This window comes from Symphalangus syndactylus, chromosome 7 (assembly GCF_028878055.3).
Source record: "Symphalangus syndactylus isolate Jambi chromosome 7, NHGRI_mSymSyn1-v2.1_pri, whole genome shotgun sequence".
Classification (NCBI taxonomy): domain Eukaryota; kingdom Metazoa; phylum Chordata; class Mammalia; order Primates; family Hylobatidae; genus Symphalangus; species Symphalangus syndactylus.
Genome location: NC_072429.2, coordinates 16,536,485 through 16,598,893, shown reverse-complemented (window position 1 = coordinate 16,598,893; position 62,409 = coordinate 16,536,485). Strand labels below are relative to the sequence as shown.

Sequence of the window (62,409 nt, the reverse complement as noted above, 5' to 3'; positions counted from 1 at the left end):
AAAATTCCTAAGACCTTAGCACTTCAGCCCCCATCCCTGCAGACTTTGGTCTAGCACTCCTAATTCTGTCTAAGGCACTGGGGTGGGTGGCACTCTCAGGACTAACCTTGGTCACTCCCCACTTGCTCCCAGCTATTCTTTGGGATGCTCAAGTGCTCCTTTGTCCAGTGATAACTGGGTTTAACCCTAATTCAGAAAGAGGACCAAAGACAAAAACAATAAAAAGCTACTGATTACTGTCCTGATCCCAGGCCCTGGCTGGTTTAGGTAACGTTATGTTGCAATGGGAAGGAGAAGAAGGATTGCCGTATTTTTAGAGCCACGACAAAAAAATCATACTGTAACAAACTGCCAGCCTTTGGAAGAAAAAAAAGATTAAATATTTATTTATTACCTTTGTTTATAATATAATTTATTTAACTGTAAGTTTATTTAATTTTTAATAACAGCTGTGCTTAACATAAAGCTCCTGAAAAGTTAACAATCAGTTGTTCTTAGCCAGTTTGAGCAGGCTGCAGGACACCATTGGTGTAAACACCCATAATTTCTCTCCCCAGACTCCCCTCTCCCTAAATAAGCATAAGAACCCAGGTTTTGGATCTAGATGGAGCAAGGTTCAAATCCTGATTTGGCTTTTTAGCTGCTGGAGACCTTGGGCCTGTGACATCACCCCTCTGAGCTTCCAATTCATCGTCTATTAAATGGAGATAAGAAATGTAGCCAATATCAGGATTTCGATAAGCATCAATTAGGATATGTGGAAAAAGCCTGCCAAGCAGTTTGCCCAGAGGAAATGCCTCTTAATTATCAATTTGATGCAAATCAATAAGCCACTGATCTCTCACTGGGTCAATGTTATAGATTCTTCTTGGGAAAACAATTAAAAGTATCTTGAGAAACGAAGGCTCAATCACACAACACCTGGGAGAATTACAGCTTACAGGGTTAATGAGGTCTCTCCCTTCCCTCTACCTAACACACCTGTCCTAACCTGACCTCCTTGAGAGCTCTATGATTTGGCAACAAGCACATGGTGCCTTCCCAGAAATCAAAAGACTTGGCTTCTCCCTCCTCCCACGCTCATGCTCCCAAACTCCCAAACACAGAGGTGGCCCTAGGAGTGGGTAACATGGCAGGGCGGGGGGAGGGGCAGTGGTAATCTACATGGTGGGGTCTGGAAGTGCCAGGAAGTCATGCCACACCACATAAACACACACTCTCTCACTATGTGTCCATAGATGCCAGAAGCGATTCATTTTCATAGGGAATAAGAACTTACACCCACGGTGAGAGCAGGACACGGTTTTTCAATCCCCCAGGAGTGAAGCAAAATGGCTTCTTGGAATCTGGAACTCAGACCATGACTTCAAAGGTGAGGAAACTGAATCTCACAAAGTGAAGAGGCCCAGGCCAGAGTCTCATTTTTAATGCCAGACATACAACCAGGCACAAATGTGCCAGCTTCCCAAGGGGCCCGGGGGTTGTGTACTTCAACACTGCCCATGGGGAGTGTTCAACAGATCCCCTCTGGGGAGCAGGTTTGAATGTGGGCAGGAGCAGAAGGTGGGTGGAGGTGACGGCAGGGGATGGCAGGGAACGGCAGTTGGGGAAGGTAGAGGTGCTGATGAGGACTGAATGGGTGACCCGGTGAACAGCTGGGGAGAAATCCGGGGGCCAGCTGGGCCCTCACAGCTAGGCCTTTGGTCTGTTGGACGTGAACAATTTCTCAGAACATCAACATGGATCAAGACAAAATCAAGACCACTCCACAATCATGTGTGAACACAGATGAAAACATAAGCACTCCTCAAGCTGCAATATGACCACATGGCACCAGTCCTAGCTAATATGAGGGGCTGCTGCTTTTTTGCCTGCTACAGAGTTATCCTCACGCCATGCTTCCCTCCTTGCAAATATGATTTATTGAAGTGCCCAATTCTAGAATTGTCTTCACGTCCTGACAGCATTCAATCCAAGCAAAGCCCTTCTTCCTTAAGCTTTCCCCCAAACACCTAACATAAGCCCACATTTTTAAAGTCCTCTCTGATACCCTCATACTGAAATGCTCACTGTTATTTATGTTACACATTCCCCATCACTGCAATGAGGGACCAACCCAACTTGCTTAACAACAGGGGTGTCCCTGGTAGCCCTTGGCTGGAGGACATTGACAATAGGTGGGTTGAAAACAAATTCGAGTATTCATTTATTCATCAGAAGTCTATGATGTACCCAGCACTGTGTTAGGAGTTAGAGACACTGTATACTAGTGAGTCAAAAATGGTACCATTTTCCAGGAGCTCATAGTCTGTTAGAGAAACAGACAAGTAAACATCTTAGCACAGCTCCCTGTGGCACGCACTCTGATGGGTCAGCACAAAGGAGGCACCTGTCACAGGTGAGGGGTCAAGGAAGACTCCTTGGAGTGACAGAGAGAGGTCTGTGAGAGGGTGAATAATGCAGGCAGAGGTAGAATATGCACAAATGCCTGGAGACGAGAGAGAAATGCAAGTGATTCAAGACAGCAGGAGTTAAGTAAGTGCAGGAAGCAAAAGTAGCCTTAAATCCCAGCAGAGAAGCTCATTTCTTCTTCCCAAGGCATCAGGGAGCCTTGCAAAGTTTGCAAGCAGGTGGGTAACAAAACTGAGAGTCACACTGATGCCATTGAAAGGCTCGTGCCTCACCCCTCCTGCCTTCAGGGGCAATCTGAGTTCCTAGAACCTAGCTCAGATGGAAGCCCCTTCTTTGCATGACAACTGGGGCAGGAACTATAAAAGAATAATTCACAAAGTCGACTACATACAAATGAGTTGTTTCTGTACGGCAAAGCCTCCATCAACAGAGTAGGAAAGTAAACACAAAGGGAGAGAAATGTTACAGCGTACATGTCAAAAATTTAATAGCTGTATTATAGGAAGATCTCTAGCAAATTAGTAAGATAAAGACTTTCCCAGCAGAAAATGGGCAAATCTATTTTCACCAACAAAGATATGCAAATAGATAATAGACGCATGAAAAGAAGCCTAGTCTCACTAATGATCAAAGAAAAAAGACCACAGTGATATTATATCCTTTCCACTGACACATCAGCAAAGCCTAGAACTGTCAAGGATAGGAGCGAATAGGTTCCCTTGTCTCATATATTCTTGGATGAAGAACAAGGCAAAATGATCTTAAGGGCGATTTCAATAATGACCATGGAAATGTCTAATGTGTATCTGTTTTGACTTAAGGATCTCTCTACTAGAAGTTTAATTTTGAGGCTGGGTATGCCAAGATGTATGTACAAGAATGTGCCTCATAGAGACGTTTATATTAGTGCCAAGTTCATATTGGTGAAATGCATTAGTTGAACGTCTACCATGAGAAAAATGGAATAAATAAACCACGACATGGTTTATAATAATTCTGATGAAAGACTATGCAGCTATTTAAAAGGAATGAAAGAGTTAGCAGAACTAACCAAAGCGATATCAATGATATACTGCACAGAGAGAGGACAGAGAGAAAGATACCAAACAGGATGTCAAATGTCTTAGATATATGAAAATATACTATGTGTTATTTAATGTATGGAGGATGAGTTAGGACATAGATGATCTTTCTTCAGCTACCACAAACAAACTAGTCATGTAGTCATGTGTCACTTTCTTTTTTTTTTTTTTTTTTTGAGACAGAGTCTTGCTCAATCACTGAGGCTGGAGTGCGGTGGCGCGATCTCAGCTGACTGCAACCTCCGCCTCCTGGGTTCAAGCAATTCTCCTATCTCAGCCTCCCAAGTAGCTGGGATTACAGGCACCTGCCACCACGCCCCGGTAGTTTTTGTGGTTTTAGTAGAGACAGGGTTTCACCATATTGGTCAGGCTGGGCTTGAACTCCTGACCTGATGATCCGCCCGCCCACCTTGGCCTCCCAAAGTGCTGGGATTACAGGCATGAGCCACTGTGCCCGGCCACATGTCACTTTCTCCAGTGGCTCTTCGTTTCTTTTGGTGCCTTGGAGAGAGCATTGGATTGGAAGTCAGATGCTCTGTGTTTGAGTGCTGACCCTATCACTATTTAATGCAGTCCTGGCACTTATGGACTTTGGTTTACTTGACTGGAAGAGGAAAGAGCAGAATAAAATGAAAGCTGGTCTTCATTTAGCTTCGACCATCTGTTTTATGTCCATGGTCATATTTTGATGCCCCAAAGAACCCTGAGAGGTAAATGAGGACAGGCAATATCTCCATTCCCCAGATGACAGACACAGAATTGAGGCCTTATGTGAGTGACGCAGCAGGTTTGGGGACCAGGTGTAGTTCTGTAAGCTGTCTCCAATGTCGTGGAGTGCCAGTGAGGGCATGTCAGTGCTCACGTAGACTTAAAAACTCCCCAAATTTGGTATGTTAGCCAGCTTGGACTGCCATAATAAAATACCACAGACCAGATTGCCTAACAAGAGAAATGTATGTTCTTACAGCTCTGGAAGCTGGAAATCCAAGATCAGGATGCCAGCATGGTCAGGTTCTGGTGAGGGATCTTTTCCTGGCATGCAGACAGCAGACATCTTGCTATGTCCTTACATGGCTGAGAGAGAGAGAGAGAGAGAGAGAGGGAGGGAGAGTTCTTCTTCTTACAAGGCCACCAAAGCTATGGGATTAGGAGGACATCCTTATGACCTCATTTAACCTTAACTACCTCCCAAAAGCCTTGTCTCCAAACATAGTCACACTGGGGTTAGAGCTTTAACAGATGAATGAGCCGAGGTGGTGGGGGAGTGGACACCATTCTGGTCACAGCATGTGGCTATGCAGGAGAGAAAGAACTAGTGCAAAAAGAGACACTGGATGAACTTAGGGCCAACAGAACTGAGAGGAAGTTCTTGAATGCAGCTCTTCCACACTCAAGTCCCAAAAACTGGACTTCCAGGGGAAACAGGACATGGTAGACAATGAAAAGATCACATATTTTGGAGAGTGACTTTCCCAATTCAAAACCTGGCTACTACCACACTGTTGGGTGAGTCCCCGAGAGGCCTTGGGTTTCTCATGTCTAAAATAGAGGTATTCAGACCCTCCCTACAGGTTCACCAAGCAGCTGTGAAGACAGGCTGAGATATGGCAGAGTTCCCAAGCATGTGGGGCACACGGCACTGGCATACACAGATAATTTTAGGTGACTCGTGGATAAAGTATTGGACAACGCTGACTCAGAGAAGAAAGTTGTTCTTTTCTAACTGAGTTCAGACTTTCTCTTTTCATCCAAAGAGGAAAGTCCAGCTTGATGCACACATGTCGTCAGCACCCCCTAATACCTGCCAATCTCCCTTTTCCACAAAGGCTTCAAGCACTTTGCAGGAAATAGTATCCAACAATAACTGAAGAACAGTTTGCATTTATTTTTACGATTATCTTTTCTATATAACAAGTGAGGCTGGTTTACTTTTTAAAGTCATGACATAAAGTTTCCTTTTCAAATAAATTTATTTTAGAAAAAAAGAGCTGATTTAAAGGAATAATAGTAAATGAATGATAATACAGGTCAGATGTGACTATGGTTAAAGCAAACAAACCAATAGAAACCGCTCAGCAAAAGCAACGCTTGAGTGACTGAATTTGGGTCAACTCTGTTGCTGGAGAGCAAGCACCAGACCCAGAGAGAAAAAAATGGGCATGGGAGGTAGGACTGACTTGCAGCTCCCACTTGGACAGACAGAACAACATGTGGAGACTCACATCGTGAACTTCTGCTTCAACTACTGCGGGAGCATACCAGGAAAACGAAAAGAATACACAGACCTTTTTCAGCTCTCTCACTGCAAAAGCCATGAGATAGCTGAAAAACGGTGAGTGCCTGAAGTGTGAGGGGGGAATGTCCACCTCTGAACACACATCCTCACTGGGGAACCTAAAAATCCAGATCACCCAAGGGGAATTTAACCTTACCTAAAGTGTACACTGCCCAGGTGATGGGTATACCAAAATCTCAGAAATTACCGCTACAGAACTTATCCGTGTAACCAAACACCTGTTCCCCAAAACTTATTGAAATAAAAAAGAAGAAGAAAAACAACATAACTTCTGAAGGAAAGGCCGGGGATCATGGTGATGTATACCTAGCAGATGCATTTATTTAAAATGTAGGAAAATTAAGAAAATAATGTGAGATAACCTTAGAAAGAAGACTATGACCACACTGTTAGGCTATCTCAAGCTATAATGAAGCATTAAATAACATTAATTTTGCAATAGTGTTTTTAATGTATGGTATTTAATTATCTAGCTATACTTTTGGAATGGCTAGAGACAGAAAATACATAAAGGACCTATACAGAAAGGAACACAAGAAATTGATCATAATTAACATAACATTGAATTTACAAATTATCTAGCTACACTTTTTGGAATGGGTAGAGACAGAAAATACATAAAGGACCTATTTAAAGGCTTTTCAGTGACTTGGGTGAGAAGACTATACCCAACATAAGGTTTCATCTTGATTACTGCTGGTATTCCCAGCTGCTAATACCTAGTACCTACTAGGTGAATAATAAATGTTTGTTGAATTAATAACTTAATGCATAATAAAGAAATGCTTAATTAATGAAATAAGAGGGCCTGAGCTAAGATAATGACAATGGTAATAGAAAATAAGGAAAAAATAGAAAATATTGTTGATACATAATCAATATGATTTAATATTAGATTGGAAGTGGAGAATGAATATATGAGTTTGGATTTTGGAGCCTGGGTGCACTGGGGGTGGAGTAGGGAAGATAATGAGGTTTTTACCCTCACTTGTACATAGAAAATTTTTTAAATTGTTAATCTTTTCATTGGACGTATAAACTATGATTGAGCTTGGTAAATACTCATAGTACAGAAAGGAACATAAGAAATTGATCATAATTAACATGACATTGAATTTATAAATTATCTAGCCATACTTTTTGGAATGGCTAGAAACAGTGTTCCTAGCTAACTTCTAAAAGGATTCTAAGCAACCTGCGTGCTTCAATGAATGGATAGCTTAGGTCCCACTCAGCTTTTCTCAACAGAAAATACAAAATGAGAAAAGCTAATTAAGCAGGAAAGCTGCCCTGCAGCTCATCTCACAATTTTAGAAGCAATCCATTTTACTTTAAGTATTCCTAACAGATACCTTCTAAAAGGCAAGGATAGTGGTAAAAATGAAACAATGTTCCCAACTCACAATGTTTTCATCTCTGCCCTGATGAATGGTAAAATAATCAAGATGATTTACATACTCCTCACTGTGATATCTGGCTATTTGCTAAAACAGATGTCTGGTTTTTGTACCATAGATACCTTGAGGTTCCCCTAGGCAGAAATTCATAGGAGAAAGGAATCTCCCCTGGAAGACAGAATCTTAGAGAGGAAATCACCTCGATAAATCTGACCACACCTCTCTTTGAAATTTTAAAGTAAAGCATAAGTAAAAGATGATATTTGGCTACCTTAATAGTCACTTAGCAATCATGGGATATTACTAGGAAGTCACATTTCTTGTTCAGGGAAACAAGCACATTAGATTTTCCTGAAGTTTTACAATCTAAACACAAATAGACTCAGACCTGTTAGCTGGAAATGGGGCCTCTTGTTAGAGTTCTTTGATCTTCTTGATACATTCTGTATACATAGGAAAATAACTGCCTGTACCAGTCACCATAAAGAGGTTTTAAGTATATGATAAACATTAATCACTTCACATCTGAACTAGCAGAAGCAAATTCTTAAGGCCAGGCTGGTCTCCCTGCAAGCAAGAAGGACTTCATGGAGGTGTAGTAAGGAAATGGAAGCACATTATGTAGCGGTATACACAATTGTATACTGCTCAGCCAACAGTTTTTATTCTGGAGTTGTAATCTGGTGTTCAAGATCTAGTCCGCGATCCACTCAATCCTGTGCTTTCCAAACAGTGTTCTCTCCCTTTATAAAAATTCATGGGCAAGCCGGGCGCGGTGGCTCACGCTTTTAATCCCAGCACTTTCGGATGCCGAGGCGGGCGGATCATGAGGTCAGGAGATCGAGACCACGGTGAAACCCCGTCTCTACTAAAAATACAAAAAATCATCCGGGCGTGGTGGCGGGCGCCTGTAGTCCCAGCTACTCGGAGAGGCTGAGGCAGGAGAATGGCGTGAACCTGGGAGGCGGAGCTTGCAGTGAGCCGAGATCGCGCCACTGCATTCCAGCCTGGGCGACAGAGCGAGACTCCGTCTCAAAAAAAAAAAAAAAAAAAAAAAAAAATTCATGGCCAGCCAGAAAAAAAAATTACTAGAAACAGTAATGCGTGTTACTTGGGAAAGGCAGATCCCCCCTGTTCTCTTCTCCACGGGAGACAGCACCATCGGCCTCTGTTGGAGCAGTTGGTCCCTCCTCTGAGGCCTTCCGGGTGTCTGCTCCATCAGGGCTGCTGAAAGACTTACATTCTGGAAGGAGTTAGTTGACCAGCACCTGTGGGAGATGCTGCTGACAGAGGTAAGAGGGGAATGAAGCTGCTTAGGCTCTCCCCTCAGGCAAGGCTGGTCCCTTGTCACCTGCAGGGATTCTACCTTTGGCCTGAGTGAAGTGGTTTACATTGTCCTCAGTAAGAGGCCACAGAGAAGACCTTGTCTTCCTGGCCCTGCTGAAAGCTGAGAGCTCAAACCACCCTAAGGACTCTAACCATCCCAAAGGTCTGCAGCAGCCCCCCTTACCATTGTCTGACCAGCCCAGGCAAAGCACACCATTGGCATTGTTGACTGGGCTGCTTGGACTGAAAAGACAAGGCCTGGGTGGCTGGGCCACCAGTCCCGGCTCAGCAGGTTTGCCTGACGCTAGATTTCCCTCAGAGGCCAAAAAACGGAGTCTCCAGGAATTACAGAACACAGTTTCTGGCAGGCACTATCAAGGATTTCCAATTCCCTCCCTGTGCAAAGGAGAAAACCCAAGCCCAGAGAAGAAAAAGGGACTTCCCAGAGCCACACAGCAAGTTAGCAGCAGAGCTAGCAGAAGACTTCTTGTGTCCTGATTCGTTAGCTAGGATTACCTATTTCCAGAAGAGAGTTTTTCATTGTACAAGTATAGTAGAAATGTGAAACTCCCAGGCCCCACTCTATAAAGAAATCGGAAAGGGGAAGGGAATTAGCAGGTATTCGGTTGGCGCAGAAGTAATTGCGGGTTTTGCCGTTGAAAGTAATGGCAAAAACCACAATTACTTCTGTGTCAATCTAATATTAAGCACTAGATACTATTTTAGTGTTTAAATGAAAATATCTCATTTGGTCCTGTTACTCTTGCCTCCTCCGCAACCCCTCCATTTCCTGTAAAGTATGAAGTGAAGGCTTAGAGAGTAACCTGCCGTTTCGATTAGCAAGATGCAGTGGGAATAGCATGAACCTTGGAACCAGGTAGACCCAGTTCTGTCAAGCATGAGGGTGTGGACTTGATCAGTGAGAACTCCACTGAGTTCAGGATCTTCATCTGTAACTTGAGAGTAATAATCCTGGCCTCCCATATCTGGTAAGATCAAATTATCATGCAAAGTGCTTGGAGAAGAGTAGGTATTCAAAAACAGTGGCTTGTAAACAAATATTTAGCATGTGTGTATTCATTGCAGCCCATAAAATAGAAGTAACCTAAATGTCCATCAACAGGTAAATGACAATAGACAAATATTGGTAGATCAATATAATGGAACACTACTAAATAATAAAAAGGAATAAAATACTGATATTTGCAATGACATGGATAAATTTTAAAAACAATATGCACCTCTACTTCTGGTTAAATTGCTCTAACTAGATCCTACCTTTGAACTGATAACAAACTATAAACTCTGTGGAGAAAAACAAAAACAAAACAACACCACGCTCTAAAGTCACTGAAGAGTAAACAACAGGCAAATTCTCAAATGGGGATAATAATTTTAAAAAGGGATCTGCATGGTGAGTTACCTGTTTTGTGGTATATACATAAGGCCTTTACTCTATCTTTTATCTTTACCCACATCTCTGGCTGGTTCCTAAACCATGTATGTACAGGATGGGCTCTAGACAGATGACAGTAAAAGAACTGAACTTGGATTTTAGCTGCAGCCCAAGATGCAAAAATTGCAGTTTGAGCCAAACCAGGTTAATTGCCTACTAAAGCAAACAAACAACAAAAACCAAAATTTCAATCCTCTTCAGAGGAATATATCAAAATGCAGGGTTTTCACAATGTTCCAATGTCCAGAATACAGAATCCAATGTTACTCATCACATGAAGAAACAGGAAAATGTAACTCACTCTAAAAAGAAAAGATAATTAAAGAAGGCTGACCTGATATGACTCGATAACGGAATTACTAAACTAGAATTGATAAATAGCTGTTGTAACTGTGGTTATAATAGCCTTTGGGAGAATGTTCAGATGGCATAAATGTATTTTTCATGTGGAACGAATGTGAATTATTAGGGGCTAGTGGAAAGACTGTGGCAGGTTAAATAATGTTGCCTAAATATACACAGGTCCTAATCCATGGAATTTTTGAATATCACTTATTTGACAAAGAAATTTTGCAGGCATGACTAAGTAAAGGATCTCAAAATATGGAAATTTTCCTGGATTACCCACGTACATCCCAAATGCAATCACATGTATTTTTGCAAGAGAGAGGCAGAGGAATATTTGACTACAGAAGAGATAGTATGAACTGTGAAGACAGAAGCAAGAGATTAAAGTGATATAAGCAAGGGACCATGAGCCAAGAAATGCAGGCAGCTAAACAAGTTAAAAAAGTCAATGAAATGGAATTTCCCCAAGATCTTCCAGAAAGTACCAACCCTGCCAACACTGACTTCAGTGCAATGAAACTGGTTTCAGACTTCTGGCCTTCAAAATTGTGAAATAATATATTTGTGTTCTTAAGACACCAAGTAGTCTGTGGTAATTTGGTACAGCAGCTATAGAAAACTAATACAGTAATTTTTCTCAAGTAAAGAGAAAGATGATTGTAATGAATGGAAAGTCAAGACATCACACACAAAAAAGAGAAACCGTAGAAAAACCAAAATTCTAGAAATTCTAGAACTAACATACAAAATATCTTTTAAAAATCACTAGCTGGGCATAACAATCTGATGGAGATGACAGAGAAAGAATCAGTCAATTTGAAGATAATTATCTAATTCAATGTTGAAGACAATTTTCCAATCTAAAGAAACAGGTGAAGAGAGAAGATTGACACAGATTTATAGATCTATGGAACAATATCAATAGGCTTAACATGTGTATAACTGGAGTCTTAGAAGCCGAAAAGCAAGAAAGTAGATACAAAACTACATACTTGAAAAAATAATAGCCAATTTTCCCCCCAATTTGGTAAAATACATCAATTTACAGATTCTAGACCTCAGCAAAATAAATACAAATAAGATCTTACCTATGCACATCATACTCAAACTTTGGAAATCTAAAGACACACAAAAAAATTGAAACTAGCCAGAGAAAATAGCACATTTTATGTAAATGAATAGTGATTTCTTTTTTGTTTTGTTTGTTTGTTTTGTTTTGTTTTTTGAGACAGAGTCTCACTCTGTTGCCAGGCTGGAGTGCAGTGGTATGATCTTGGTTCACTGCAACCTCAACCTCCTAGGTTTAATCGATTCTCCTGCCTTAGCCTCCTGAGTAGCTGGGACTACAGGTGTGTGCCACCAAGCATGGCTAATTTTTGTATTTTTAGTAGGGATGGAGTTTCTCCATGTTGGCCAGGATTGTCTCAATCTCCTGACCTTGTCATCCGCCCACCTCGGCCTCCCAAAGTGCTGGGATTACAGGTGTGAGTCACTGCGCCCGGCCATGAATAGTGACTTCTTAGCACAAACTATGGAAGCCAAAACATAGTAGAACAACATCTTTAAAGTTCTGAAAGAAAAAAAAATCTGTTAACTCAGAATTCTATAACCAATAAAACTATCCTTCCTTCAAGAATGAATGTAATCCCATGTTCATGGATCAGGAGAATTAACATTGGTAAATGCCAATACTCCCCAAATTGAACTATAGATTCGATGTCTTCCCTACCAGAATCCTAGGTGCTCCTTTGTAAAAATTGTCAAGTCAATCCCAAAATTTACATTAAATTGCAAGGGGCTCAGAATAGCCAAAACAATTCTAAAAAAGAGAGACAAAGTAGAATAACTCACACTTTCTGATTGAAATATTTACTGTAAATCAAGAATAATCAAGACAGCATGCTATTAGTACAACGAAAGGCATAACGACCAAAGGAATAAGATTGAGAGTTTAGAAACAAACCTATATATCTAATTGCAACTGATTTTTGATGAGGGTGCCAAGATCATTCAATGGGGAGAATAATCTTTTCAGTAAAGGGTTCTGGGACAAATGGAAAGTCATACGCAAAAGAATAAAATTTGACCTTTATATCACGCCATGTACAAAATTTAACTCAAAATGGAAGAAGGGTTTAAATGTAAGAGCTGGAAGTATTAAACTCTTAGAAGAGAATATAGGAGTAAATCTTCATGACTTTGTATTTAGCAAAGGATTCTTAGATGCAGCACTAGATGTACAAGAAATAACAAGATTAATACATTGAGCAACATCAAAATGAAAAACTTGTGTGAATCAAAGGGCAACAAAAAGAAAGTGCAAAAAACCAATGCATAGAAGGAGAGAAAATATTCACAAATCATATATCTGATAAAGGACTTGCATGTAGCTTATCTAAAGAGCTCTTACAGCTCAATTCTAAAAAGACAAATAACCAATTAAAAAGGAGCAAAGTCTCTGAACAGACATTTCTCCAAGAAAGATATACATATAGTCAGTAAGCATATAAAGATGTTTGATACTATTAGTAATCAGGGAAATGCAAATCGAAATCACAATGAGGTACTACTTCACACCCACTAAGTTGGCTAGGTTCAAAAAGTCAGATAATAACAAGTGTTAGCAAAGATGTATAGAAGTCAGAACCCTCATATACTGCTGGTGGGAATGTGAAATGTTGTAGCTACTTTGAGAAACAGTCTGGCAGTTCCTCAGATGATTAAACATTGAGTTACCATATGAACCAGATCCTAGATATCACCCAAGAGAAATGAAGCATGTCCATACAAAAACTTGTATCACAAATATTTATGGCAGCATTATTTATAATAATCAAATGGTGAAAACAACCCAAATCTCCATTAATGGGCAAGTGGTTAAACAAACTGTGGTATATCCACACAATGGACTATTGAGCTATAAAAATAAATGAAACATTGATACATGCTACAACCTGTATGATGAACATTGAAAACATTATACTGACTGCAAGAAGCCAGTTACTAAAGTCTATATATTTTATGATTCCATTCATATGAAAGCCCAGAATAGGGCAATCTATAGTGGTAGAAAAGAGATTAGTTGTTGCTTAGGACTGAGGAGGGTTGGGAGGATGTGGAGGTGATAACTAGAGGGAATTAGGTTTCTTTTGGGGTAATGAAAATGTTCTAAAATTGACTATAGTGATGATTACACATATTTGTGAATATACTAAAAAATTGAATTGTACACTTTAAATAGGTGAATTATATGATATGTGAATTATATCTTGATAAAGTTTTTTTTGAAAAAGAAGGAATATAATAAAAAGACATTTTCAGATAAAAGGAACTAAAGAATTTATCACCAGCAGACCTGAACTAAAGAAAATTATTTAGGCTGAAGGGATATGATACTAGATGGAAACTCAAATCTTTCAGAAGGAATGAAGAACATCATAAATGGAAAAAAAAAATCTGGGTAAATATGGAAGTCTACTTTTTCTTTTTAATTTTTAAAAAATACACAAACTGAAGCAACAAACCCCTCATATTATAGAATTTATAATGTATGTAGATAAAATACAAATTACATACACTATATGTATGTAGATATAGTACAAATTATGGTATTTCATAAAACATGGGGCTGCGGTGGGAAGGTAAAAGGATCTCTATGAGTGCAAGGTCATTGTGTACATACTTTGTGAAGTGGTACAATCTTAAGTCTAAATAAACTGTGAAAACTTAAGGATGCAACCCCTAGAAGAGCCACAGAAAAATAATGCAAAGAAGTGTAACTAAAAAGCTAATGAATAAACAGAAATAGAATTCTTAACAATGTTCAAATAATCTTTTTTAAAAACTGATGATAAATCAATGATTTAAAAAAAAACAGAATTTGAGGAAACCATAAAATAGTAGCCTTAAATCCAACCATATCAATAATTACCTTAACTGTTAATGAACTAAACACTACAATTGAATGGCAGAGGTTTCCAGAATAGATTTTTAGAAACAACTCAGCTATATACTATCTATAGAGACACACTTTAAACAGAGAGGACACAGGTTGAGGATGTAAATAGTAACATAAGGAAGGCAGAAGTGGCCATATTAACATCAAGTACAATCGACCTCAAGACCGGGAGTATTACTAGAGCCAAAAAGAGACTTTCATAATGATTATATGGTCAATTCATCAGGTGGGCCTATATTCATAAACAGAAAAGCTTTAAATACATGAAGCAAAAATTGACAGAATGAAAGGGAGAAGTAGACAATTTCACATACTTGCTTGGAAATTTTAACATCCTTCTCTCACCAATCGATAGAACAAATAGCTCAAAAAATCAGTAAAGACAGAGAATCTGAACAACACTAGCAACCATTGTGACCTAGTGTTTATAGAACACTACATCTAACAGTACAGAATACATATTTTTTGAGGGCATATGGTATATCCTCCATGTGCTGAGCCATAAAACAAGTCTCATTAAATCCAAAAATAATTTTTAAACATCATGCTATGTAAAACAAAGTAAACACAAAAAAGTACATTCTGTATTACTCCATCTACAATGAATTCCAGAGTAAGCAAAATAAATCTATAGTGACAGAAAGTAAATCAGTAGTTGTCTGGGGCTGGGGTGGGGGCAGAGGTGAAGATAGTTTGGGAAAGGACCCTGCTGAACCTTCTGGAATGATGAAAACATTCTATATCTTGATTATTTTGATGATTACATGAGTATATACATTTGCCAAAACTCATGGATCTATACACTTAAAGTAGATGCATTTTATTGCAGGTAAATTACACCTCAGTGAAGTCGATTAAAATAAAAGCAGATGTTTGGAATTCACACTAGGAAGTGACAAAGCTGGTTAGAACACTTGCTGGGGCTGGTCCAGAGCACTGAATGAATTAGTCGCCAATATTTTAAACCTGTGAGATTTCAGGCAACTATCAGGACTTAGGCATCTCTGAAAAGTAGGAAGCTCTGGCCACGCCGAACCAAGCTACCCCTGGCAAACTATGGCAGGAGCTGAGCAGCAGCTAACCCATTCAGTGGAGCACTCCCTGCCTGTGGCCACTCTGCCTGCTTCCCTCACTTAGTGACCCATTTAGCCCTGAAGGTTTTCGTGACCACTTGGCTAGAGGGTTAGTAGTGGTTACCACTTACTAATTTACCTGCTATTGCTTCTACATGTATCTCTCAGCATCTGACTTACACTCTTATCAGGCATAGATACACGTAGTTTTATTTTTATATTTGAGCACTTACTATGTGTAAGTTGCATTGCTAAGCAGTTTGTGTATATTATCAAATCCCTAGAACAATCCTACATAACAAGTTCTACCACCGCCCCCATCTTGTAAATGAGAGAACTGACACACAAAGAGGTGAAGTTCATACCCCATTGGCAATAAGCGGTAGAGTGAGAATCTAAACTGTCTGAGTCTAGAACTGTCTGATTTTAGGGCTTGTGTTTGTCCAAGGATGCCCTGCTGCACAACTCCATGAGCCATTCACATTGTAGTCCCCTAAGCTGTGTGGGCTCCAGGAGCTGCCACTTGCATTCACTACAATGCAAATGGTGGCCTTTTATGCTAACTAGGGAAAGTTTCTCCTTATAAAATAAAAAGGATGAAATAGCTCATCTGCAGAGTGAGGGAAGAGGGTCCTTCTGGCTCTGATTTGATTCATTCAACAACATTTTCTTAGCACTTTACTTTATGCCATGTGCTGATCTGGGTATAGAAGATACAGCAGTGAACACGTTCCCTGCCCTCATGGAGCTTACCTTCGAATGGGAGAAACAACCAATAAAAACACAAGCAGGTTATACAATTGTATCAAAATATAATCTGATGCCGGGTGATGATTATTAGTTGAATTAAACCAAAGCAGGGTAAAGACTCAGACAATGACTGGGGACACTGTTTAAGATAGGGAGGTCCAAGAAGGTGCTCTGAAAAGGTGATATCTGAGCAGCCAGCCATGTGAAGCCAGACATGTGAAGGAGCCATCCATGGAAATATCTGAAAGAAAGGTATTCCTGGAGGCCGTGGGAACAGCAAAGTACAAAGACCCTGGAGAGGAAATGAGCTGGGCACGTTTGAGGAACGACAAAAAGACTAGTCTGGTCAGGAGGGTGAAGGAGAAGAAGCTGGTAGGACCTCATAGTCCTTGGGAAGGAGATTGATTTTATTCCATCTACTGGGGATAATGGTTGGGGAATGAGAATTTGCACAGAAGGAGAGATGGGAGACAATAACCTTAGGGCTCTCTGAAGGGCAACCAAAGGGCTCAGCACTCAACCCCAGGAGCAGCCGTCAACCCTTCTGAATAGTGTGTCAATTAAAGTGCAGGCAGCAGTGCTCTAATTGTGGTTGTTTTTTCCAAAATACAGATGGCAGTAGCCTGGTTTCCAGCAGGATGGTGATGACATCTGGTCTGCTTTCAATAAATCCTACTTACGCAAAATTTCAGCTCCATTTCAGTCACCAAAGCCTCTGACTCATTCTGTCTGAATCTCAGGCTGTAGGATGTGCTGGACAAAGAGGGAAACAATGTCCCTGAGTGACAAAGTGGACAAATTCCAGCCCCGCCATTCATCCATTCCCTTGAGTGAACCCCTTCTCCTCTCTGTGCCTCAGACCCTTCTCTGTATGAGAGGGCTACCCAGGCCTAATTTACAGGGAGGCCCATGATAATTAATCAAGATCAGGTTCTTTGAAAACATTTTGCTCAGGACTAGTTAATTTATTTACTTGTTTGTTTTCTGTTTTCCCAACCATCCTGTAGACACCGTGAGAGCAGGGTCCTGTCCATCTGGTTCATTGCAGCCACCTGAGGACAGAGCACACAGCCTGGCACCCAGTAGATGTGCGGAATTAATAAAGAGCATCTGCTTATTAACCATCTGCAGATAGAATGCTGGATATGGCCTCAGGAACTTTTAGTTTCTGAGTGTTACCAGAAAGGAATTTTCTCTGTCAGGCCCAAATGGCTACTGCACAATTTGTCTGTGTGAAGGTAAGTAGGGGATGGTTATTTCCATGTCAGTTTCTTTCTGACTGCACATTTGACTGTGAACCTGTTAACTCAACCCACCTGCCTTTGAATTTTCTACCCAATATATTAATTTGGACAAGATAGATGACATTGGCTAGTATCTATCCCAATACCTACTATGGAGAATGAATTAAATTACTGTCCTTAAGTAATGCATTTATTTAATTTTTGGTAAATATTTATTGAGAATTTCCATTTGGAAGGTGGGACTCAACATTGATTAAGTCACCTACAGTCCCTTTCCTCAAGGAACTTAAATTCTAGTAGGAAAGACAGACATACATTAACTCATCATACAAATAATTAACTGCAATGGAAATCAAAGCTAAGAAGGACAAACACAGATGCTACGAGTATGTCCATCAGGGCATGTGACTTGGTCCAGGTGTCAGGGAAGGTTTCTGTGAGGGAACAAAGTTTGAGCTGAGCCTGAGAGATAAGAACAGAGAAAAGCTCTGAGCCAGGCAGAGGGAGCAGCCAGCACAAGACCCAGCCCTGGGAAAGTTGCGTTTCTTGAAGATTGGAAAGGAGGCTGATAAAGGAGAAAGAGACATACAAGAATATTGGAGGCTTGGCAGGGGACAGGTCAGGCAGGATTTTGTGGACCATAGGAAGTACTCATATTCATTCTACAAACAATGTGATACCATCCAGATGGTTTCAGCCAGTGGAGACAGGAGTACATTTATCCTTAGACATCACTTTGGCTGATGTTTCTATGAGGCGCTTATATTTTTCAGTGTGTTCAGAACTGAAATCTCAGGTTTGATCTTCACACAATCTTGCAAGGTCAATTGTGCAGTTCAAACTCTCCCACAGGTAACAGATGAGAAAACTGAGGCACAGGGACACAGGCAGGGCTTGATAAAAGCCACTTGGCCAGACAGGGCAAGGTCTTTAACTCTGCATTTCAGCCTTGAGAGCAACCTGAATCTATCAATGAATAAATGGAATGTGGGAAGGTGTATAAGAAAGTGGATATTAAAAGCAATCCTATGTTCTCTTTTCCTGAACCTCCCTGATAATATTCCTACAGTGGGGCAATCCAAGTAGATGTGAGCAGAAAGTCGGCTGATGGCAGACCTCACAGTGAATTACCAAGCAGGTCCTTGCTTCCCAGCACCGAGAATTTGGCATTAACCTGCCCTGGGGAAGGCACATGCCTAAAACTCATCCACAGCTTCGCTTCTATCTGCTACCACTCCAGGGTTCCTTATCTCCAGATGAAAGCACGTTTTCTTCATTTCAAAATTAATAAAATAACAATGACGATAACATGCGTTTGAGATTGTTGTGTTTGTCTGCTCAGTGTCTAGAGCCCACCTCCTCCTTCTGGTAACAGCACCCTGACTTTTCCCTTGGGAAACAGCTCCAGGGTGAGCAAATTACTCATGGCCAATGAGGTTCAGTGTTGGCCTCTCCTCGAGCCTAAATTATAGTAGGTACTCAGCAGATGTTTGCTAAATTTAACAACAGTTATTATTTAATGACTGTATTAGTTCAGGACTGTTGGTAGCAAATGATAGAAACTTCCACCCAAGAGAATTTAATTGACTCATGTAACAAAACATTTCTATGATGGAGCTGGCTGCTCTCCCACCAACAACAGTAGGTGGAAGTCTATAGCAATGCAAAGAAGGATGGTCAGAGCTTTGAGCTCAAGGAACAGAGGAGACAGAGATGGCAGCACCTATTTGCAACAACAGAAAGTCACTCTAGATAACCATAAGTGGAAAATGACAGAAGGGAAGGCTCTTGAGTCTCGTGGGTTCAAAGGTAAGTCTGTAAAACGGTGTTCAGAAAAAGGTGAGGGTCAAGGAAGACTAGGTGCAGGAATTGTATTTTGCCCCACACCACTGGGACACTGTGGTTAGAACCCCAGTGTTGGCTCCTTGTCACTCCTTCACCAGAAATTTCCCTACCTGTGCCTGCATGTGGCTCTCAAGACTCAAAGCCCAAGGGGCAACATCCAGTTGATTTGGTGGAGGTCCTACACCTCCACTCTGCCTGGGTAAGGAGAGGTGGTATCAGAGCCCTGACGCTTTTTAAGATTCACATGGAATTCTTACCAAAAAAAAAAAAGAAATAAAGAAAATGGGGCTTGAATGACTGGCAAACACATGACAAATGTCCATTTCAAGAGGTCAGCAGAGTAACAATTTACAGAGACTCTAAACTCAGATTCAGGGCCGGCTGAGCATGAGTCCTACTAAAAACAGTTTGTACAAAGTACTCCTTTGGATGAACCATGTGAGATTCAGCTGTAAGCTACCAATACGTGAGAAACTTAGATTTTATTCTTGAGGTAATTGGGAGCCATGAAGGATTTAAGCAGTAGGGAAGAGACATGTGACCAGACCTGCACTGAGAAAGATCCCTGTGGCTGCTGAGAGGAGCAGAGAAGAAACTGGAGTCCCAGGAAACCAAGAGACAGATGCTGGTTCAATCAACCTAGACAATGGCTAAGGGCCTTGGAAGGAGTGTGTAGACTTGAGAAATTTAGAGAGAAAAAGGCAGCAGGATTTGGTGACTGAAGTGGCTGAGTAGGAGGCAAGAAATCACCAAACTCCTGGCTTTGGAGACCAAACGTTCCTCTAACACCTCCTTCCAAGGGCTTCGTTTTTGTTAGCATGGAAAGGATATTGTAAAGGCCAAATTACACAACCCAAGAGGAAATCCAAAGTCAGACAGAGAGAATAATAGAAAGGACTATGGGGTTGGCAGTATGATTCATTATTATTCTTTAAGGTAAGGAGAAAAAAAATAATTGATCCTGGATGAAGAAATTGGGCTTGGCTGAGCCCAGGGCTGTGGGAGGTTAAGTCCTGCTCCAGAACTCCTTCGGGGCATGTGGTTGAAGGGCCAGCAGGAAGGAGGGGGGATGGTGTCTGCAAAGGCTTAAAGAGACATTTTGTCCCAGACTGGTGATGGGGAAATCTAGAGGACTGGGTTTCAGTGCTTGGTAGGGAAGACGCCATTGGCAACCCTCAGTGCCTTTCCTGCTGATGAGTGCCTCATTGCCAACTTACCGAGTTTAAAATAAATCTTCAAGCTAGCCTGAAGGTAACTCTGCCTGAGCTTTGTCTTTTGCAGATGAGGAAGTGCAGGCTGAAAGATCAAGCCACTTAAGAAGGTCACACAGACAGTAAGTGTGGAGTTCAAGCTCAACGTAGGCTCAAGATTCCTGATTACAGTCCAGTTCCCCCAAGCCATCCTGCTCTTGGGGGTTGGGGTGTATGCCAAGTAGGATCTCTCACTGATTTGGCCCCTAGCACCATGCTTGATAAATATTTGAATAAGGGAGTTAATTTTCCATTGGTTTGGTATCAGTTGATCCATCAAGGGGCCAGGATTAATTAAATTTCTCCTATGGGAAGTTAGAGCAGAGGAGAGGAAAATTAATGAGTCCTAGATCGATCAGAGAGACTTCTCTGAGAGTATCAAGGGGGCACTGGTTATGCCAGGAAGGGAGATGAGTGGACCAGGAAACCAGGACAAGAAATGCATTTGAATGGGTCTTCCTGTTAATTTTTCATGGTTTCATAAGAATTATGAGGCAGGAAATCCAAAAATTTTGATCGTGGTCTTTAAAGGATTTCTAGCCTCTCCATGGATAGAGGATCATCGAGGACATGGAGTTGGGAGACTGAAATAATGAAATTTCTGACATAGTTCAATGGCCTAGGTCAGAAACCAGCAAACTTTTTCTGTAAAGGTCCAGATAGTAAACATTTTAGGCTTTGTAGACCAAGAGGCAAAATCTAGGATATCATGAAGATGCAAGAGAGAAAAAAAAGTCCACAAAATTCTTATTGATGAAAATTTAAAAATAATAACTGAGTCCATTTTTTTTTTTTGGAAATACAGGTCTGCTAATGAGAAGATGGAATTCTTTTTGGCAGGGGAATAATATTTCATTTAATTGGATTTCAAAGTTAGTATTTTGTCACATCAAAATCAATTGTAAATGTTTATCTGTTAGTGCTGATCTGTAATGGATTTACCATATTTTGTGTCTGAAAATGTCTCTCACACTGATAGCTGATAGGTGTGGCATCATTGTGATTTTCAGTGCACCAGGAAGCAGTGCTAAGCAATGAGACCTACTCATACATAAACCGTATGTAAGTGAATGATCCTTGCTTATTCCAACAGAATTTTATTTACGGACGTGAAACTTCACTTTCACATAATTTTCACAAGTCAAAAATGGTCTTTTTTTCAGTCACTTAAAAATGTGAAAACCATTCTTAGCCCATGGGCCATCCAAAAACAAGGAGCAAACCAGGTTTGTGCCATGGGCTTAGTGTGTCTTAGAGAGTCAAGTTAAGCCATTCATAATCAGATTGTCAAAGGAAATCTGGTGTTGTTTGTTTATTCCTAATATGTGCCTGGCAAGGAAGAAGTACCTAGGAGGAAGGCCAAAGAGTTTAGATGGGACTAGAAATAGGGTGTTACTTTTCACCTTTGGAAGACTCCAGCCTGAGTCCTAGAATGAGGGTTCTCCAGCCTCCCCCTGACTGGGGTTTGCAGGACTTGACTAGTGCCGTCTTGGTCCAAGACTCTTTATATTCTTTAAGCCCCATCATGGATTCCATTTCTGTCTGTGTGGCCATTCTGGGCCCCTAATGTCTTGATACAAGCGCAGGGGTTTCCAAAGGACAGAGCAGAGCTGCCTGCAAAAAACAACCTCCCAGACTGCTGAGACCAAGGCGGTGGGTAGTCCTGGGTGTGCAGAGTGTGGCTTTCAGAGCTACAGCTTCAAAGTGGCCCTTATCTCCAGATGCACAGGTGAAGTGTGCCACCTGTTTATGAGTAAACTAATGGCCTAATCTCAGCTGGAGGCAAGGTAATGGGGCAAGGCAGGGTTGGAGAACACTCAGGCCATGCTGCCCTAGGTTTAACCCTCTCTAGGCTCCAGCAAGTGAATGTATAAACATGGCTCCAATTGAAGGGCCAGCCCTAACCAAACCACAGTTTTCAGCTGATTCCTATAGGATGGGGGAGAACCCTGCTCCAAACCAGGACAACTCCACCTCTTCATTGTGTATCCAAAGTAAAGTTGGGTTGGCAGCTTTTAATAACTTAGAAATGGCTGGGGGCAGAGTGGGGGAAGTACTGAATCATTTACTCATTCAGCAAATAACCGTGGAATACCTACTCTACACTGGTCACTGATGGAAATATAGACTTGGGCAAAAGCCACATCATCTGGCTGTGTTCAAGCTGAACAGTCCCTTGACCCAGTCACTGATGGAGATATAAATGGGCAAAAGCCACGTCATCTGGCTGTGTTCAAGCTGAACAGTCCCTTGACCCAGTGTCCATGACAGGGCAGAGGGAATATTATTATCACCATTTTACAAAGGAAAGAGCTGTCAGACACAGTGTCACAGAGGAAGGCAGACGATAGTGTCAATATCCATCATCTTAGTATAAAGTTGTCCTCTAAAAACTCTCCATTATTTATTAATTTATTGACTCACTTATTCACATTTTCTGCACAGTGATACTTATCCTGCATGAGACTCTCACACCAGTGTTTGGGGTGTAAGAACACAGGATTGTGTTCCCTTTTCTCAAAGAGTCTGTGGTCTAAGGGGATTCATTGGGGTCCACTTTCCAAACCAATACAGCAAAGGAACACTAGGAGAGGAGTATTCTGTGCAGAGATTCAGTCATATGATAGCTAAGAGATGGACCTTCCATTTAATACTTTGCCTTGGGCAAGTCACTCTCCTCAGTTTCCTCACCTGTTAAGTGGGCATAACAATAGTACTGACTTCACTGGGCTGTTGCGAGAACTGAATGAGATGACATGGCAGGTGTCTGGCTCACAGTCAGTGCTCAATAAATGGTGATTACTAAAGAAAACCCATGAGGAAAGCCTAAAGGGTGTGGAATTCAATGGGACAGCTAATTTTCCTTGCTTTTTTTGTTTGTCTCAAAATTTTGCTTTTAAATTGAACATTTTGCAGATATTAAATGTATGCACTGGTCTTGTTTATACCTGTGATCTAGTTGAATCCTCAAAGCAACTTCCTGGAGTAGGCATTGTTAATTTCTTCCCATTTTGCAGATGAGAAAACTAAGGACCAGTGATAGGAAGTTCTCCAAAATCACACAGCAAGAAGGGATGTGAGCCAGCATCCTGGGCTTCTTGTCTCCATCCTGGGCTCCCTCTTGTTACACGATGGATGGGATTTGGTTGATATTTGGCTGTAGATTGGGCAGGAAAACCAAGGTTCAAATGGGGCAGTGAATAGCTCAAATGCGATAGGGAAGCCCTGATGGGAAGGGTTGTTAAACCTTGGGATGGGCGACTCCAACAGAAGCAGAACCCCTAGCCAGGATGTCTTCCCCGCCATGTTCCTGGATGATTCACAATTCACAGTGGTCCTACCTACAGGCAGCAGGCAGGGGGATGAAAAAGATGACCAGCCACCGTCTTTACTTTCTCCAGGTTCCCCAAATGTTGTCCCCCTTCATTATCATTCAGCCAATGATGACAAAGCTACTGGTGTTGCCGTTGCTCCCCACACCCCTCCTCCCACTCCCACAAAGGAACTCTATCCTGCTCCATCTATGCACCATTTAATGCTGAATCACTCGGTGATGGAGTGATCTGGTGTCTGCTTACACAGAGGAAGCCTCAGCCAGAAGACCTGGTCGATCCAAGTCAAACACATCCAATCCTTAGCACATGCCCTGCCATCTGGCCTCCCTTGCCCACACAGGCATAGAATCTACCAGGGTGCTGCTTCCCATCAAGCTGAGAGGCCACTGGATTAGTTTCCTAGATCTGCCTTAACAAATTGTCACAAACCGGCTGGCTTGAAACACAGAAGTTTATTCTGTCATAGTTCTGAAGGCCAGATGTCCAAAACCAAGGTGTCAACAGAGCCAAGCTCCCTCTTGAGGCTCCACAGGGAGTTGTTCTGGCCTCTTCCAGCTTCTGGTGCTCACAGCATTCTGGCTCGTGGCTGATAACTCCCATCTCTGTTTCTGTTATCACGTGGCCTTCTCCCCTTCTCTGTGTCCATGTCTTCTCCTCTTCTGTTTCCTAAAAGGACGTTTGTCATTGATTTTAGGGTCCACCTGGGGAACCCAGATAAGTGCATCCCAAGATCTTTAACTTAGTTACATCTGCAAACGCGAGTTTTCACATTTTCCAATTCTTACACTCAAATAAGTTCCCATTCACAGGCTTCAAGGGTTAGGGCATGGACATATGTCTTGGGGGCCACCTCCAGCCCACTACAGCCACAGAATCTTTCTCAGCATAGTGCTCAAATTAGTTGATGCACACACACAAAAAGATGATGGCCCATGAAATGCAAGCCTTTTATTTATTTATTTATTTTTGCTCTCTGAACTTTTTATTGGCCTCCTGCTCCCCAAAGTGGACCCTGCTTCTCCTGGCTTAATGTCTCAGAACTTTGGAGTCATCGGTCTCAGACACCACTTGGCCGTCCACTCTCTTGTGGGTGGTGGTCTTTGGGTGGTTTGCATGGAGTTTCTGCTGTCCAGGGCATCACCAAGACTGAATTCCTCACCGTCTTCCAGCAGGCAGTGGTAGGTGGCGATCTCAGCCTCCTGCTTGACCTTGATGTTCAGCAGGGCCTGGTACTCCTGGGCCTGGAGCTGCCCCTCTGCCCGGGTCTATGCCAGCTCTGACTCCAGGTGCAGCAGGATCCCGTTGAGCTTCTCCATCTGCAGGACCTAGCAGGCCTCCACTTCCCTCAGGCTGTTCTACAAGCTGGCCTTCAGATCTCTCATAGAGTCCAGATCGATCTCTAAAGACTGGATTGTATGTCTCGGCTCCATTGAGTGTCACCTCAGCAGCTTCAACCTCGGCAGACTGCGTGGTGACCATTGTGGTGCTCTCCTCAATTTGCTGAGACTAGTACTTGTCCAGCTCCTCTTGGTTCTTCCGAGCCAGCTCCTTATATTGGGCCTGGATGTCTGCCATGATCTTGGCGAGGTTCTGAGATTTGGGGGCATCTACCTCCACAGTCAACCCAGAGCTGGCAATCTGGGCTTGTAGGCCTTTTACTTCCTCTTTGTGGTTTTTCTTCATGAAGAGCAGCTCCTCCTTGAAAGCCTCGATCTCTGTCTCCAGCTGCAGCCGAGTGACATTGGTGTCATCAATGACTTTGTGGAGCCCATGGATGTCGCTCTCCACAGACTGGCGCATGGCCAGCCCTGTCTCATACTTGACTCTAAAGTCATCAGCAGCAAGACGGGCATTGTTGATCTGCAGAACGATGCGGGCATTGTCCACAGTATTTGCGAAGATCTGAGCCCTCAGGTCCTCAATGGTCTTGAAGTAATGGCCCCAGTCTCTGACCTGAGGTCCCTTCTTCTCCATGGGCTCCCAGATTTTGTTCTCCAGCTTCTGGTTCTCAGTCTCCCGGCTCCTCACTCTGTGCAGGTAGGAGGCCAGGCCGTCATTCAGGCTTTGCATGGTCTCCTTCTCATTCTGGATGCCTCCTATTCTCTGCAGACCCCCGGCCATCCCTGCAGCCAGGCCCCCAGACCCCAAGCCACCCTGGAAGTTGGTGGAGTGGGACATAGAGATCCGGAAGCCTGAGCCCCTTGCGCCTGCATAGACACTGGCTGCGCTGCTGACCAGCCAGGTGCCGTAGCTGGGAGGCTGGAGGGAGCCCAGGGACTGGTAGTTGGTGTAGAAGGTGGAGCGAGTTGTGAAGCTTGTGCTGTCTGGGAAGGAGAGCGAGAGGACAGCACGCAGGCTTTGCCAACCTAACCTTTTATAATCTCGAGACTAGATCAACCCGAGTGATTTCATCAAACTATAAACTTCTATGGAGTGCCAGTTATGGAAAATCCTCAATATCTCAACTGTGCAAGGGGCCATTGAGTGAAAACTAAAAGACAGAATGTATCAGAAAGGGCCTAACACGATGTCTGGCACATGGTGGCACTCAGTCAGTATTCTGAATACTGGCTCTTCTAGGCACCTTGCTGGGTCCCATAAGACAGTCTCTGCCCTAAAGAAGAAGCAGCTAGCCACACCACTGGTGGGAACGTAACCTCAGGAGATCCTAAAGGGAAGCAGCCCCAGGGAAGTTTTCTTTGTAGAGAGAACATTCCTCCCACTTGAAATCACTTATTTAACATCTGTCTTCCCCAATTCTTTCATTTATTCACAAATATTTTTTAGCTGGATCAGTTATGTGCCAAGCTCAAGAAATGAAATGTTAAACCAATGTCCCATGGGACATGGCCTACTGAAGGGGACAGGATTGTAAAGATATTCAACCAAAATCAAGATATAACTACAAACTCTAATGGGAAGAAGGAATGCTACCAAAGAGAAGCAAGGCTCTACTGCAGATTAGAGGTCAGGAAGCCCCTTTGAGGAAGAAACACTTAAGCTGAAAGATGATAGGATTTGGCCAAGCAGTGAACTAGAAGAAGACACCCTGAGACCTCAGTGAGGTAGAAACTATGTTTGCGTTCACTTCTGACCCCCCAGGAACTAACCTAGTGCCTAGCACGTAAACGAAGCTCAATAAATAGGTGTTAGGTTGCATTTAATTGAAGTGTGGTTATCTAACCCCCACTTTACAGATGGAAACAGCAAGGCAGGGCACCTAAGCTTGCATTTGACAGGCATGGATTTCTGTGGACGAGGAGAGCTTGGCATTTCCCAGGTTGCTGTGGTTGTCCACACCATCCTTCCTGCCTCCCTCAGGCCCCTCCCTACTTGGCTGAGGCTCCCTGAAGGAGGTATGTGCCAAACCAGGGGGAAAGAGGGGAGGAACGGGGGGGAGTTGAGGAGGGAGGCCTCATTTCAACCTGGCACAAGGTAAACTATTTATGGCAAGAACCAGATGAGCAGGGGGCTTGGATGCTGAAAAGTCATGGAGGAAAAACACCCAATTCCCAGCCAGAGCATCAAAGAACTGTTCCACTGGGACATCTCTCCCCTGCCATACACTGGACTCCAGGGCTGCCCTGACAGGACTCAACAGACCCCTTTCCTATGTTGTCTTCTCCCTGCCAGCCTTATTCTGCTCCCTGGACGTGTCCTGGATGATTCTCACACATCGTCTAGGCTCTGCTCAGCTGCCATGTCTAGCAAGAAGCCACATGCTCCTCTCCTTGTTAGGTTAGGTGTCCCTGCCCTGCTCCTCTCATAGCCTGCAGTCGCTGCCCTTGAGATGTGCTGTGAGGTCATTTTCCAATGGTGAATTCATTACAAGCAGAGATCATAGCCTGTTCTCTGTTGTGTGAACCCAGCACCAGCACCTGAGCCTGGATACATAGGTACCTCATGAGAATTCATTGAATGGGCAAGTGAAGAAAAAAAAATAAGTGAATGACACTATCAATCAATCACAACTTTTTTTTTCCGTAAACAGGTTGCATGTAAATGTCAGAACCACCATTCATCCCCAGGCCTGCTTTGTACCAAAGATTGTCAGCACGCCTGTCCTGCAGGGGTATGTGATCTGCCAGAGGGTCAAGAGGGTGAGGGTGAAGAGAGATACACCAGGACAGCCTCCAGATGAGAATTTATTCTTTTGCCATCGTTGAGCTGCTGCTACTACATACCAGGTGCTGTGCTAATGCATGGCCTCTGCCTTCAAGGAGTTTGCAGTTTAACCAGGTCAGAGAGGACACATTGATGAGTGCTGGCCAGAGGGGGTGCAGGACACAGAAAGGAGGTGGGATGGTGGGCACAGAAGGAGTAGGTAAGCCCAGACCAAGGCTGGCTTTGGATAGAAATTGTCCCACAGCTCAGAAGCATGACCAGCTCTAAATGCCAGGGACTGTGGGTACACATCATAGCATATAGAAGATGTCTCCCTGCCCCAAGGCTGCAGCATCAAATCCTGCCTAAATACATCTCTCTCTCTCTCTCTCACACACACACACACACACACACACACGATGGAATCCTGGCGGATACTTTAGCCTCAGCTTTCCCCAATTCCCTGGGACTCCTCTTCCCTCCCACTCCTGGCACCTTATTCTTCAGCCAGGCTGAGCCGCCAGGAGATAGTTGAGGACAAGAGCCCAAAGAAGGACTCTCAGAAGCAGACCTTTCCTTCCATACCCCTACAGTCCCTCTAACCCACCGTCCTGCAGGTCTTTCAGAGCTTTCTAGGCCACAACTGCAAAGAGAGTCTGGGCCTGCACCCTCTGCATTCGGGCTGAGGTCTCATGGCGCATGAGTATCCAGAGCTCAACCAAACCCTCCTCGTGGACAGAGTTGGTGCCAGGCTTGGCTGAGGTCCTTGGCTTGGCTTCCTTGGCTCCTGTAGGTGGAAGGCCCCTGAGCAATTGTGGTTCCTTCTGGGTATCTCAGCCAACCCGGAACTTCAGCCACAGCACCAGCACCCACAGGTAGCAATTGTGAAAAAGTATGGCCCTGTGACGTCACACCCTAACAATAGTGCTGAGCAATTACCCACACAAGACTCAGGCTGGGACCGGAGCAAACCTGCACTGCAGCACTGTGTGCCAAGGAGCGTGGTGGCTGGTGACCACCAGAAGACCCCCATCCCACTGGGAGGCGCAGCTCCCACCATGGCCTAGGGGCCGCAGGCTTCCACAGAGAACGTTGGATGTGGAGCCCGAGCTCATCTGCAGGTGGAGGGTGTTGGGGCAGCATCCTGCCCACAGGGTTGGCTATGAAAATTCCTGCAGCATGAAACATGGTCTTCCAAGACAAGCCTTTCCCATTGGAATCTCCTGTGCACAAGCATGCTTGCCCATGGTATTCACAGAAGAGTGGCAGTATAATGCAGTGTTAGGTGCCCAGGCTTGAGAGAAGACCAGGCTCAAAGTCTAGCTTTTTCTTTTAACTAGGTAACCTTGCATCTGTCTTTTACATTTGCGCACCTCACTGTGCTGATCTGTTAAAGAGGGATAATGACAACCCAGCCGTGATGCCTCCATGAGTTCCTTCCCTGTCCCCCTTGCAAACCAGGTATTGCCATTAAGATAACACAACATTAAATCAGCCTGAGATGAGTTTTGAAGGGGCAATTCTGCTGGTTCTTATTGCAGATATTCAAAGGTGTGAGTCATGAGTCACAATAATGTGAGTATCTCTTGAAAGATAGTGAGCACTCACCATAGTCCAGGAAATGTGCTTGGTACATTACAGAATCTCAGTTCATTCTCATAATGACCCTATGAATACTATTATTAATCCAATTTTACAGATTAAAAAAGCAGAGATCAGAGAGGATGTGATTTTTCCCCATGGTGGCAGAGGCTGCCAGCTGTCCCTCAATATATGATCTTCCCTATTCCTTAGTGCTAGACTCTCTGATTCTTATCTGGACACATGGCCAACCAGAGTAATGACCTTTCCTAAGGTGCTCCCTTGCAGCCACATGTGGTCATGTGATTAAGGCTGGCCAATGGGGTTTGGGTTGAGGTGATGTATACGGTTCCAGGAAGTGTCCTTAAAAGGAGCTAGGAGGGGAAGATTTCCCCTTTCTTGCTCCTTCTTTCTGCCTGCTAGAATGTGAGCATAAGGGCTGGATTTTCAGCAGCTATCGTGCTCTCTGAGGTGCAAGATCTTTGGGAAGATCTATGCAGGGCAGAGCTCAGGTTCCCGGCAATAAGGACTGCCATATCGGTCATGGACTGCTGCCTTTCAGACATTTATTTCTATCTTATTTAGTCACTATTATTTGGGTCCTTTTTTAATTTGCGCGTTACCTCAATCCCAACTGATATTCCAAAATCACGTGGCAAATAAGGGGCAAGGTTGGTATTTAAACCCTGCCTCTCTCATCCCAAAGGATCCTTAAATGTCTGTCTCTGTAATGTGCACATGTATTTGGATGAGCTGGGGGTTCAGCTTTGAGGGTTTTAGCACCAGTCCATCATTTGACACTTCATGTGACTTGTATGCAGAAGCCACATGAGGATCCACCTTCTCTCCCACCTCTGGATCTCTGGTGACCGCAGCTCAGCCCTGGGCCCCCCTACTGGCCCAAGGAAGACCCACACATCTTGGATCACTCACCTCAGGCCAGGGAGGCTTTCAAGGACTGGCGGGAGGTGATGGTGAGGAGCGACCAGCCTGTTAGTCTTAATATAGTCCTAAGAAAAGTTGCTCAGAGGCCTTCTTTCAAAAATAGAAGCATTTGATTGAGTCCTGGCTTCTGGGGGTATATAGATAGTCTCATTCTTATTATATCACTTGGATTGATTTGCAGATTAATACCAGTTTTGAAAAAACTGCCAGCCTGTAGTACTAGACACAGGAGACAGAGATATCATATACCAATGTCCACAGCCTGTGCTTCTGCCTTCCCGGTGGATTCTGCTCTGTTGTGGGTGGCAGTGGGAGGCCAGGACTGGACGAGGAAGGCCTACAGCTCACCCTGGCATCTTACTTTCCTAACAAGAGCTCGCTGTGGCCAGGAAGTGTGCATTCACTTGTTGAATCTTCTCCACAACCCTGGGAGTTTGCACGGTTATTACCCCCCACTTAAAAGAATAGGAAAATTGAGCTTCAGAGAGGTTCGCTAGCTTGCAAGTATGCAACAGAGCCAAGATTCGAGCAGAAGCGTGTCTCAACGCTGTGACCAGTAAGGGTTTTGTGTACACCTGGGTGAGGTGGGGGTGGGCTGGGCATCTGGGGTGTTGAGTGCTTTCAGGGAGGAGACACTGTGTCTGGGGATGGATTGGGGAGAGGGGATGGTAAGAGCACATGTGAGATGGGAATCCACTCATTCAGTTATTCCTGAGCACCTGCTATGTCCAGGCACCATGGATCTAAAAATAAAACACAGCACCTTTCTTCAAATAGGGCAGCAGGAACAGACACAGGTGCTATAGGACTCTTTGTACACACTGTGATGCTCACAGGAGACCCATCCGCTGCAGTTTTCAGAGACCTCCTGGTGCCTCTGGGGCCTAATCCTATGCCACGTCTGTGATGTCTCCAATTTGCTTTACATACTGCATGGAGGATCTTTTTGAAGCATTGCTTTCTGGATAATATCTGAACTCCCTTAGTACCCACCAGGGACAAGTCTGTGGGTGCCTCTTCTGCATCACTGGTCACACTTCCCACCCGGCTCCTCTCTGTGTCCCCTTTTCCTCTGGGTTCCAGCCAGGTAGGGCCCTGGGAAGGCACTTGAACAAGCATCCTTACTTTCTACTACTGTGCCCTCGGACACACAGTGCCCTCCCTGGAATGCCCTTCCCATGTCCAGCTGACCTGGCAGTGGGAAGTGACCACCTCATGAAGCCTTCTCTGATCTCCTGCCCATAACACCAATGCCCCTATGGCACACACCAGTTACATGAGTCTTCTCCAGTGCCAGCTCTCTGCCTTCTCAGCAACTGCACACTTTCTGTTCTCTCTGCCTGGGATGTTTTTCCCTGGGGACACCACACTTTGATTTTTCAGGTTCCAGCTTCCTGTGCAAGAGAGACTCTCCCTGACCACCCTATTTAAAATGGAGGCTCCTTTTCTTTCTTCTTGATCTCTGTGCACTGCTTGGTTTTCTCATAATACCAGCACAATTGCAATAATTTTGTGGAGGTCTTTGTGTACTTCATCTTTCTGCCTCCCTGCACTTTCCACTGCATTGAGGAAGGAGACCTTGCTGATGATGCTCCTAATTGTATTTCTGGCCTTTGAAAAATAGTGCTTAATAAATATTCATTGAAGAGATGGTGACTACGTGGGTGTAGACGTATGAAAGAACTCAGTTAATATATGTAGATTACACTCTATGTAAATGACATTTTAATAAAAAGTAGCTACTAAATGTATCGGCTATTTGAAAGAACAGCTGGAGCATGAATTTGCCCATGAGCCTTATTCTTCGTATTTTTGTCACTGGTGTTTAACAGAGTCTGACCCAACATTTCCTCCATTCTAAGATGCTCGTGTTCCCATGATGTAAAGTGGGAGAAATCCGAGCACATTATGCTAATGTGCTCTTCCTTTATACTTCCTCTCTGGAAGTCACCATTAAACCAATGGTGCATCTTCAAATAGGTGACATATCTTACAGTATTGAATGTAAAAAACAGTGTTTATGGAAATCACTCACTTAAATGTTGAATTAACTGGACTTGAAAAGGGATCAACTCTTAAGGGAGCTTGAAAAGGAGGTTTAGGGGTTTCCACCCTACTTCCATCGCCTGTTTAAGGGAACAGCCCTTTGAAAGAGCTACAGAGAGCACACTAGTGAAGGCCTTGGGATTGGATCATCCGTGGCTGGACCCTGGTTTGGCACTTGGCAGCTGTGTGACCTTGAGCAGATTGCTCAGCCTCTCTGAACCTTAGTTCCTCATGAAAGAGGGAGCATCATCCATACCTTGCAGAGCCCTGGTAAGGATTAAGTGAGATAAAGCTGGGGAAGTCCTTAGCTTTGCAGCTGGTGTGCAGCAATCCCTTAATGAAGAGTGGCTATTATTAGTAGAATTTTGCTCTAGCCCGGCCCCTGCCCTGGGACCTTGGCGCTCACAATCAGCCCACTGTAAGTGCCACATAATGGTGTGTGTGTGTGTGTGAGAAGGGACCAGGGTACAGGGGAGGAGGAGGAGGTACTGCCCTGGGGCCTTGCACCCTCGAATTATCTTCCTCCCAGCCCAGCCAAGCGGTTTCCTTCCCTCTGCTAATCTTCAGTCCTCTGAGAACCCAGCTCTAAGCCCCAGGGGTGCTGGGAACAAAAGGGCACAGTCAACACTCATTTCAGCTGATGTCAGAACCTTGTCCCTCCAACGTCCCTGGGCTTCAGAAGCCAGGAGAGGATTTCAGCCTCAAAATTGGAGCCTGCCCATCCTGTAGTCTCAGCTCTAACGAGTGCCCACCTGCCGTCCCTCTCTGAGTATCCTGAAATGCCTGGAATCCTGAGCCAGCCAATGTTGTTTTCACCTCTGAGCCTTTGCACTTGCCATCCTCACCCCCTGACACTCCCTGCATATTCCACTTCCAGCCCTGGGCCCTGAAATGGGATCTCCTTCTTGCCTCTATTTTACAGGTGAGCCAACTGAGTCCCAGAGAAGTTTGGCAACCTGCGCTAGTGACACGGTGGCATCTCACTTCCAAGGGCATTAGGTGATCACCCACATCATTCACCAAAATAGTAGTCAAGATGTCTGCAGAGCCCCTGGACGCCAAGCTTCATGTTCACTCTCTCATTAAGTGTCATGATGCTATGAAGTCAGTGTTGTTCTCTCCACTTTACAGATGAGGACACTGATGTGTTCAGTCACTTGCCTGACGGCACATATTGGCTAGCATAGGTAGTCCTGCATCTCTAGTCCCTCGGGACTCAAGCCAGTGCCCTAAACCACCTCATTCTACTGATTTCTGGGGATTGGCATCCTGAAATTGGGACATGCTATTTTGTAGTAAAACAAAAGATTCAGGACCTCAGGAGGAGCCCCAGAGAAGGTGGGCTTCCCTGACCAGGCCAGACAAGTAGTACTTCTTTTTCCTCAATTCCTCCAAGATCCTTGTTTTCTACAGGATATAGTAAGGTTTTAGCCCTGGGGGACCAAATACCTTGGTCACTTTGCAGTGGAAGTGCAGTTTTGTTTTGCTTATATATATATATATATATATATATATATATATATATACACACATATATATATATAATATACATATATAATATATACATATATAATATACACATATATAATATATACATATATAATATACACATATAATATATATATGTGTATAATATACACATATAATATATATATGTGTATAATATACACATATAATATATATACATATATAATATACACATATATAATATATATACATATATAATATATGTACACATACACATATATGTGTATATATATTATATACTTTATATATATAAAATATATAATATATATAATATATATATAATATATATTATATACTTTATATATATAAAATATATAATATATATAATATATATATAATATATATAAAATATATATATAATATATATAAAATATATATATAATATATATATACACATACATATATGTGTATATATATATTATATACTTTATATATATATATATATATATATATATTTATATTATACTTTAAGCTTGGAACCAGCCCAAATGTCCAACAATGATAGACTGGATTAAGAAAATGTGGCACATATACACCATGGAATACTATACAGCCATAAAAGATGGTGAGTTCATGTCCTTTGTAGGGACATGGATGAAGCTGGAAACCATCATTCTCAGCAAACTATCGCAAGGACAAAAAACCAAACACCGAATGTTCTCACTCATAGGTGGGAATTGAACAATGAGAACACTTGGACACAGGAAGGGGAACATCACACACTGGGGCCTGTTTTTTGTTTTTTGTTTTTTTTGAGATGGCGTCTTGCTCTATCGCCCAGGCTGGAGTGCAATGGCATGATCTTGGCTCACTGCAACCTCCGCCTCCCGGGTTCAAGCGATTCTCCTGCCTCAGCCTCCCGAGTAGCTGGGATTACAGGCACCTGCCACCATGCCTGGCTAATTTTTGTATTTTTAGTAGAGACAGGGTTTCACCATGCTGGTCAGGCTGGTCTTGAACTCCTGACTTTAGGTGATCCACCCGCCTCGGTGGCTCAAGCCTGTAATCCCAGAAGTGCATTTCTTAAGAGTACCAACTCCAAAGACAGCCGCCCAGGTTCAGATCTCAGCAACTCTACTTTCCAGCTTTGAGTCTTTGTGTGAGTGACTTAACCTCTCTGTGCCTCAACTCCTTTGTCTGTAAAATGGGGATAATAATAGTATCATTGTTGGGATATTAAATGAAAGAGTAAACAATCAAAAAATGTTAGGTTGGAGGCTGGGTTACGTTTTGTTTTTCCTGATATGGAGCCAGGCATTCATAAGGATTCTTGCTTTTTTCAGGAGGTGGGTGCTGCAGCCAGGCAGCTGGAAACGGGGATATGGAAACAGTCCCAGGGCTGAGTGGGGACAGCCAATTTCAGCAAGTGCCCCTGCTCAGCAGGGGAACTGCTGCTTGAGATTTGGAGGCTACCTGCTCAGGCCTGTCTGCCAGTCCAGTGAGTGGGCCCCTCTGGGCCAGGCACCTATTTTCATTATCAAGGCCACATTCCTGGGATTCCTTGGTGACTAGGCACTCATTACAAGAGAATCAAATTGCCAAAGGAAACTACTCATTTGAGGCCGAGACCTGGATTTTTCATTTTTATAATTGGCCCTTGGGTCTGCACGTCCTGGGTATACTGGCGGAAGGGAGCTGTTGGACAAAGTATCTCTACGGGGCCCCAGTCACCCCTGGGGGAGGGCGGGACTGGCCCCCTGCCAGATCTGCTGGGCCCATGCAGAAGGCCCTCCAGAGGTCATGTTGTCCAGCCCCCACCACTCGGCCTGACTCATCAGCACCTAGGCCAGAAGGACAGATGCTTACCTGAGAGCTGACAAATCTTTGTAGAAGGAGCCAAAGACTTGGAAATCCCCTCTGTGTCCTCCCAACCAGCTATCTCTCCAGCCCAGCAGTTCTCAACTGAGAGTGAATTTCCCTCCAGGGGACATTTGGCAATGTCTAGAGAAATTTTTGATTGTCACAACTGGGTGTTTAGAAAAGGGAAGGTGCTACTTGCATCTAGTGGGTAGAAGCCAAGGATGCTGTTGCTAGGGACTGAATGCTTGTGTTCCCCCGAAATTCCTGTGTTGAAAACCTAACCCCTCATGTGATGGTATTAGGAGGTGGGGTCTTCGGAAGGTGATTAGGTCATGACGGGGAGCCCTCATAATTGGGACTAGTACCGTTATAAGAAGGGGCCACAGTGTTCTCTTTCGCTCTCCACCGTGTATGGATACAAAGAGAAGTCAGTAGTTTGCAACCCCAAAGAGGGCCCTCGTGGGAACCTGACCATGCTGGCAACCTGATCTCAGACCTCTAGCCTCCAGAACTGGGAGAAATACATTTCTGTTGTTTAGAAGCCACCAGCTATGTGGTGTTTTTGTATTGCAGCCGAATGGACTAAGACAGATGCTAAACATCTTACAAGGCACAGGGCAGCTCCTCATAATGAAGAATGATCTGGCTGCAAGTGTCAGTAGTGCTGAGGCTGAGAAGCCGGGGGCTGGCCTCGATCCCCTGCCCTGCATAGAGTGCCCACGCTTTCCCAGTTAGAGTTCATGGAAATGTAAAAGGGGAGGATAGGCTGCTCAGGTGCATCCTTTAAGAAGACAAGAAGTGTGGCCCAGTGCAGGTGGGAATAAAGGCCAAAAGACACACCTTTTTACCAGATGGACAGCAAGGGGGACATAACCGGGGATTTGGAATCCTGCAGACCTGGGTCTGCACCTGGGCTCCATTCCTCAGATGTGGATCCCTGGGCAGGTCACTTCATCGGTCTGAGCCTTATTTGTGAAATAAGAGGATCCATCCCCCTTGCAGTGAGGGATGTACATCTACCTCATGGGGTAGGTATAAGAATTAGCAGGGATGATACCTGTAGTACCTCTAGCGTATGCCTGGCATGCAGAAGGTTCTCCACACATGAGTCTCCACCTTCCTCCCCCTACGAGAACATGCCTGTCTGTACCTTCCTTCTCCCTGGCCTCCTAAGATCCATTCTCTGCCCCAGCCAGATGAAGCCTTGCTGCCCCATTCTCTCCTTTGTGCCCTTGGCCTCCCTCCTCTCTTCTCCAAATCCTCCCAGCACCAGGGCCTCTCTCCCTCTAGAGCATCCATGCAGCCCCCACCCCCTGGCCATTCTCCTAACCCAGCACAGATGCCCACCTGGCTCACACGCTGGATCCCGTGGGTTGCTCCTGGCTTTAGGAGGCATGAGGGTGTATCGGGGAGTATGTGGTGTGTGCAGTATGTGGTGGGTTTGAGTGGCATGTACATACAAGTTTGCACACGTACTGGGCATGCTTGCGTGTGAACATGTGTTTATGTGTCTTGTGTGGATGCATGTGGCCTGGGACTGCTTCCTTTTCCTTTTGTTTTCTCCCAGTCACTGCAGGACACTTTGCAATATGCTGGGTTCATTAGCTGAGAAGGGCCCTTGGGGAAAACTGGAGAGATTAATGTCTCCAGATTTTCCAAACAGTCTCATCATTCCCTCCCTCTGTGAAGGATGCCAGAAAGAAACCCATTATCATAGACTTTCCCCAGCCCATCCATCCTCCTTTTCTGAGCACTGACTCTGGCCAAGCCCTGTCTTAGACACCAGGATAGACAGAGGAACCACACACGACCGCTGCTGAGGGTCATGGTGGAGTGGGGCGCTCTCCGGTCAGCCAGGCCACACCCGGAGAGTGCGACCTGCTTTTCAAAGTTGAAATACACCTTAACGATTGGTGTACAGCCCCTACTCTGGGCCCCAAATCCAGCAGGGACACCGCTCCAAGGCTGTGCCTGGCCTCCTTCCATTGGGTCTGATTGTTTGGTGCTTCTGCCATACCAGTTGTTAAATACTTTTAATAAGACTCTCTGGAGACAGATGCATGATCATTCTGGAATTCACTAAGAGCTCCAACCGGAGGTGTCAAGAAGATGGAGCCACTAACTCTGCCTGCAGGTTGTCAAAAAAATCTTCAGAAAGAAAAAGATTCGCCTCTGCAATCATGAAACCTGAGAGAGGGTCTGCACAGAGATAAAAGGGACAGGTTAACCAGGCACAGGGAAGAAGAAGCGCAAAGGCAGGGAGGAGCGGGGCAGAATCTTTGGCAGAAGGTGACATGTTCCCAAGAGTGTGGGATATGGGGATAACTAGAAAGGCAGTCAGAAAACTAAGCTGGAAAAGGCCTTGAATGCCAAATTCAGGCACAGCAGCTACCTCAGCCTTCCCCAGGATTGTGGAGGACCGTGTCAGTACCATGCTGTAACCCAGGTCTAGGACTGGCTATATAGTTCATGGGACCCAGTGCAAACTAAAACTCTGGAGTCCCTTTTAAAAAAAAATTATTAGGAATTTCAAGACAGCAACAGCAGAGCATCAAACTAGGGACAGGGTTCTTGTAAACACAGGCCCCCATGTGACTGCACAAGTTGTGTGCGCATGAAGCAGTTGCCACCAGGACCACTGGTCTGAACAGATGTTCTGTCTGGGATTTGGAAGGTAGCCTGAGACCACCAGGCCAGGGTGAGGAAGCAGGAAATGCCTCTGCAGAATTCCCCATGGCCTTCCCGGAGATCACCTGCTTCCCTTGGTAAGGTATCCAGTTACCACTCCAAAGGTTCTGTTTTCAGAGCGTTCATTCATCAGCTGGATTAGTGCAGCACTTTTTGCTAATGCCTTGCCCGCCCAGCTGACCCTGCCACTGCTTCTGGCAAGTACAGGCTCTGACCAATGGCCCGTGGCATGGGAACCGGCCTGGAGCCCGCCCAGGCTCCATCTCATACAGGGCCCAGCTGGTGAGTGAAGAGGGCTTTAGTGGCCACCTCGCCAGGAGCCAACAAGCCCAGTGCTTCTGGGAAAGTCACTGTGTCATGTTGCTAATTCCCCTTTCCCAGAGAGGAGATAAGCCGCCAGATGGAGGTAGAAATGAACAGAGGCCTAACTGTCCTTTTGATGCAAATTGAGGCCTAAATCAAAGGCTCCTCTTCTTGGGGTTAATAGAATCATTTGGTTAAAAGTTTAGAAGCATTTCGCCACAACCTCTGTCCTCAGCAACCTGCCCTCAGTATTTGCATATGTTTTGAATGAAAATTGTCAGGACCATGCAAACTAGACAGCTAAATGTGTCTTATCAGATGGCCGTGGGGGGATCTTGGGGGAACAGGAGAGAAACACAGGTCAGACTGAGGCTCTTGTGTGGCTCTGGACCTCAGTGATAGCATCTGCACTGGCCCAGGCTGATAAGCAGCTTTCTCCATTTCACCTGCACCTCTGTGACTAACAAGCCACCTGCAGAAACTCGGAGAATTGGTGGTACCTGGAGAAAGACAAAGGACTCTTTATGTCCCTCCAGATCCCAGGGAGTTCAAGCATGAGGAGAAGGGTGAGGGTGCTGCTGCCCCTAAAAAGAGTTTCCCTCAGTTGATCCATTACCCCATTAATCATTAAGCACTGCATTCAGTCATTTCTTCCTTCAATATTTCAACTGTCTTTACCAATAATACCTATCTTTAGGGAAAAAAATCTGAAAGTAAATACAATCTTTATTTTCTTGTTTATCACATCGTATGCATCACAAAACATCTTTGTAGGAAAAATAATTACAACAGAGGTTTGCGAAGTGAAAAAAAAATGACTCTGAAGCTCCCCTAATTCCATTGCCCAGAGGGTTACCACCATTAACTTTTGGGGCTGTAAGATCTTCCAGACTCACTCCGTGCATTCATAACATGGAACTCTGTTTTACTGTCAAGCACATTGCTTTCTGGGTTTTTTTTTTTTTTTTTTTTTTGAGATGGAGTCTCACTGTGTTGCTAGGTCAGAGTGCAGTGGTGCAATCTCAGCTCACTGCAACCTCCGCCTCCCAGGTTCAACTGATTTTCCTCCCTCAGCTTCCCGAGTAGCTGGGATTACAGGCATGCGCTACCACACCTGGCTAATTTTTGTATTTTTAGTAGAGATGGTGTTTCACCATGTTGGCCAGGATGGTCATGATCTCTTGACCTTGGGATCTACCCACCTCAGCCTCCCTAAGTGCTGAGATTACAGGTGTGAGCCACTGCACCCGGGCAACTGGTTTCCTTTTACTGCCACTTTCACTAACCATGGTATTTCTCCATGGGCAGCATTCTTGGCATTTGGGTGTGTAGGACTGTCCCTCACATAGTGAGCTCTTGCTCATGAATTGCCAGTGTCACATTCAGATTCTTATGGCAACCAGAAGCTCCCCTGCTCCCAACATTTCTGGACTCACCCTGGGCTGGGGAGGTTAGCTCAGACCAAATATCTCCTTTCTGCCAGGTGCTCTGCTAGGCCCAGGTCATGCTGAGCTGAGCAAGATGTAGTTGAAAACCAAATAAGTCATGTGTTCCAGCTTGCTGGGGTTTTGTGAAGAAAGCAGCCACCCCTCCAGTCATATAGTTTGCAGGTTGGGATTTGCATTTTGACTTCCAAAGACCCTTGAACAACTTAGCATTGCCCACCGCCCTTCAGAGCTTATTTCTTCTTCCTGCCTGCCTATAGGTTCCAAGCTCATTATAACTAGCCTAAATTGCTTTTGGAAAGGGAAAACACAGTAAACTTATTTTTTACAAAATTTGTTTATGAGATATTAACATGCCCAGTACTTGGGCAAGCACTGTGTGAGAGGTAATAGATATGGGAGAAAAATCTTCAAATCTACTTACAAAACAAGGACAATCCATTTTCATTTCAAACTACTTAATATATTCAAGGGTTAGAGAATAAGGACAAGAAAGCCTATGTATGTTTTAGAGGATGATTCTTGTGTCATGGAATTGTTCACAGCAGGCTTCCTGAGATGGTTGATAATGTGATTCAGAGAAGCTTCCACCTACCCCAGGACTATGAGGTGTGCACATCTCCTGTAATAGAAATGATAGTGATGCCATAAATGACACCATTACACTTATCATTAACTTAGTTTCTCTTGTATGTGGGGGCTTCTACACATCCTGATGGCAACGATAACGGCGATGACTTGAAGTAATGAGCTTAAGTGAGACATTGTGTGCCTAACATACAGTAAGCACGCAGCAATGGAGAGTTTCAGTGTTTATCTCACTTCTTTCTCATAGTAGCCCTTGCAGTAGGTGTTATCTTTCCCGTTTTGTCTGCTAGAGACCAGAGTTCAGTGAGATTCAAACACTGCCATAGATCACAACAGCTACTAGATGGAGGAGCTGGGATTTGAACCTTCCTCCCCTAAGAGCCAGGGTGAAGCAGGTTAGAGCTTTGCTGGAGTTGCTTGGCTAAATTAGGGGGTACACCAACCTAGCTTTTCTTCTTAATGTTCAAGTTTCTTTGATGGGTTCATTTCTATGGACTTTCCTCAATACTTCCAGAGACTGACTTGCTTTTGTTTGCCATTTCTCACCCCTTTGCTTTGGTTTGAGTGGAAAATCCTCAGCATTGGATCTTTTGCTGTTCAGCTTTAATTCTACCCTAAATTAAAGGCCTCTTAACTTTCACTTGAGTTTTCTCAAGCTCTTCCTGTTTCTGTCTAGACCAAAGCCTAGTTTGTAGCCTGATGTAGCCTGAATATTGAAATCTATCCCCTTGGGTATACCCAGTTACTAAATTTATTTAAATGTTTTTGAACATTAGTTTTAGAGAAGGAAAAGCCAGAGTTTGCTTTGGACCAAAGACTCCTCACTTACTGGGACTGTCACAATCTTCAAAAGCCTTCATTTATCTCTACAGCATAATTCATAAATCCTTCCTACTTTTCAGAAGAAGGCACATTGAGGCGTTATGGCGGCCCCCACACTGCCTTTGACCCATATGGTCTTTTAAATATATTTAATGAATTGTCATAATTCAAAAATCAAGGGGTTTCACATAACAAAAGAGATTTCCTGCTTCTGCTTGAAAAGGATCTAGACATATCTAGAAGATCTGGAAAGACTAGGCTCCCTATAGATAACCATGTAGTCCCTACCATGAGCCCTTGGTGTTATATCTAAAAAGTTATCACCAAACTCAATGTCATCTAGATTTTCTTCTATGTTATTTTCTAGGAGTTTTATTGTTTTGCATTTTACATTTAGGTTTATGATCAAGGTTAATTTTTGTGAAGAGTATAAAGTTTGCATCTAGATTATTATTATTTTACATGCGAATATCCACTTTTCTAGCACCATTTGTTGACAAGGCTATCTTTTCTCCCTTGTAGTACCTGTGATCCTTTGCCAAAGACCAGTTGACTATATTTGTGTGAGTTTATTTCTGTGATCCCCTTTTCAGTTCCGTTGATCTATTTGTCTGTGCTTTCACCAATGCCACAATGTTATGATCCTTTTCCAGTAAGTCTTGAAGTTGGATAGTGTTAATTCTCTGAATTTGCTCTTCTCCTTTAATATTGTGTTGGCTATTCTGGGCCTTTTGCTCCTCCATATAAACTTTAAAGTCAGTTTGCTGATACCTGCAAAATAACTTGCTGATTTTTTTTTTTTTAAGACAGAATTTTGCTCTTGTCACCCAGGCTGTAGTGCAATGGCGCAATCCCGGCTCACTGCAACCTCTGCCTCCTGGGTTCAAGCAATTCTCCTTCCTCAGCCTCCCGAGTAGCTGAGATTACAGATGCCCACCACCACGCCCAGGTATCTTTGTATTTTTTTTTTAGTAGCGATGGGGTTTCACCATATTGGCGAGGCTGGTCTCGAACTCCTGACCTCAGGTGATCCACCTGCTTCGGCCTCCCAAAGTGCTGGGATTACAGGCATGAGCCACCATTCCTGGCCAACTTGCTGAAATTTTGTTTGGAATTGCATTGAATCTATAGATCAAGTTGGAAATAACTGGTATTTTGACAATATTGAGATGCTCTTTCTATGAACATAGAATATCTCTCTATTTACTCAATGTGTTTTTCCCTGAAGAACCATGAATTCAAATTAAAACAGATTCAAACGGAGCTGATCAGGTGCATATGAATGGGAAGTGGGGAGAAGAGATGTCCAAGCCCAGCTGATTAAAACTCTGTCCTTGACCAAACTTTGGACAGCCTCCTCTGTGCCCTCTTTTAAACCAGGCCTCATCCTTAGGCCTTGTCTTTGGCCTTCCTGGTCCAACTGTAGCAAAAATCCTGCTAAGTCAGTTTTCCTAGAATCTCCACATGCTTGCTATTTGGACACCTTCACTATCTTTTCAAATTTCTCATTCCCCATCTTTGATGTTTAAGTCTTTGGCCTGCCTTCAGCAGAAATTCTGTTAAGTTGGTTTAGCAAGAATCCCCTATCCCTGATGTCTCCTCTTAGTAATTTTCCATTCAATGACCCCCTCACTCTAGAAATTGGCTAGAAATCTCTGTCTTTGCTGTATTTAGGTCTTCCTCACCATGTTAATATGTCAGAATAATTTTCTTCTCTAATACAGCTCACCAGGACGCTGACGCATCTCTAAGGAATCCTAGGGTACCAGCAACACTGTGCGAAAATCTCTGGGTGCTTCCGGCTCTGAGAATCCAAGGGTTTTGGTAGGGAGCCAGGGATGAGATGACTTCATGGCACTTAGAACTTCTGTACACAGAGGTACATTGCTATCTTTTTCTCTCGGGAATTCTACCTGTGGAGTTGGAAGCATTATTATTATTACTATTTTTTTTTTTTTTTGAGACAGAGTCTCTCTCTGTCGCCAGGCCAGAGGGCAGTAGTGTGATCTCAGCTCATGTAACCTCTGCCTCCTGGGTTCAAGTGACTCTCCTGCCTTAGCTTCCGGAGTAGCTGGGACTACAGGCACACGCCACCATGCCCAGCTAATTTTTGTATTTTTAGTAGAGACGGGGTTTCACCATGTTGAAAGCACTAGTTTTGTTGTTGTTGTTGTTCTTGTTGAGACACAGTCTTGCTCTGTCGTCCAGACTGGAGTGCCGTGGTGTGATCTCAGCTCACTGCAACCTCCGCCCCCTGGGTTCAAGCGATTCTCCTGCCTCAGCCTCCCAAGTAGCTGGGACTACAGGCATGTGCCACCAGGCCTGGCTAGTTTTTGTATTTTTAGTAAAGATGGGGTTTCGCCATGTTGGCCAAGCTGGTCTTGAACTCCTGACCTCAGGTGATCTGCCCACCTCAGCCTTTTAAAGTGCTGGGATTACAGGTGTGAGCCACCGTGCCCAGCCTGGAGGCACTACTTTTTTATAGATTATAGTTTTACTATTGTAATTGCGATCAACATTATTCTCATTTTTTGAAGTGAGGACACTGAGATTCAAAAGAACATAACTTGCCCAAGGTCATGCAAAGAGGAAGTGGCAGAACCAACACCAGAACTCAGGACTATTACTTAAATTCACATACCATAACCTTTGAGACCCAACCTTGCATCTGGATAAATATAGCATTGATCTTTTTAAACTTGCTGTTGCTATTTAAAAACATTGCTTTCTCTTAAACACTGATATTTTATGGATTAGAATTACAAGGTCCCCCAAATTGTGGAAATTAAAATACAAGCAATTTCAAAAAATAGGTTGGGGATGTTTCTGGCATTTTAAAAAGACAAATATTCAAGCTGATAGATATCCCAAGTACACTGATTTGTCCTTTACAAATTATATGAATGTATTAGATTATCACATGTACTCCAACAAAAAAGAAAATAGGTTGGATACAGATTACTCCTGGCTCCCCCAAGAAATATTCATTCATTTCCCTTTGCTCCTTAAAGTTCTTCAATGGAAAGTTGTGATAAGCACTGGATTAAATCAAGTCCATTTTGCAGATGAAAAAAACCGAGGCTCAGAGGTACTGTTTTCATTAAGCATTGTTACATCCATTTAGCTGAGAGACAGCCTTTAAAAAAAATCAGAAGCACATATTATTTCTTGGTTTATATTGAATTTAAATCCTCTTTCTAAGTCAATAATTTCTTTTGACATTTCACATGCAAGCACTGATAAATTCTGAGAGTGAAGACTGCCTGCTCTCATAGAGCTTACATTCCAGAGGCTTAAGTGAGTTCCAGATTAGGAAAGGTCTTTGGGCAAAATAAACGTTTGCTCAACACTCCCTATTACTTCATATTCTATACTGTACAGCAGTTATTTTCAGAATGTTGTTCTAGGACCTCTGGGGGCACCAAGACCTTTGCAGAGGATCTGCAGGATCAATGTTATGTTGATAATAATAAGACTTTTTTGCTCTACTGACATTTGCACTAATAGGACAAAAGCAATGAAAGGTAAAACTGCCAAGGCTTAGCAGGAATCAAGGTGGTGGCACCAAACTGCACTAGTGATCACTGTATTCTTCACCATTCACCCGAATGGGAAAAAAGCTAGTTTCACTCTAGAATGCCCTTGACGAAGCAGAGTTCATGTGTTTTTAATATTCTGTGTAATGAAACAGGAAGTGTGCAAAAAGCACTCGCGCTGCATATGAAGCTTCACTGCGTACTTGGCTTGGCTGCAGGCAAAGAACATTTGCCACAACTTGAGATGCGAGCTGAACTTTCTACTTCTTTCAGCAGAACATCATTTTTACTTTGAAAGAACAACTGGCAGATGACGATGGTTTTTCAGTCTTGAGTATTCCAGACATATTCTTGAAAATGAAACAAATTTGTCAACTCAAGAAAACCTGACAGAATTTGTTGCATTGACAAAATTAGAGCTTTTATGCAATATATATATAGAATTTTGGAAAATGTGTTTCTGCCACTGTGAGCTTGTACTTAAAGTCTCCTGATGACATTAGGGGTATTCTTAACTATTTAAAAAAATATATTATACAAGGCAATGTTTCAAAATAACTCAGTGCAGCACCACTTATATTTTCTCCTATACTGCAACCAAAGCAACATATTACAATAGATTGAATGCAGATGCCAATGAGAATCCAGCTACCCTCTGGTAATCCAGATGTTTAAAAAGATTTGCAAAATGTATTGTTTTGTTTGGGAAAAATCAAGTTATCTTTCATAAAACACTGTCTTAACATGTATCGTGTTTATGATTTTTCTATATAGTAACTACGGATTCGTATAATTCACTTAATAACTCTTTGAGAGCCTCAATAATTTCTAAGAATGTAAAGGGGTCCTGAAAACAAAATATTTGAGAACCACTGCCAACGGTAAAGAAGGGAGGCTTGCATTGCTCTGGTACTGCCCAGCTGTGCCCAGACCCTTTCAGGATTGTAAATGCCTGTCTCTCCGGGCTTAGGCTGTGATGGGGGCACCTGAAGTCTCCTTTGCATAGAGTCCTGGCCAAAAACAGATGGCAGACTCAGAAGAGTTCATTCAGGAAAATCTAATGGCCTACGTACTAAAGTCTGGACCAGGCTTAAGGACAGACACCAAGAAAGGTAAGAAGGCACCCAGGTTGTTAATTGTGTGATGCCATTGCTACCCCCAGGGCCTGAATCGGCAAAGGAGGGAGTGATCACCTGAACCGAGCCAGGTCTGTAGCTGTAGAACAGACCTGCAGTGCCACAACTGTGGCCTTGAATGGTGAAGCACCACTACTATCAACCTGTAGCCTAGAAAATCCTCGAATAATAAATGCACCAAACTCTCTCTCCTCTGGCCCTTCAAGCTCCTTTTGGTGCCACCAGTTGGCTGGACCCAGCCAGAAGCCAGAGGGAAAGGATCCTGATAGTGCAGTCCAAGGAAGCCGGCCTCCTGGGGCTTGAGCAGGATGGGGAAGCAGAGAGAATGTTGTGGACTGAATGGTGTCCCCCCAGATTCATGGGTTGAAGCCCTAACCTCCAATGTGATGGTATTTGGAGGGGAGGCCTTTGGATGATAACTGGGTTTAGTTGAGGTCATGAGGCGGGGATTAGTGCCCTAATGAGAAGAGACACTAGTGCGCGCTCTCTCTGTCATATGAGGGCACCATGAGAAGACACCATGAGCCAGGAACCTGATCATGCTGGCACCCTGATCTCAGACTTCCAGCCTCCAGAAATGTGAGAAGATGAATGGCTGTTGTTTAAGCCACCCAGTCTATGGTATTTTGTTCTGGCAGCTGAGATGGCTAATACATATGGTAAAAATGGGGGCAAGGGACCCACAGAGAACACCTAGCACAGAAGTGAGGTGGTTTACTATAACCTTGAACCACCAACTGGGGTCACAGCAGGTGATGCCTCACAGCTGGGCTGAATGGATCTTGACGGTCAAGGGCCACTGTCCCCAGCTCCATGCACCCTCAGTAACTGCCTCTAGGGAAATGGCTGGCTAGAGGATTCCAAATGATCATGACAATGGCAACAACAACACCCGGCATTTGTAGATCACTTACTCTTTAATCTTATCTCATTATCTCACTTACTCTTCACCACAGTCCTATAAAGCAGGAATAATTTTTAGCCCTGTTTTACTATGAGGACACTGAGGCTCAGTGAGGCTGAAACACCACCTTAAGTCAGGAGCCAGATTTCCAACCAAGGCCATCTGGTTCCACACTCCTTGCTTTTCTACTGTCTACTACCATGACAGCTTCTTTAGCCTTCTTAGTGAGAGGACTGAGTCTAGTCTTCCAAGTAGGGGTTATATATTTAATTCCATGAACCAAAAGACTCTAGTGTCAAGAATTGTGAAGGATCTAAGATTTTACCCTGCTTTCATGCTAATAATTTTATCTACTTCAGTCTCACGGACGCTGTCAGAAGATACAAGACTCCTGGGTCAGAGACAAAAGACAATTATTCAAAGCACAGCAAGTAGCGTGAGTTCATATTTATGTCAGTTTCCCCTGCCCCAATTCCCACAGAATGAAGTGAAAAGGGCCAGGTGACTTTGCACTTATAGGTGACAGGAGAGGATACCAAGATGAGAGAAACCAAATATTTTATACTGAGCAGTAAGCCTATCTGACCTTTACCCTAGAGGGAGACATTCTGGATAGTAAACAAATCTACACTTTGCTCTGGAGAAAGACACTATCTGTCTCTGTCTTCCAAGGCTGCTCCTTACATAAACATCCTTGTAAAGACAAAGGCAGCCAGCTGGTAAGAGACACAGGAGACCCATGGGGAATTGTCTCCTAGTGCTCAGAATTCCCCAGACTTGCACACATCACCTAACTGGATATGTCACCTTGTCGAAGTCCAGGACAACGAAGGTCCTGGGAGCACCTTAGAGCAGGGAGTACAGTGGCCTCTTATTCCAGCAGACACCAGGCATGTGGTAGGCACTGCACAATCAGCCTCTCCTAACCACCAGAAGTCAATAGCCCTGCAGGCCCTAAGACTTGAGTATCAGGACCTGGCAGTGATGAGGGTGGGGAGTCAGGGGAAGATGATAGGGAAAGGATTATAAAACAAAAGTGAAAGGTAAAATGAAATGCAAAAATCAAAGTGATGTCACCTGTCTTCCTTAATTTGCTCATTTGCCAGATGGGAATAATCCCTACCTCCTAAGGCTGGGTGAGGATTTCCTAAGGTCAAGCATGTAAAATGCTTAGCATGGCTCCTGTAACTATGACAGCTCCACTAATGCAAACTATATGACAAGTGAGGAACATTAGATGACAGTCATGCTTCGATTTAAGTAAATTTAATTTTAAAAATATAAACTTCCTAGAGGAAGTTTTCTTTGTTCCTGCGGCTGTTGGTCTAACAAGTTAATTCCTTTGGTGGATTTCCAATAAGATCTAATTTGCAAAAAAATGCATTTGACACCAAATATTTCATAATCCATCTAAATACATACCCTGGGCCAATTTGTGTTGCTGTAGAACCACCTGTCCTTACTTCATGCTATTCGTTGGAGTATAACAGTGCATCTCAAACAAGAATCACCCCCTGGGGCTTGTTAAGACAGATTCTGATTTACTAGGTGTGGGATGATGCCTGAGATTCTGCACTTCTATGAGCTCCCAAGTGATGCCACTGGTTCAGGAAGCATACCTTGAGTAGCAAGAGATGAAAACAGAGTAGCACTATCTTATACGGAAGTTAGGCTTCCCTAGAACATAAAAAGCCAAGGGAGGAGAGGCAGGCTTTTGCCAGCCACTCTGTGGTTGTCATTAGTGCCTGCCTTTGGGTGGGTGCTTTCTTCTTTAGCCCATGCTCCAGCCCCGTCGACTCTTACCTACTGTACAATCTGCACTACCTCATGGCCCCATGTGTCCTCCACCCCACCAGCCAACCCCTGTTCAATTACCCAGAAGAGGCCGGAGGGAGGAGTTTTCCATCAACTGTTCCCCTCTCCTCTCAGGGCCAAGGGGAGGCTGGGCCACCCGCCTCTGTTTACTGTAAACACAAGGAGCTGCTGTTCAGGCTTCCACTAACCCTCTCTCCACCGCCCAGGGCTTCTGTTGGCCCAAAGCTCCTGGAGGCCACCTTCAGCCTCCCTCTCTCCCTAAAGCCCTCGTCTAGGGCTGACCCTGGAGGCTGCCCCAGATCCTCAGAAGGGGAGCTGCAGAGATCTTAGGATGGATCTGCTGTATCTGAACTGACACAAGTTTTCTTGTGCCCCCTACATATTGGAGACATCCCTTCCTCCTGCTCTCCCTCCCTCCTGTTCACTTGACTTCTTCTACCTTTCTGTAGTAGTCAACACTCTTATTTACAAGTGACAGATATACTGCACAAACTAGCATTAGAAGGAAATATAAAAGAATAAAACAGGCCGGGTGTGGTGGCTCACGCCTGTAAACCCAGCACTTTGGGAGGCAGAGGCGGGCGGATCATGAGGTCAGGAGATCGAGACCATCCTGGCTAACACAGTAAAACCCCGTCTCTACTAAAAATACAAAAAATTAGCCGGGCATGGTGGCGGGCGCCTGTAGTCCCAGCTACTCGGGAGGCTGAGGCAGGAGAATGGCGTGAACTTGCAGGGAGCCGAGATTGTGCCACTGCACTCCAACCTGGGTGACAGAGCGAGACTCTGTCTCAAAAAAAAAAAAAAAAAAAAAAAAAAAAGAATAAAACAAAAAACTAGTGGCTTACAAAACCAAGAAGGGGCTTCAGGTTCAGCTAGATCCAGGGGTTCAAATGATATGGTCAATTCTTGCTTTCTCCATCCCGCTGTGCTGTAATCATCGTCTCCTACCAGATTGCATCCAAGAGTCTTCAGCTCTAATTTTATATTCTCTCAGCCTAGTTAACCTGTTAAAAAAAACAGGTTCTACCTGAACCAAATGAAACTGTGATGTCCACACACACTTTCTCTTTCCTTCGATCCCTCTTTCCACCTCTTATTCCAATGTAAATAAGGTAAGGTTGCTATCTTTTGTCCTCAAAGATCTTACAGTCTAATGGGGAAGGCATAGTGTATATACCAATAGCTACAACATTCTATTATCAGGACCATGGAAAAAAGTATGTGCAGATTCTACAAACTTCTATTGGGTTCCTGGTACATGCCAGTTCTACACTACTCACTTCCACTTCTGTAACCTGAGCTGACCCACAAGTGTCTGCAGTGCCCATAGCAGGAGGAGCTGCCAGGGTGCAGCTCATGACAGGGGAATCTCCACCAGGCCATTTCGGCTCACTGAAGCAGTGTCCCAAGCAGGGAGCAAGGAGAACTGGGAAACCCTAGGCACCTCCAGTGGCTCTGCCTTTCCATCCAAGCATGTCCCAGCAGGGAGATAAGGGGCAGTGCAAGGGGAAGGGAAGGGAGAGGGGGCAATAGGCATACATTGTGAGCAGAGCTGGGCCTAAAAAGAGATGGGCCAGGACTCACGCTGCACTGCACCCACGCAATATAAAACTCCTAAACTCATGAGTGTCTTTCATGTGGACACCAAGGATGGCTCCAGAGAGGTTCACAACCACCCTGAGATTGTATGCAACAGGTCATGTGAGCGTGGAGGGTTCAGTTTTTGGGGAGATGGTTGCTAGCTTCCATCACATTCTCAAAGACATTCACTATACCTTCATGACAGACCCAGAATCTGACAGTAACGCTCCAACGCTGCTGCCAACCCAGTCCAAGCCACCTCCCCTTGTAGCTGTCCTACCTTTTCACCTTATCTCCAGGCCTCATCTCATCCCTATCTCACTCTAAACTCCTCATGCTAGCCTGGTTTCAAACCTAGTTCTGCCTACTAGCTGTGTGATCTCTCTCTCTAAGCCTCAGTTTCCTCATTTGTAAAATGGCCTGGTAATAATAACACAATCTTGAGAGCAAAGGCCTCATTAAATGGTGCCTATGGTACCTTCCTTCTCTCACCCTCCTGCCAGTCCCATCACAGAGCTAATAACTTTTATCAGGTGTAGTTTATGTCATAGTTCACGTTCTTCTCTTACAGGGATGCTGAAAGGATTTGAGATGATGCTTTCATTAAAGCAACCAGTGCAACACTTGGCAAGAGACAGTGCAAAGTCACAGGAAATTTTTTACCTCCTGACTTCATCTCTTACCCCTTTATCTGATTCCTGCCCTGCAAACTGGGTTTCTGAGTCTTCTAGCCCAAAAGGGCCCAGGGAGGTTTCCTCCCACCACCCAAGGCGTCCTTCCCCACCCCATCTCCTGACTGACATTGGGACACTGAGACCCCAGTAGTTAGGGGCCCATTGGACCCCTCTCTGGCCGAGCCAGGTCTCTGACTGACACCAGCATTTCCAAGAAAACCAGTTCACGGGGCTCCATGTAGGAAAAGCAAGCCCTTTCAGGAGCTAGCACTTAGGCAGGATTTCCATTTTTTTTCCCCCAAATCTTGATGATCTTACATTGAAAACATGTATCACCTTGCTAGTTTCTGGCAGCAGTGCCCAGGCACAGAGATATGGGAACTAGAGCTGCTGGGTCCTTACACTCTCAGCTGAGGGAAGCCTCTGCCCTTCCCACACCCTGCTCTGCAGGGCAGCACCCCCAGCGCTTACCCACCAGGGAACTGGGCCTGTTCAGTGCTCTCTGAGCAGCTGTCCCAGATGCCCCCAGAAGGCCAGGAATGGGTGGGCTGAGGTCTGAGGGCCAATTCTCAGAGACAGAGCAAACCCTGCCTGATTCTAGAGGGAGTTGCAGCTCAAACCCCTTGGAGACAGAAGAGGGAAAGAGAATTAAAGTGTAGCAAGGGTGTCGATGGACCAGGTCCTTTGGGAACATTATCTTATTTAAGCCACATAGCGGCCTTGGGATAAAGATCATTATAGCCAATTTGCACAGAAAAAGCAAAAAACAAGACTCTGTAAAGTTATCTTATTCCAAGATCACACCGCCGAAGGTGGCAGAGTCAGGGTTTGACCTAATTCTGCTCACTACTTTCTGGCTGTGCAACCTTGGGTAACATCCTTCCTCTCTCTGGGCTTCAGCTTCTATATCTACGCAATGTGGCACTAATAATACCACCGCATGAGATGCTCTGCGGCTTCATGAGATAGCCCACGCCAAGCACTTGGCATGGTGCCAGGCATACAACACTTTTTTTGAATGAATAAGTGAGTGAAGGAATGGATGATTGGGAGGCAACTCAGTTCCAGCCCCATTTAAAACTCTGTATTTCATCCATGATTTGCGGAGCTCGTACTGACACCAGAGAGTGCCAAGTTTCCCAAGTTCCCATCAGTCTCATGATATCAGCCTGAGGATTTTTCTTCACTGAAAGAACTTCTCCAGCTCCACTAGTGAAAATCCTGTCTGGCCAATGGCCACCAGTTCTGAGAGTCTTTGTGGGAACCCAGCAGCTGAATGTAGAGACCTGCCTGACACTCTCATTCCAGAACGTTCCACGTCCTAGCTAGGTGTACCCGTTCTTTAGCTCCTCTAAAAGCATTGCCTATTTCTGGAGGCAAGAGACCAGGCCCCCAGAATAACAGGAGCCCTGAAAATAGCTTCCATTCAGTGTGCCCCCTGAGGACAGACACTACCTTGCCTCACCATTGTGTCTTCAGTTTGCTATGGGGTGCCTTGCACCTGAGAGATGCTCAATAACTGTTTGTGGAATGAATAGAATCCAAAAAGAGTTAAACATAAATGTGCAGGACTTGCTAGTTCTTCCATGTGCAGGCAACACTGGGGCTTCAGGGGGATGCTGGTGCCCAGCAACAACTTGTATGTGGCCCTGGGGTCTGTTTCCAGGACGGCGGGATCCCCTGGTCTGTATTTTGTGAAAAGATGAGTTCCCTGGATCCATTTGACCGGGTTTCATTGAAGGACATTTGAAAAAGGAAACAGGGGAAGGCAAATTAGCTTCCCTGGCTTCCTGCAGAGAACACCTTTCACGAGACTGTCATTTCGAGTTTCCTCTTCCTCTTGTTTTGGTTCGCACATTCCCACAGCCTCCCTCAGAGAACAGATTGAACCCCTATTTTCCTCACTGAAGATCACATCAGTGCAAGGACATCCTGTCTGGATGGCTAGGAAGTGCCCCAGGAGATGTCTACCGTGCATCTGGGCCCCACAAGAGCAAGCTTCTGGCTGCCATCTCTTAGGATCTCACAGCCTTTGCACCGTGCAACAGCACCTCTCCCCACTGTTAAGCAGGCCCGGGGCTGATTGCCAGTCACTTCCAGAAGGATGAAGTTCAAAGGGATATCTGGAGCAAACAGACTTCAGGTGGCAGGCAAGCCGCTGGGTGCAGCATGAGCAGGGTCTCCCAGCAGAACAGGGAGAATTTTTTACCTCCCTGCATCCATTGGAGGGGTTAAGACCTTGAACACTGGGGTATGAAAGTTCGGGGGCCCAAACTTGGCTCCACCACAAACCAGTTGTAAGACTTTGGGCAAGTTATTTAATCTTTTACAACCTCAGTTCCCAAACTACAAAATGAGCCTAGCAATAATGTCTCACCATGATACATTTTAAGATTAAATGAGCCAAAGCCTGTAAATATCTGGTGCTTGGGAAATGCAAAGTCACACAGCTGCTGGTGGGCATGCATCGCTTGGGCATCCTATAATCTGCCTCGCCCACTAGACTGTGAACTACTCGAGAGCAGGAACTCAGGTGACCAAGACAGGGCCTGGCCTGTAGTAGATGCTCATCAGTTATTTGTTGAAGACATGTCAGATGAGCCTGAGTGGAAATGACACTCACTGTTGTCACGTTAGTAGTACTGGTTTATTTTCCTGTCTCCTTAACTAGACTGAGGTCCTGGAGAACACAGATGAGCCTTATTCTTCCACATATTCCCAATGCCTAGCACACTCTCAACCTCTCTGAGTCTCTGTTTCCCCCATTTATTCCCCCTATTTAGAAATAGAAGCCCTACTTGGCAGGGTTTCTGAAGGTAACATGAGTCAATATATGTGAAACACTTTGCATGGTGCCTTGCCTTTGTAAGAGCCCCATTATGACAACTGTGATGATAACTACTTTACGGAAAGGTTTCTGACCCAGTGTCCAGGGCTTGCAGGTAAGCTTCCACATACTCCCAGGGTGTGGTCATCTGAGCTGATTCATGGACGAGCTTGGAGACTTCCTACCTCTTACTAAGTGCCAGCCTCTTATACACCAGGACCTGCATGGGCTCCTTTAAGTGGCAAGTAACTTGCCCACGATCAGACACCTACTAATCAGTAGGGCTGAGATTTGAATGCAAGCATCTGGCTCCACAGCTGCCACGACTGATCTTCACTGTTCAGCTTCCCTAAGGCCTGTTAGTTTCTCAGTCTGAGCACAACTGACCTTGTGGGCCAGATGGTTCTTGGCTGTGGGCAGCTGTCTCGTGCACTGTAGGGTGTCTAGCTGTATTCCTGCCTCTGCCACTAGATGCCATGACCTCCCCATGCCCTCAGAGTCGCAATGACCAAAAAAGACTCCAGACACTGACAAATGTCCCCTGGGTTGAAAACCACCTTTCCCCTCTCCCAAACCCACAGGAGCCATCTCCCATGGGCATACCAAGGCCATCGTCTCCTGAGACAGGAGTACCTCGGGAAGAAGTCTGAGCTCTGTTCCAGTTCCACTGACTTGAGAATGACCTGGTGAGTCAACCTCCTCTGTCAGGATCACTTTTCTCATCAGCAAAGGGCACCAATGTCCACCAAACTTCCCAACTCAGAAATGTTGGCACCACCCTTGACCCTCTCCCTTCCTCACCACCCTCACCTTATCTCTCACTCAGTCCTATTGGCACTATCTCCTAATTATTGTTCAAATCCATCCCCTCCATTCTCCCTCCTTCTCTTTTCCTACCTCGGTTCAGGACGCTGTGTCTCACCTCTGGATCAGCCTTTCAGACAATGTCTGCCTCCAACCCAGCCTCTCAAGTCCAGGGTGGTTTTCCCAAAACACAAATCTGATCACTCCCTACCTTAGGTGTTTTCTGAGAGCATCCTCCACTCCTGAAAGCATTGAAATGATGCAAAGCCCAGTTAAACTCTAAGCTCAGGCAGAGCTGGGGACAAGCCTCACTCCAGGCTCTTAGCTCCCTGATCATGAGTTGTCCTGTCTGTCTCTTCTACTGCATGGTACAACCTGTGCAGGCAGGCAGGGATGTCTTGGTCCCTGGGCCGTCAGTGTGCAGCATGGGATGCACACAGCCAGCACTCAGCAAGCACTCACTGGGTGGACAGATGAATAAATGGATAGATGGATGGAGAGTGGTACAGGCCTGTGCAGTGCTCTAAGCTAGGGAGGACATCCTGAGCCCACTGCAGGGGCTCCGGAAATATTTGTGGGAAGACAGATTCCTATCCTCAACTTCAAGGGGTTCTCCACTGTAAGAGGAAGATCAGTGCCCTTCCTATATGGGCATTTTACATCCTGAGGCAGGGATGTGCACAGTGAGATGGACAGGATACAGGAGATTTGCTAAGCGCCTGACAGCTCTCCTCTGAGCCAGACTTTTCTTACAGGAACTAGATAGAGGAGGGGATCTCTTCCCAAAGAACAAGACCCTGGAGACTGGGGGCATCTGACCGACTTTATTTTAGGCAACACTGACAAGAAGTTTCACTGTGTTTACTTGGCAGGTGCAACCTCACTCTGTTCAGTGGGTTTTCCCTCCGGGGTGGGGAACGGGTTCATTCTAGCAGAGGGGCTGCTGGGGCCGGCATGGCGATGGCCATTGAGGGCACACAGCACCCTGGTTCCTCGTCCTCCCGCAGCACCCTTGCCCTCCCCTGCCTGTCCCTGAGCCTGAGGGAGGGGGCCAGCCAGCCAGAACCTGGGGCTGGGGATGGTGACAGCCGCACCTGCCCAGAGTCAACAGGATTTGTTCCCCTGGATTTTCCACACTGGTGCTTCCAAGATCGGGTCTGATTGCCCGCGTACCTTTTAAGGCCTGCCCGGGAGCAGAGCAGGGCCTTGGGGAGGCTGTGGGCCTGAGTTGTCTGGAGAGAGCTCTCCTGAAGGTGGCAGGTGGATGTGACTCCCATTTAGCCCCCCTCCCCACCACAGACAGACACATACAAAGACATAATTGGCAGGAGCAAAGGAGGCAGGCCAGCAACAGAGCCTAGATTAGGGACCAGCTGAGGCCAGGCCAGGTGGGGAAAAAGGGACACTGCCAGCTTGGTCTGGAGCCAAGGAGATGCTGGCAGAATGAATATTAGGGCTCCAGCTCATTGGTTCTAGAATCGGAGCCTAGAGCCTTTAAGTGAGGGTGATTCAATAATAACTTTTAAGAGGGCAGGCTCTGCAGTCAACAACTGAGTCCCAACCCCAGTTTCTTCCCTTACTCTGTGTGATATTGAGCCAGTCCCTTCACTTCTCCAAGCCTCAGCTTCCTCATCTGTAAAATGGGAATTGTTGTGAAGATGAATGAGACAACAGATTAGGTGTTCAGCCCAGGACCTGGCATGCTATGGGTTGTTTTGTCTTTGCAGTAAGAGATCATCCCTGCGCACACTCCCCATCTTCACACAGAGTAGGGACAAGGAAGAAGTGGGCAGCCTGGGATGATGGGCAAGTGAAGAGAACGGAGAACAAGCCACTGCTGGGGCATGTGACCCCAGGAGGAGCTTCGCTTGCCTCCATCATTCCTTGTCCCATGTGAGAGGCGGCTGCAGAGCTATATTGGAGGAGTGGGTGATAGACTCCTCTTTGTCAGTTGTGGCGGGTATAACTGATTACCCAAACAACAGCCACCCTCCCGCAACTCAAAGCACTTCTTCCTTGCAGACAGAGCTCGCTTTCCATCTTAGAAGCTGAAAATGGTAGACACTGTCTTGCCTAGGCTTCCTTACACAGAGGCATGTAATTTATTCATGGAAACAAACAATCTTCTTTGTTTCTTTCCCAACAACCTTCCCATGCCAAACATTGACATGAGAATGTGGTGCTGGAAGCTGCAGCTGCCACGTTGCAACCATGAGGGGATGAGCCAAGACCACACCAATGTGCAAAGGACGAGAAAGAAGGAAGGGATATTCTGGAACTTTCATGGCTCAGAGTTCTTGTAATGTGGGAGGATAAATGAACTCACTGCTTAAACCACTTCTAGGCAGGCCTTCTGTTATTTGAAGCAAAAAGCATTCCATCACCAAGCTTTTTAAACTTGAGACAGACATTTTGAAAAGTTGTGGGTCTGGGGCTCTAAGCCAGATGTCCTTAGAGCCTCCCACTGCCTTTCTCTGGCCCTGGTGATAATTGCAAATCTTAGGAAGTCATGAAAAGTTTCTGGGTCTGAGACCACACATCACATCCCAGCATCTCAAGCCTCCAGGCAGAAACTGGTGAGTCACTGAGATCTCGGGTGTCATTCAGTGTGTTTGTCACTCCTTCCATCAACGAAGTAGACTCTGGCGCCTACAGAGTGGCCAGCGCTGGAGAAGGTGATGAGGAGGCAGAGCTAAAAATACATGTCTCTGCTCATGTGTTCATTCATGTATTTAATTAACACTTACCCAAAACATCAATATCCCCCAAACTTATTTTAATAAAATGTGGTGTTTGCTTTGTCATCCTTCTGAATATGCCCTTCAGGCTCCAATATTCCAAAGTGGTCCATGAATGCAGAAATATTGGGAACCACCCATTTGTGCAAGTCACTAAATCTTTCTGTGTCTCGGTTTCCTTCTCTTAGACAGCAGCTAGTTATTTCATCAGGTGGCCTCATTGGCTCTGGCTAAGAATCAATAAGCAGTCATGGTTTTAACAGCCCTCCCTCAAGAAATGTGCTACCACAGAGGGAGGTCTAGGCTGGGGTCTAGATTCATGCTTAAGGTCCCATGTTCTGGAATCCAGTGGACTTGGTTTGGAATGCTGACTCTGCCAATTGTTTACAGAGTAAATCTGGACAAATTTGACTTTACTTCTCTGGCCCTCAGTATTTACACATATGACTGGGAACACACAGCACCCATCTCACAGGGCATTATCAGGATTCACTGCTCTTAGCTATGGTGAACTCTTGGCACAAGCAAACAATAAATAATAGCTATTTTATTGTTGTTTTGTTTTTGTCACTTAGGGAATCTCCAGTCTTATTGAAACATCTTCTATGAAAGACTCAGGAAACCCTCCTGACACAATTTATTTTAACTTAAGAGTTAGACACACTTACACCTTCCAGTAGCAGAGGAAGGAATATCTCCACAATCCAAAGAAACTGTAAGGGAGTCAGTATGTCAGAGCAGAGGGCCCTGTAAACAGCATCTTGATCCTTGCCTCCCTCATTTCACCAACAGGGAAACAGAAGCTAAGAGAGGGGAAGAGCTTGGCCTTGGCCAAGGTCACACAGCAGGGGCCCAGATCTCCTAACTTCCTAGGTAATACAATCCTAACACAAAAGTGTCAAGAGTTAGGAATAGACACAGTTCGCTTTTCTGGCTGTAAAACATTGGGAAGAGAAGCAGAAGGAGTGGGGGGAGAACACTAAGCCTAACTTGGGGCCAGTCCTTGGGGAAGACGTGAAGATGAGCTTCTCTTCTTCTCGCCCTTTTAGTGTCAATTTCTCCACTCTCCTAAATGACCCATATCCTTTCCCTACTCACCCTCTAACGTTTGTTCTTAGGAAAGAATAAATTCGAGTTGCAGGGATGGTGGGCATTTGAATTTTATTACCAAGAATATGCTTGGATGGTAGAAGTTGATGCATCAAGGATCTGAGTCGGATAGCTACTCTTTAATTACTTGGTGGAGTCAACGCCTATTGGGATCTGCTCTATGCCCAGCACTATGACAAACACAGAGGGTAAAGACAATTAATCTGATCCTGCATCCTGCCCTCATAGCACAGAATCTAATGAGGGAGAGAGACTCAGGAATCCATCACTAGAGCTCACTAGATGTGAATGATTATGGAGGTGTGTTTACAGCACCAGAAGAAGGTGGTGCAGGAGTGAGGCATTCTGCTTCTGGGGAGGTGAGATCATAGAAGAAGGGAATCGAGGAGAGAGGAAATGTGGGATGGTCTTGAGGAGGGGGGTAAGGGATGAGAAATTACCTAATGGGTACAATGTATGCTGATTGGGTGATGGTTACACGAAAGGCCCAGATTTTACCACTATGCAAAATATCCGTGTGATAAAACTGCACTTCTATCCCTTAAATCTACAAAATTAAAAAAAAATATATATATATATATTTTTAAAAGAGATAGGAAATGACACAAGTGGAATCTCAAATGATCAGAAGTGTGGCCCCACTTTGGGAAGCCGAGGCGGGTGGATCACCTGAGGTCAGGAGTTCAAGACCAGCCTGCCCAACATGGTGAAACCCCATCTCTACTAAAAATACAAAAATTAGCTGGGCGTGGTGGCACATGCCTGTAATCCCAGCTATTTGGGAGGCTGAGGCAGGAGAATTGCTTGAACCTGGGAGGCGGAGGTTGCATTGAGCTGAGATCGTGCCACTGCACTCCAGCCTGGGGGACAGAGCGAGACTCCGTCTCAAAAAAAAAAAAAAAGGAAGAAAAGAAAAACAAAAAAGAAGTGTGGCCCTTCCTGCCAAGTGGAAGGACCAGAGGGAAGTTCTCCCCAGGCAGAAGGAGAGCAGGAGCAAAGGTGAGGGATGCGATGCCTGGGGTACAGCTAGGGAAGAAGGAGGCCTAAGTGTGGGGGCAGCAATGGGGAGACTGTGCTCAGGGGACCCTTGGAGGTGACCTTGATTCCGTTACCCTCTCTGACCCATGCCCACCATCAGGTAGGTGGAGAAAACATAATAGCCACTGGGGCCTTAGGGGGCGTAGGGCTGAGCTGAGAAGACATTTTAGAAACGGAAGCCTATAACAAAGGTTCAGGTGTGGTAACGAGCATGGGGCGGGTGAGAGAGGCAGAGCTTAAAATTTGGAGAAAGAGCTTGCCCTCAGTCTTCCTCCTCCACTTCCTCTCTCCCTTCTACCATCATTCCTTCCTTTCTCATTCATTCCCTCATTCATTCATTCACTTGTGTGATAAATATTTAGTGAGCACCTGCTGTGTTCCAGGCATCTGGCGGGGCTTTGAGTGGCAAAGAAACAAGACGTGGTCCCTGTCCTATTAATTTGGGCAGACAGGTGAGAAATAACACAACATTGACACACGTGAGGGGTGGTTAAGACTGTCTACCTCAGTTCCCTGAACCTGGAAGTTCCTAGAAGGCAAGGGTGGGTGTGTGACAAGACCCTATCTGTACCTTAACCCAGGCCTGCCCCTTTCCCAGCACAGTAGTTCAGGTGTGGACTCTGGAGATAAAGGGCCTGGGTTCAAATCTTGGCCCAATCACTAGCAGGTGTGGTCGACCACTCTGCGGCCTTGTTGCCTCACTTATAAAATGGGAATGATTTGGTATCAACCTCACGGAATTGTGGTGAGCACTAAAGAGATGATGCCAGTCAAATGGTGGCTGTGGCTGGAGGGTGAGTATGAGGGCTTTTTCTGGAGTGCTGGGGGTATTCTGCTTTTTGATCTGGGTGCTAATTACACAGGCATGCTTGGGGTGTGAACATTCATTGAGCTGCACATTTACGATGTGCGCACTTTTCTGAAAGTATGTTATACTTCAATGACAAGTTTTGAAAGTCTTAGTCCAACGCCTCGTTAAGCTCTGCTAACAACAATGAATGCTATCAATTGTCAGGGTCCTACGGCCATGCTCTCAAGAGACGCTGCACCAGAATCTTCTGAATCCAGGAGCTTGCTGCTCTCTGTAGCCCTGGAAGGGCAGATTATATTGGGGAAACTGAGGCATTGAGACCCAGAGGCTCAAGGTCATGGGGCTCAGTAGGAGCCAAGTCACCCAGAGCCCAGCAGCACCCTCCCCTTTTACCTCCCTCCTGCCGGCAGCTAGCAGGGGTGTGGGGGCCCATTAAATCCTAGGCAAATGGGCTCTGGGCGCGTGCAGCCCTCAGGTCCCAGGACAGCTCAAACAGGCCTGGACTGCCTGGTGCCCCATGGCAGCCGCCCCCTGGCCTCTAAATGATGGTGTGGAGCACTTGGCTGTTTGCAGGGTAAACAGGAGGGCTGGAGCAATGGGAGGCGGGTGTGCTCCGCTGCCAAAGCAAAACAGAGCCAGTGCAGGGTTCCTGCACACCCTGGGGGGCCGCTGAGGGCCAGCGGTTGCTATCAGGGTGAACACCAGTTGTCATTAGAAAGGGAGGCTTTGCTTCATCCACCTCCAGCGAGTTCTTGCACAGTTCATCCTGGCAGCCTCTGGCCTGAGTGGGATAGCAAGGTAAGGTTAACCCTCGCCTCCCCAGCACAGAAAGGACTGCAGAAAGCCCCGAGAGCCTCAGGCTGCCTCCACCTCTGTCTCTGCAGTGCCTGGTACAGTTCTTGGCTTCCTGACCAGAAGGCAGCATGGGGAGATAAATACACACAAAGCCAAAATGCGTGGGTTCAAGTCCCGGCTCTCCTGTTCACATTTGTATGACCTGGGGCCAGCTATCTAACCTCATTCCTAATTGCAGCCGCTGTGAATATTGAACACCCAATAACTTAAATAGCTAAACAGCTCAAGTAGGTGAGTCTTGTATTGGGGGCAGCCCCTAGCCAGTTCCCAGTGAATGTCATAATGTGGGCCTAACACTGCCAGATTTGCAGATTTCTCAGGAGACACACAAAACCTAGATTCCTGTGTACAATCTCCTGATTTGTAAATGTTGGCAGCTAACCAGAAAACACCCTGTGGCCTACAAAAAACAAGTCTGGCAATTGGGTTTGACCAGTGGCCCTAGATGTGGACCACAGATCTAATCACATCCTCAGCTCATTAATAAGAAGACTCAGGACCAGGAAGGAAAAGTGATTTGCCCAACCTGGCACAGTACTGACTGCCAAGACACCAAAACATGCATTGTGGGTTCGAGCATCATGTATGTACACAGCAACTCCTCGAGGTAGGTTGTATAGTCCCCACGAAAACTCAGAGGGGTCGAGCAATTTGCCAAAGGTCACCCACTGGCAAGTTCCCAGGCTAGATTCAAATTCCAGGATAAGTCACACTGTCTCCCTAGCACTGAAAAAACGGGAACCCACACCTGTTTCCTGCCCCGTGAGGATGGCACTGCTGTCACGAGACCCACTCTGCCACACCATGGAGAGCAGCCACTGCTCCTGCCTGCTTACCTAAACTGTCTCCCAAATGCCCAAAGAGGACACCTTAACTCTCGCAGGACAAGAAAGAATGTCGGGCTGTCTTTCCTAGAAAAGTCTTTATTATTAAGCAATATATATTTTGTCATTATA

At 44.9% G+C, this 62,409-nt stretch overlaps 1 pseudogene; it reads right to left on the bottom strand.

Moving 5' to 3' along the window:
• Positions 1 to 24,798: 24,798 nt before the first annotated feature.
• On the bottom strand, positions 24,799 to 50,398 carry LOC129485710 (keratin, type I cytoskeletal 18-like; annotated as a pseudogene).
• Between the last annotated feature and the right edge of the window lie 12,011 nt (positions 50,399 to 62,409).